General features: G+C 40.6%; 1 protein-coding gene and 3 pseudogenes across 1 annotated transcript; 2 read left to right on the top strand and 2 right to left on the bottom strand.

The window, feature by feature from the left end:
- Positions 1-23063: 23063 nt before the first annotated feature.
- LOC147434588 (uncharacterized) lies at positions 23064-24643 on the bottom strand. Its single transcript, XM_086489651.1, has 2 exons — positions 24545-24643; positions 23064-24066 (listed from the first exon to the last, which is right to left on the bottom strand). Exons 1-2 carry the CDS (start codon positions 24641-24643, stop codon positions 23095-23097), a joined length of 1071 nt encoding a protein of 356 aa, XP_086345777.1. The 3' UTR covers positions 23064-23094.
- A 10852-nt stretch (positions 24644-35495) lies between these two features.
- On the top strand, positions 35496-36104 carry LOC147434587 (uncharacterized; annotated as a pseudogene).
- Positions 36105-41590: 5486 nt separating this feature from the next.
- On the bottom strand, positions 41591-42646 carry LOC147434586 (uncharacterized; annotated as a pseudogene).
- A 15872-nt stretch (positions 42647-58518) lies between these two features.
- LOC147434585 (uncharacterized) lies at positions 58519-59124 on the top strand (annotated as a pseudogene).
- The last annotated feature ends 12965 nt before the right edge of the window (positions 59125-72089 follow it).

Genomic DNA, 72089 nt, shown 5'->3' with positions numbered 1-72089 from the left:
AGTCTACTTCATGGAGTACATGGCTTGTGGTGATCGGCAACTACAATATTCCACCATGGGAGACAACCAAGAAGGGCAATATAGTTCTTTCCATGCTTGTGCTAGGGAAGTACAAAGTGTCAAATATACCTCGAGCCCCTCATCGAGGAGTTGGAGGAGTTATGGAGAGGCATTCCCGTTGTCGATGTCTCACTTGCAAAGGGGGGAGAGAGGCTCAAGTGAGGGGAATCCTTATGTGGACTATGTACGACTATCCTGGGCTTGGATAGATTTTTGGTAACCCCCTGTCCTCTATCTCTCTTTCCCTCATTCCCTCTATCCCTTTACCTCACTTTAGTTCACTCATATCTCTAACCATATGATATGTATGCAGGGTTTTCCACATCGGGGTGCAATGCATGTCCTACTTGCGGGCCATCGTTGGTGACAGGTAGCTGTTAAACTTAATTAAATAACACATCAATGAACAAGATGTTCAAAAAGACGGTTGGCTAAAGATGTCAAGGCAAAGATAAGTACAGAAACAATTCAGTCTTTGAATCATAACTGTACAATATAATAAGAATGAAGTATCATTCCAAAGGAATTTGTACAAAGGTGTCAAAAACTATCCCAATTGCATCATTAAATGTTTCCAAAGTCGGCAGGCTGCAGCAAGCTAAACCTCTTTAAGCCAAGATAGAATTCTCACATGCATCCATATAGTCAAGACAACAGATATGTTAGACTTGGCTACATATGGCAGGCTTCAAAGAACCTATCAGTTGTTATCCATGTCAAACTTAAAAAGTATTTAGATCGACTAGCTACTGTCCTATACAAAGTAATCCTACCAGAATTACTTCATATGTTAAAAATAACCTTTTATTGTGAGAGGAAGTCGACAAATCCATATCATCATATGTAATTTCCTTAGTTTAAGCAGTGTAAGAAAAAAGCAAGGTTTAGGTCAGCCACTAGCAGAAACCTTAGTTAAGCAAGTAGTCTTTTGTAATAGGCCTGCTTACCTATCTACACCTTTTAACAGATTGGTATCCAAATAGCAGTTAGAATGGTCTGCCCAAAAAGTGTCAACCAGAGTAAAAAATGGAGCACATTCTCACTAGTAAAAAAAGTTTTCAAGTCACCCCTTAAAAAGTTTTTCAGATAGATTTTTACTCATTTTTTTGTGAGCAGGTCCAAAATATTTTTATCCAGATTTAGGCTATAGTTGGCCAGAAGGATTCCAACCAAATGTAGTGAAAAAAAAGAACTAGTTTATAGCCGACATCTAAGTATCAAGCAGAAGGTATAAAGTCTGGTTTTGCCTAGTTATAACAGACCAGGCAATATGCACAATCTTTAATGGAAAATCAGATCTAATCTCGGCAACCAAGCAATAGGTGACGGTCAGTTTTGTAAGTTTAAAACAGTTTCCCCAAATCACAATGTCATAAGAAATTTAGGTATTTACAACACCATATCATTATCCATGAGCGGAGAGCAGGTTTAGAAGACCAAGAGTAGTGAAAAAAAACCAGTACCTCCTGCTAAATATAGGGAGTTTATTATTTACAGTTTTATCAAACCTGGACTAGAGCAAAGCTAGGCATCCAGGCAACAAGCAAAAGGTTCCATTTATATTAAGTCAGAGCAAGCAATAAAAAACCAGAATTGATTTTATGTAAAGCAAGATCCCTAGATGTAAGTGAGAACCAGATCTATGCCAGATAGCCAAGCAATAGGTGAAGTTTAGAAGCTTTGTAAGTCACAACATTCTTCCCCCAATCAAAATACCATAACAAACTAAGGTAGAAAAAGCACAAAAAAACCCGATCATTATCCATTTGTAAAGATATCTCATATCAGCGCAGCTCCGTATAATGGAAAACAGATCCGGCTAATATCCAATCACACCCATGATTAAGCCGAAGATATGAAGTCTGTGTATAACCAGTTAGACCAAGCCAGATCATTAAGTATTAACTTCCCCTTTTTTTTAATGTAACATAAACAACTGCAACCATCAGACTATGGCAGCATAACCAATATACCACATTCCGGTAAACCAGAATATCCATGCATAACCAGCACCCCCACCAGGCATTCAGCCTTTATACTCACCATCAGTGTCACAAAATCAAACTAATAACCATATGCATGATAGATTTGATGTCATATTCTAGCACAGTAAGTATGCAGTCAGTACCAGGCAAGAAGCCAAAGAAAAACCCTTTGCTGGTGTGTAAAAACAGTACACCGTTCCTTGAAAAATCCCAAAAGACCAGTTCTTCCAAAAGGATTTTTCTTTTTAATCCTATTTATATATAATCAGATAACCCAAAAGTATTGTGGGGCTGAAAATTAAGGGAAAAAAACTCAAAACACAGTCCAAAAATCACTGCTAGGAGTGTGAGTATAATATGATGCTAATGGGCATCCCAAAAGCGACATAGTTGTGTCACTAGTGGTATCGCTATAGTTTCATGGTAGAAGCAACACATTTAAGAATGCTTTTTATAGCACATGAACGTGGCATAAAAAAAAACTTCAGCAAGAAAAATAGTTTGTATGTGTTAGGATCGCGTAAACAATGCATAATCTCTTGAGGGTTATTGTGGGGCCATAGTTTTTAAAGAACAATTATCACTACAAGACTAGATCACTTAAATTCTAACATCAAATTACCGACGTCAATGGCGGGCGTCGGTATATGTGTAGGTAAATCTGGAGGGAGATCATATTTGAATAAAATTTAATTTTCAATTTTTCGATGTCCATATCGGTGCGACTGATAAATTGAAGGTTATAGCGGCGTCTATTTCGACGCTCATAACAATGATTATACCAGCGCCTATACCGACAAATTCTGCAAAAACAAAAACCGCGGCTAATTTCTCCTCTTCATTTGGCTCGTTTTTCTCTTCCTCTCTTGTTCAGCTCATCCTCCTCAGTTGCTGCAGATCTACTGCCACACGGCTTGTAGCACTTGAGATTTTCACTTATACGCTGATCCTCATCAACAAGGTACGCTAATTATTTTCAAGATTCGTAGTAGATTTGTTCACTTGTCTGTGTGTATGTGTGTGTGTGTGTGTGTGTGTGTGTGTGTGTGTGTGTGTGTGTGTGTGTGTGTGTGTGTGAGTAAGTAACATATGTGTATGTTTTTGCAAGTTTGGCGACATGTCTTCACGTGTTTCTTGCTCAAATAGGCCGCATGTGAGTGCTCTATCATTCTCTTTTGTTGCATAAACACATACACACACACATTCACATAAAGATGCATGGAAGTAAACAAAAATGCATACTAAATAATATAAGTACACTATATATGGTGCACACACACAATTTTCAATTCAAACCAAAAAATATATATATAACTTTGGTTATTTTATAAATAATATTATTTAAAAATGATCATTAGCAAAGAAAGATAACGACATTTATTATATTAAAAGAAAGATTTATTTTGATTTATGTTATTTTATAATTATTTTTGTGTAAATAAATTTAGAAATTATATTGTTATTTTTTTCATTGTGACTTGTCATATTTGTTGTAAATGTAAATTTAGAAACTTTATAGTGTTAGGTTCTAAGTACCTTTGATTAGATTTACTCGTTAATTTTCAAATCGCCGATCAGCATTGTTATGTCCATCACCTATGACAAAGTGACGTTATGTCGATCGGACGTACTTGTTCGCTTTGGGCTATTCGCTTAATTAGGGTTAGTCCCTTAAGGATAACCGTTTAAGTAATAAGTTGTTTCATCGCTTAGGACTGGTATGTATTTAGACCGAGTTGAAGGCTAGCTGCTTAATTAGAGCTAGCTGCTTAGGTATTTCATCGTTTAGCCAAGCTCACTTAGTCCTCCACGCGGCTCGGCTAGCTTTGTTATTTAGCCACTTAGTTGCTTAGGGCTAGTCGTGTAGGTCTAATCGGTATTCATACGATTTATTAGGACTTGTCGCTTAAAGCTAGCCACTTAGGTATTTAGTCGCTTAGCCACTCAGGTCGGACTAATCCGTATTTACGGTCCATTAAAGGCTACACACTTAGGGCTAGCCTCTTAGTGTTAGCCGCCTCCGACAACTTGTTTATGGCTAGTCGTCGCTAATTAAATATTTAGTCGCTTAGCCGCGTCGCATAGTCCTACCCCCTTCTTTATCTAGTCGTTTAACTGCTTAGGACTAGTCGCATAGGGCTAATCAATATTTACACCGCTTAATTAGGGTTGACTGCTAAGGGTCAACCTCTTAGGTATTTAGTCACTTAGTCGTGCCGCTTAGGCACACCCACTTCATTATTTAGCCATTCAGCCACTTAATTAAGGCTAGTCTCTTAGGGAGAATTGATATTCAAACCGAGTAAGATTTATCGCTTAGGGCCTGCCACCTAGGGCTAGCTGCTTAGGTTAACAACCTCTTTGCCGTCGAAATGTTTAGGCCTACCCACTTCGTTACTAAGGTAGGGTTAGTCACTTATATGTTTGGCGGTATGAACCTTGATATATAGTCATTGACTAATAAAGACGAGATTATTACCTGGTGATCCTAATCTCTGTGCACCTCTAGACCGAGGTGTACGAAGATCGGTCATGGCTAGAGAATGTGAGGTTGTTAGAGCTAGCGGCAAGTGGTAGAAAAATTGCAAACGAACTTCAGAAACGTGTACTTAAAAAATGCAAATGAACTTCGACAAACAAAGTAAAATAACGTAGATGGCCGGACTTCAATAGCGCATATAGACTTCAAAAACGAAAACAATTCAAAAACAGACTTATGTCGAACCCTACAATATAGGCATTGACTAATTAAGACGAGATAATTACCCGGTGGTCCTAATCTCCGTGCTTCTTTAGATCGAAATGTCCAAAGATCGGGCATAGCTAGAGAATGTGAGGTTGTTAGAGCTAGCAGCAAATGGTAGAAAAATTGTAAACGGACTTAAAAAACGCAACAGCCTTCATAAATTAACGACTTGTGTACTTCAAAAACACAAACGGACTTCGACAAACGAAGTAAAATAGCGCAAATAGACTTCAATAGCGCACATAAACTTCAAAAACACAAACAAAATTCAAAAATGCAAAAAGATTTAAAAAACAGACTGATGTCGAACCCATGTCTATGCACCTCTAGACCGAGGTGTGCGGGGATTGGGCATGGCTAGAGAATGTGAGGTTATCATGCATTGTCATGTAGTTAGTGGTGTGTACTTATAACAAAAGTGATTTGTTCATTTGTTGTATCATTCCAAAGTATAGACGATAGGATGGCGCATCCTTGTGCACGTTGCAAGCATCAGATCTTTCAAAAACAAAAAAACAGTGATCATCAGATACGTAATAATGGTCTCTTTTCCATAGAGCAACTACAAGATCTACGTTACTTGTCTCATGATCCAAAGGTAGTAGATCAACCCTTGCAAGTAGATATTGCTCCAATTTCATCCCAGAGAAGACACAAATAGCTATCAACGGAGTCCACCCCACAAATACACGATTCCACATTTCAAGAAGTTGAGATGGAGCAAATGTTAGACGCGTTATTTGACATGGATCCCATCATTGAGAAAACGTAGAAGGTGACAACGTTCAAGGAAGCGCTGCAAACCAACCTCAGTCATCCCGTCCATATCGACGACATGATAGAAACGATAAAGAGGGTGAGATGATGCAAACTCTTGCACGTATGCCACTTTATAATCTGCAGTTTGTGTATGGATGGTTTGATGCCTCCGTTACAAAGATTTTCAGGTAAATATATTATATCCTAAGCATACCAAAGTCCAATTTACAGTTCCATAATATGATCTTTGTGTTCACTTTTTAATGTTATGATAGGTTGCAACAAAAAAATCTTGCTGGAAGGAAATGACATGTCCCTACCCGTCTAGCCGCTAAAAAACTTCTTATTAGCTTGGACTTGGATTATTACACAATACATGCATGTCCTAATGATTGTATACTCTTTTGCAATGAGTATGCAAACTTGGAACAATGTCGCAATTGTGGATCAAACAAGTCTAGAGAGGACACAAAAGAAAAATTTGTCCTTGCAAAGATCCTTTGACACTTTCCTATCATTCCAAGAATAAAGAGCTGCATGTTCAAGTGCAAGTCTATAGCTGCTTTGATGACATGGCACTTAAATACTAGATTGACAGATGATGTGATGTGGGTACCTACTGACTCTCGTGCACGTATGGAAGTACAAAGAGGAAAGATGGCCTACATTTAAGAATGAGCCTCGATGTATCCATTTTGGTCTGGCAATGGATGGAGTAAACCCATTTAAATTATAGAGTTTGTCATGGAGCACGTGGCCTATTTGCTTAGTTAATTAGAATCTTCCACCATGGCTAGCTATCAAGAAGGGCCATCTGTTGTTGTCATTGATTGTCCTAGGAAAGTACAAAGCAAAGAACGTGGACGTCTATTTGGCACCACTTATAGAAGAGCTCCAAATCTTGTGGACAGGGATTGTGTCCTAACCAATCGGACGAAATAATGTACATGTGCAAGGCATTCTCATGTGGACTATGCACGATTGGCCAGGCTTCGGTGAGTGTTCAGGTAAGTATCTTCAAAACTCTCATGTATATGCTATTCCTAGATATGCCAATGCTTTTATTTTAATTTTATGATTTTGCAAACTTGAGTTACATGAGAAATCATGCATGTCCAAAATGTGGTCCTCGACTTGGTTGTTGCTGCTCTTATCATTTAAGCAAGACAGTTTACAAGGAGCATGGTAAATTGTTTCCTGAAGAACATGAGCTACATGGACCAAACATATGCAAACATGACATGCATCCGCTGAAAGCGAGCAATTGGAAAAACATGTGGCTAGAGAGGGGAGATCTCAAGCCACCCTGCATGATTACCCTCTTTTGTTTACCATAAACACAATCTTCACAGAACTCTAAGTCCACTTCTTTCAAACCTGGTAGAAGCTTCTTTGTTTGAAGGATTTGCATTCCTTTGGCACTCATATGCCCAAGTCGGTAGTGCCACACCGCACTGTCAACTTCTGTAGTTGCTGCACAAGCTGGAGGTTGCGTGCTAACAGTACACAAGTAAAGTGTACAGACTTTTTCACCCTTGGCAACCACCAAAGATCCCTTTGAGATCTTCCACCGTTTGTTTCTGAATGCAATGTTGTGACCTTCATCGTCCAATTGTCCTGTAGAGATCAAATTTTTGCGAAGAGAAGGAACATGCCTAACATCTTTAAGCTTCCATTCATTTCCGTTAGCAGTTTTGATAGAAACTGTACCTTTGCCGACAATCTCACAAGCTTCATCATCTCCCAAGTATACATACCCAAAATTACCTTTGGTGTAGTCTTGGAAATGTTGCTTGTGTGGTGTCGCATGGAATGAAGCCGCAGAATCTACTATCCAGGAATTAGACACATTGTCTAATGAGAGAATTAGAGCATCTTGCTCTACTTTACCTGCCACATTGGCCTCCGATGTTGGCTTGTTGTATTGAGACTCTGTCTCCTTCTTCTTCTTGGACCAGCAATCCTTCTTGACGTGGCCCTTCTTGCCGCAGTTCCAACATTCAAGAGCTGACTTTGTGCGTGACTTGCTCCGCCTTGAGCGATCACGACCCTTTTGGTTTTTGAACCTCTCCTTAAGCCTTCCTCTTGTTTCCACTGATAGTGCAGCACTTGATGATTCTCCTGTGCTTCTCCTTCGCATTTCCTTGCTTAGGAGAACACCCACAACATCATCAAACTTAAGAGTATTTGTGCCAGAGATAGAATTACTTACAGCCATCACAAGGCTGTCCCAACTATCCGGTAGAGATGATAGTATAAGGAGAGCTTGCACTTCGTCATCGAAATTGATTTTCACTGATCGAAGTTGACTTATGTTTGTGTTAAAGTCATTTAGGTGTTCTGCAACTGAACCATTCTCTGCCATCTTTAGATTGAACAAGCACTTCATAAGAAATACCTTATTGGATGCCGATGGTTTCTCGTAGAAGTCGTCAAGTGACTTCATCAAGTCCTCCGTGGTCTTCATCTCCGAAACATTGAAGGCCACCGTTGATGCCAAGCTTAACCGGATTGTTCCCAGTGCCTTTCGATCAAGGACAATCCATGCTTCATCGGCCATTGTTGCGGGCTTCTTCGCAAGACCGCCTAGTGGCAAATAGAGGTCCTTCTGGTAGAGATAGTCTTCAATCTGCATCTTCCAATGTTGGTAGTTTTTGCCGTTGAACTTCTCAATCTTGAGATTCCCTTCCTCCGCCATAACTCCCACTCAATTCAAGGAATCCTTTCCTTGAGATAATTTAGCTACGAGCAAACCTTGCTCTGATACCAGTTGTTAGGAAATAAGACGTAGCTAAATAGATAATTGAGTAGATTACTTAATGGAGAGAGACAGATTTATATACATGAGATTATAGAGTAGAGAGAGAGAGAGAGAGTACACACGATATACGTGGTTCACCCAATGTGGGCTACGTCCACGGGAAAGTAGGCACTCAATGGCTTTAGCACTTCAAAAGAAGAAGTAGTTTACAAAGGGATTAAACCCTTGATAGAGCTCCCGCCTTGCTTCACTCTCACCACCTCACACTCACCTTGTTGCATCAACTTCACACTCACCTTGTTCATCAACTTCACACTCACCTTGTTGCATCAACTTCACACTATGAAATGTGTGTAGAAATGGCCTCCTTTTATAGGCCAAAAGGGCTGCCCTCTCTTATGAGAGACAGCCATGTATAGCCGCCCTTGTGCGAATAAGTCCAAATCGGACCCTCCAATCCGCCCATGTGTGGCAGCCCTTGAGAAGACAAGTCCGCTTTTGACTTCGGCCACCGGCCATTGAATTCGGCCACCGGCCACTGGCCATTGACTTCTGACCACTGGCCACCGGCCATTGACTTCCGACCACCGGCCATCGGCCATTGACTACCGACCACTGGCCAACCGACCGGTTGTTTTCCGACCACATTCCGGCCACCGTCCGGCCATAATATTCCGGCGAAAAGGAATCTTCCGGCCGCCGTCCGGCCATATTATTCCGGCAAAAAGTTACCCCTGATTCTTGTCCGTGAAAATTTTGGTTTCCGGTGAGTGATTTTCCTTCACGCACGATGGCTTCTCCTCATAATGGGGGCCTTACAAATGTGCGCTTTTACCACAAAAAATTACAAGGGTAAATCAGGCTCCATACTTAACAAATTGTCGGCTATAAACTAGTTCTTTTTTTTCACTACATTTGGTTGGAATCCTCTGGCCAACTATAGCCTAAATCTGGATAAAAATACTTTGGACCTACTCACAAAAAAATGAGTAAAAATCTATCTGAAAAACTTTTTAAGGGGTGACTTGAAAACTTTTTTTACTAGTGAGAATGTGCTCCATTTTTTACTCTGGTTGACACTTTTTGGGCAGACCATTCTAACTGCTATTTGGATACCAATCTCTTAAAAGGTGTAGATAGGTAAGTAGGCCTATTACAAAAGACTACTTGCTTAACTAAGGTTTCTGCTGGTGGCTGACCTAAACCTTGCTTTTTTCTTACACTGCTTAAACTAAGGAAACTACATATGATGATATGGATTTGTCGACTTCCTCTCACAGTAAAAGGTTATTTTTAACATATGAAGTAATTCTGGTAGGATTACTTTGTATAGGACAGTAGCTAGTCGATCTAAATACTTTTTAAGTTTGACATGGATAACAACTGATAGGTTCTTTGAAGCCTGCCATATGTAGCCAAGTCTAACATATCTGTTGTCTTGACTATATGGATGCATGTGAGAATTCTATCTTGGCTTAAAGAGGTTTAGCTTGCTGCAGTCCGCCGACTTTGGAAACATTTAATGATGCAATTGGGATAGTTTTTGACACCTTTGTACAAATTCCTTTGGAATGATACTTCATTCTTATTATATTGTATAGTTATGATTCAAAGACTGAATTGTTTCTGTACTTATCTTTGCCTTGACATCTTTAGCCAACCGTCTTTTTGAACATCTTGTTCATTGATGTGTTATTTAATTAAGTTTAACAGCTACCTGTCACCAACGATGGCCCGCAAGTAGGACATGCATTGCACCCCGATGTGGAAAACCCTGCATACATATCATATGGTTAGAGATATGAGTGAACTAAACTGAGGTAAAGGGATAGAGGGAATGAGGGAAAGAGAGATAGAGGACACGGGGTTACCAAAAATCTATCCAAGCCCAGGATAGTCGTGCATAGTCCATATAAGGATTCCCCTCACTTGAGCCTCTCTCCCCCCTTTGCAAGTGAGACATCGACAACGGGAATGCCTCTCCATAACTCCTCCAGCTCCTCGATGAGGGGCTCGAGGTATATTTGACACTTTTTACTTCCCTAGCACAAGCATGGAAAGAAGTATATTGCCCTTCTTGGTTGTCTCCCATGGTGGAATATTGTAGTTGCCGATCACCACAAGCCATGTACTCCATGAAGTAGACTTAGTACCGAAGGGGTTGACACCATCACTTGCTAACCCAAGCCTCAAGTGTGGAGGCTCCAACCCAAACTCTGGCCATTGAGTTTTAAAGTGCCTCCATGCAGGTGAATCGGCAGGGACACGCATCATTCCATCATTTGAGTGATGGTTTGCATGCCACGCAAGAAGCTCCACGATAGACCTGCTTTTAAACATGTGTTGGATGCGAGGAATTAATAGAAGTTTTTTCTTATCTCTTTTGAACTGATCCAATGTACCAACTCACTGCTTTTATAGATTGTTCTTCTAATGTCATCTGTTAGACAATCCTTCATGAAAATTGGTTACATAAATTGTAAGAATTTTTACCAATTGTGGGACTTAAGATCACTAAGATTTTCATCTCTAGTAAAAATTGTTTTCAAATATCGCATGCACCCAGTGGGAGTCTTGGGAGTCTTAACTGAAGATATAGTCTTCTTCACTTGTTTCTCTTCTGCACGACTCAAAACCCATGGACCTTTTGGTATAGCAAACTTTCCATTGGGTTTACGTTGAGGCCACATATCTGGCATTTCACCCACAGCCTGTAGGTCATCTCTTTGGGACTTGCTCTCTCTTTTTCTAGTGATGGTTTTTCATAAGATCTTGCCCACATTCTTGAAATGTGCATTGGGCCGAGTAGATGATTAATCAAAAGGTCACTCCAATACGGCATCTAGTTCATGGAAAATAGAAAGCTTTTCATGCAGGGTGGCTTGAGATCTCCCCTCTCTAGCCACATGTTTTTCCAATGGCTCGCTTTCAGCGGATGCATGTCATGTTTGCATATGTTTGGTCCATGTAGCTCATGTTCTTCAGGAAAAAATCTACCATGCTCCTTGTAAACTGTCTTGCTCAAATGATAAGAGCAGCAACAGCCAAGTCGAGGACCACATTTTGGACATGCATGATTTCTCGTGTAACTCAAGTCTGCAAAATCATAAAATTAAAATAAAAGCATTGCCATATCTAGGAATAGCATATACATGAGAGTTTTGAAGATACTTACCTGAACACTCACCGAAGCCTGACCAATCCACATGAGAATTCCTTGCACATGTACATTATTTCGTCCGATTGGTTGGGACACAATCCCTGTCCACAAGATTTGGAGCTCTTCTATAAGTGGTGCCAAATAGACGTCCACGTTCTTTGCTTTGTACTTTCCTCGGACAATCAATGACAACAACAGATGGCCCTTCTTGATAGCTAGCCATGGTGGAAGATTCTAATTAACTAAGCAAATAGGCCACGTGCTCCATGACAAACTCTATAATTTAAATGGGTTTACTCCATCCATTGCCAGACCAAAATGGATACATCGAGGCTCACCCTTAAATGTAGGCCATCTTTTCTCTATGCACTTCCATACGTGCACGAGAGTCAGTAGGTACCCACATCACATCATCTGTCGATCTAGTATTTAAGTGCCATGTCATCAAAGCAGCTATAGACTTGCACCTGAACATGCAGCTCTTTATTCTTGGAATGATAGGAAAGTGTCAAAGGATCTTTGCAAGGACAAATTTTTCTTTTGTGTCCTCTCTAGACTTGTTTGATCCACAATTGCGACATTGATCCAAGTTTGCATACTCATTGCAAAAGAGTATACAATCATTAGGACATGCATGTATTGTGTAATAATCCAAGTCCAAGCTAGTAAGAAGTTTTTTAGCGGCTAGACGGGTACGGACATGTGATTTCCTTCCAGCAAGATTTTTTTGTTGCAACCTATCATAACATTAACAAGTGAATAAAGAGACCATATTATGGAACTGTAAATTGGACTTTGGTATGCTTAGGATATAATATATTTACCTGAAAATCTTTGTAACGGAGGCATCAAACCATCCGTACACAAACTGCAGATTATAAAGTGGCATACGTGCAAGAGTTTGCGTCATCTCACCCTCTTTATCATTTCTATCATGTCGTCGATATGGACGGGATGACTGAGGTTGGTTTGCAGCGCTTCCTTGAATGTTGTCACCTTCTACGTTTCTCAATGATGGGATCCATGTCAAATAACGCGTCTAACATTTGCTCCATCTCAACTTCTTGAAATGTGGAATTGTGTATTTGTGGGGTGGACTTTGTTGATAGCTATTTGTGTCTTCTCTGGGATGAAATTGGAGCAATATCTACTAGCAAGGGTTGATCTACTACCTTTGGACCATGAGATAAGTAACGTAGATCTTGTAGTTTCTCTATGGAAAAGAGACCATTATTACGTATGTGATGATCACTGTTTTTTGTTTTTGAAAGATCTGATGCTTGCAACGTGCACAAGGATGCGCCATCCTATTGTCTATACTTTGGAATGATACAACAAATGAGCAAATCACTTTTGTTATAAGTACACACCACTAACTACATGACAATGCATGATAACCTCACATTCTCTAGCCATGCCCAATCCCCGCACACCTCAGTCTAGAGGTGCATAGACATGGGTTCGACATAAGTCTGTTTTTAAAATCTTTTTGCATTTTTGAATTTTGTTTGTGTTTTTGAAGTTTATGTGCGCTATTGAAGCCTATTTGCGCTATTTTACTTCGTTTGTCGAAGTCCGTTTGTGTTTTTGAAGTACACAAGTCGTTAATTTATGAAGGCTGTTGCGTTTTTTAAGTCCGTTTACAATTTTTCTACCATTTGCTGCTAGCTCTAACAACCTCACATTCTCTAGCTATGCCCGATCTTTGGACATTTCGATCTAAAGAAGCACGGAGATTAGGACCACCGGGTAATTATCTCGTCTTAATTAGTCAATGCCTATATTGTAGGGTTCGACATAAGTCTGTTTTTGAATTGTTTTCGTTTTTGAAGTCTATATGCGCTATTGAAGTCCGTCCGTCTACGTTATTTTACTTTGTTTGTCGAAGTTCGTTTGCATTGTTTAAGTACACGTTTCTGAAGTTCGTTTGCAATTTTTCTACCACTTGCCGCTAGCTCTAACAACCTCCCATTCTCTAGCCATGTCCGACCTTCGTACACCTCGGTCTAGAGGTGCACAGAGATCAGGATCACCAGGTAATAATCTCGTCTTTATTAGTCAATGACTATATATCAAAGTTCATACCGCCAAACATATAAGTGACTAACCCTACCTTAGTATCGACGCGGGTAGGCCTAAACATTTCGACGGCAAAGAGGTTGTTAACCTAAGCAGCTAGCCCTAGGTGGCAGGCCCTAAGCGATAAATCTTACTAGGTTTGAATATCAATTCTCCCTAAGAGACTAGCCTTAATTAAGTGGCTGAATGGCTAAATAATGAAGTGGGTGTGCCTAAGCGGCACGACTAAGCGACTAAATACCTAAGCTAAGCGGTTGACCCTTAGCGGTCAACCCTAATTAAGCGGTGTAAATATTGATTAGCCCTATGCGACTAGTCCTAAGCAGTTAAACGACTAGATAAAGAAGGGGGTAGGACTAAGCGACGCGGCTAAGCGACTAAATATCTAATTAGCGATGACTGGCCCTAAACAAGTTGTCGGAGGCGGCTAACACTAAGAGGCTAGCCCTAAGCATGTAGCCTTTAATGGACCGTAAATACGGATCAGTTCGACCTGAGTGGCTAAGCGACTAAATACCTAAGTGGCTAGCTTTAAGCGACAAGTCCTAATAAATCGTATGAATACCGATTAGACCTACACGACTAGCCCTAAGCAACTAAGTGGCTAAATAAAAAAGCTAGCGGAGCCGCGTGGAGGACTAAGTGAGCTTGGCTAAACGATGAAATACCTAAGCAACTAGCTCTAATTAAGCAGCTAGCCTTCAACTCGGTCTAAATACATACCAGTCCTAAGCGATGAAACAACTTATTACTTAAACGGTTATCCTTAAGGGACTAACCCTAATTAAGCGAATAGCACTACGCGAACAAGTACGTCCGATCGACATAACGTCACTTTGTCATAGGTGATCGACATAACAATGCCGATCGACGATTTGAAAATTATGCCACGTTCATGTGCTATAAAAAGCATTCTTAAATGTGTTGCTTCTACCATGAAACTATAGCGATACCACTAGTGACATAACTATGTCGCTTTTGGGATGCCCATTAGCATCATATTATACTCACGCTCCTAGCTGTGATTTTTGGACTGTGTTTTGAGTTTTTTTCCCTTAATTTTCAGCCCCACAATACTTTTGAGTTATCTGATTATATATAAACAGGATTAAAAAGAAAAATCCTTTTGGAAGAACTGGTCTTTTGGGATTTTTCAAGGAACGGGGTACTGTTTTTACACACCAGCAAAGGGTTTTTCTTTGGCTTCTTGCGTGGTACTGACTGCATACTTACTGTGCTAGAATATGACATCAAATCTATCATGCATATGGTTATTAGTTTGATTTTGTGACACTGATGGTGAGTATAAAGGCTGAATGCCTGGTGGGGGTGCTGGTTATGCATGGATATTCTGGTTTACCGGAATGTGGTATATTGGTTATGCTGCAATAGTCTGATGGTTGCTGTTGTTTATGTTACATTAAAAAAAAGGGGAAGTTAATACTTAATGATCTGGCTTGGTCTAACTGGTTATACACATACTTCATATCTTCGGCTTAATCTTGGGTGTGATTGGATATTAGCCGGATCTGTTTCCATTATACGGAGCTGGGCTGATATGAGATATCTTTACAAATGGATAATGATCGGGTTTTTTTGTGCTTTTTCTACCTTAGTTTGTTATGGTATTTTGATTGGGGGAAGAATGTTGTGACTTACAAAGCTTCTAAACTTCACCTGTTGCTTGGCTATCTGGCATAGATCTGGTTCTCACTTACATCTAGGGATCTTGCTTTACATAAAATCAATTCTGGTTTTTTACTGCTTGCTCTGACTTAATATAAATGGAACCTTTTGCTTGTTGCTTGGATGCCTGGCTTTGCTCTACTCCAGGTTTGATAAAACTGTAAATAATAAACTCCCTATATTTAGCAGGAGTTACTGGTTTTTTTTCACTACTCTTGGTCTTCTAAACCTGCTCTCCGCTCATGGATAATGATATGGTGTTGTAAATACCTATGTTTCTTATGACATTGTGATTTGGGGAAACTGTTTTAAACTTACAAAACTGACCGTCACCTATTGCTTGGTTGCCGGGATTAGATCTGATTTTCCATTAAAGCTTGTGCATACTACCTGGTCTGGTATAACTAGGCAAAACCAGACTTTATACCTTTAACTTGATACTTAGATTGTCGACTATAAACTAGTTCTTTTTTTTCACTACATTTGGTTGCAATCCTTCTGGCCAACTATAGCCTAAATCTGGATAAAAATACTTTGGACCTGCTCACAAAAAAATGAGTAAAAATCTATCTGAAAAACTTTTTAAGGGGTGACTTGAAAACTTTTTTTACTAGTGAGAATGTGCTCCATTTTTTACTCTGGTTGACACTTTTTGGGCAGACCATTCTAACTGCTATTTGGATACCAATCTCTTAAAAGGTGTAGATAGGTAAGCAGGCCTATTACAAAAGACTACTTGCTTAACTAAGGTTTCTGCTGGTGGCTGACCTAAACCTTGCTTTTTTCTTACACTGCTTAAACTAAGGAAATTACATATGATGGTATGGATTTGTCGACTTCCTCTCACAGTAAAAGGTTATTTTTAACATATGAAGTAATTCTGGTAGGATTACTTTGTATAGGACAGTAGCTAGTCGATCTAAATACTTTTTAAGTTTGACATGGATAACAACTAATAGGTTCTTTGAAGCCTGCCATATGTAGCCAAGTCTAACATATCTGTTGTCTTGACTATATGGATGCATGTGAGAATTCTATCTTGGCTTAAAGAGGTTTAGCTTGCTGCAGTCCGCCGACTTTGGAAACATTTAATGATGCAATTGGGATAGTTTTTGACACCTTTGTACAAATTCCTTTGGAATGATACTTCATTCTTATTATATTGTACAGTTATGATTCAAAGACTGAATTGTTTCTGTACTTATCTTTGCCTTGACATCTTAAGCCAACCGTCTTTTTGAACATCTTGTTCATTGATGTGTTATTTAATTAAGTTTAACAGCTACCTGTCACCAACTATGGCCCGCAAGTAGGACATGCATTGCACCCCGATGTGGAAAACCCTGCATACATATCATATGGTTAGAGATATGAGTGAACTAAACTGAGGTAAAGGGATAGAGGGAATGAGGGAAAGAGAGATAGAGGACAGGGGGTTACCAAAATCCTATCCAAGCCCAGGATAGTCGTGCATAGTCCACATAAGGATTCCCCTCACTTGAGCCTCTCTCCCCCCTTTACAAGTGAGACATCGACAACCGGAATGCCTCTCCATAACTCCTCCAGCTCCTCGATGAGGGGCTCGAGGTATATTTGACACTTTGTACTTCCCTAGCACAAGCATGGAAAGAAGTATATTTCCCTTCTTGGTTGTCTCCCATGGTGGAATATTGTAGTTGCCGATCACCACAAGCCATGTACTCCATGAAGTAGACTTAGTACCGAAGGGGTTGACACCATCACTTGCTAACCCAAGCCTCAAGTGTGGAGGCTCCAACCCAAACTCTGGCCATTGAGTTTTAAAGTGCCTCCATGCAGGTGAATCGGCAGGGACACGCATTATTCCATCATTTGAGTGATGGTTTGCATGCCACGCAAGAAGCTCCACGATAGACCTGCTTTTAAACATGTGTTGGATGCGAGGAATTAATGGAAGTATTTTCTTATCTCTTTTGAACTGATCCAATGTACCAACTCACTGCTTTTATAGATTGTTCTTCTAATGTCATCTGTTAGACAATCCCTTTATGAAAATTGGTTACATAAATTGTAAGAATTTGTACCAATTGTGGGACTTAAGATCACTAAGATTTTCATCTCTAGTAAAAGTTGTTTTCAAATATCGCATGCACCCAGTGGGAGTCTTGGGAGTCTTAATTGAAGATATAGTCTTCTTCACTTGTCTATCTTCTGCACGACTCAAAACCCATGGACCTTTTGGTATAGCAAACTTTCCATTGGGTTTACGTTGAGGCCACATATTTGGCATTTCACCCACAGCCTGTAGGTCATCTCTTTGGGCCTTGCTCTCTCTTTTTCTAGTGATGGTTTTTCATAAGATCTTGCCCACATTCTTGAAATGTGCATTGGGCCGAGTAGATGATTAATCAAAAGGTCACTCCAATATGGCATCTAGTTCATGGAAAATAGAAAGCTTTTCATCTAGGGTGGCTTGAGATCTCCCCTCTCTAGCCACATGTTTTTCCAATCGCTCGCTTTCACCGGATACATGTCATGTTTGCATATGTTTGGTCCATGTAGCTCATGTTCTTCAGGAAACAATCTACCATGCTCCTTGTAAACTGTCTTGCTCAAATGATAAGATCAGCAACAGCCAAGTCGAGGACCACATTTTGGACATGCATGATTTCTCGTGTAACTCAAGTCTGCAAAATCATAAAATTAAAATAATTAAAGGAGTGGCATATCTAGGAATAGCATATACATGAGAGTTTTGAAGATACTTACCTGAACACTCACCGAAGCCTGGCCAATCGTGCATAGTCCACATGAGAATGCCTTGCACATGTACATTATTTCGTCCGATTGGTTAGGACACAATCCCTGTCCACAAGATTTGGAGCTCTTCTATAAGTGGTGCCAAATAGACGTCCACGTTCTTTGCTTTGTACTTTCCTAGGACAATCAATGACAACAACAGATGGCCCTTCTTGATAGCTAGCCATGGTGGAAGATTCTAATTAACTAAGCAAATAGGCCATGTGTTCCATGACAAACTCTATAATTTAAATGGGTTTACTCCATCCATATCCAGACCAAAATGGATACATCGAGGCTCACCCTTAAATGTAGGCCATCTTTCCTCTATGTACTTTTATACGTGCACGAGAGTCAGTAGGTACCCGCATCACATCATCTGTCGATCTAGTATTTAAGTGCCATGTCATCAAAGCAGCTATAGACTTGCACCTGAACATGCAGCTCTTTATTCTTGGAATGATAGGAAAGTGTCAAAGGATCTTTGCAAGGACAAATTTTTCTTTTGTGTCCTCTCTAGACTTGTTTGATCCACAATTGCGACATTGTTCCAAGTTTCCATACTCATTGCAAAAGAGTATACAATCATTAGGACATGCATGTATTGTGTAATAATCCAAGTCCAAGCTAGTAAGAAGTTTTTTAGCGGCTAGACGGGTAGGGACATGTGATTTCCTTCCAGCAAGATTTTTTTGTTGCAACCTATCATAACATTAACAAGTGAACACAAAGATCATATTATGGAACTGTAAATTGGACTTTGGTATGCTTAGGATATAATATATTTAACTGAAAATCTTTGTAACGGAGGCATCAAACCATCCGTTCACAAACTGCAGATTATAAAGTGGCATATGTGCAAGAGTTTGCATCATCTCACCCTCTTTATCATTTCTATCATGTCGTCGATATGGACGGGATGACTGAGGTTGGTTTGCAGCGCTTCCTTGAATGTTTTCACCTTCTACGTTTTCTCAATGATGGGATCCATGTCAAATAACGCGTCTAACATTTTATCCATCTCAACTTCTTGAAATGTGGAATCGTGTATTTGTGGGGTGGACTCCGTTGATAGCTATTTGTGTCTTCTCTGGGATGAAATTGGAGCAATATCTACTTGCAAGGGTTGATCTACTACCTTTGGACCATGAGATAAGTAACGTAGATCTTGTAGTTGCTCTATGGAAAAGAGACCATTATTACGTATGTGATAATCACTGTTTTTTTGTTTTTGAAAGATCTGATGCTTGCAACGTGCACAAGGATGCGCCATCCTATCGTCTATACTTTGGAATGATACAACAAATGAACAAATCACTTTTGTTATAAGTACACACCACTAACTACATGAAAATGCATGATAACCTCACATTCTCTAGCCATGCCCAATCCCCGCACACCTCAGTCTAGAGGTGCATAGACATGGGTTCGACATAAGTCTGTTTTTAAAATCTTTTTGCATTTTTGAATTTTGTTTGTGTTTTTGAAGTCTATGTGCGCTATTGAAGTCTATTTGCGCTATTTTACTTCGTTTGTCGAAGTCCGTTTGTGTTTTTGAAGTACACAAGTCGTTAATTTATGAAGGCCGTTGCGTTTTTTAAGTCCGTTTACAATTTTTCTACCATTTGCTGCTAGCTCTAACAACCTCACATTCTCTAGCTATGCCGGATCTTTGGACATTTCGATCTAAAGAAGCACGGAGATTAGGACCACCGGGTAATTATCTCGTCTTAATTAGTCAATGCCTATATTGTAGGGTTCGACATAAGTCTGTTTTTGAATTGTTTTCGTTTTTGAAGTCTATATGCGCTATTGAAGTCCGGCCGTCTACGTTATTTTACTTTGTTTGTCGAAGTTCGTTTGCATTTTTAAAGTACACGTTTTTGAAGTTCGTTTGCAATTTTTCTACCACTTGCCGCTAGCTCTAACAACCTCACATTCTCTAGCCATGTCCGATCTTAGTACACCTCGGTCTAGAGGTGCACAGAGATCAGGATCACCAGGTAATAATCTCGTCTTTATTAGTCAATGACTATATATCAAGGTTCATACCACCAAACATATAAGTGACTAACCCTACCTTAGTAACGACGCGGGTAGGCCTAAACATTTCGACGGCAAAGAGGTTGTTAACCTAAGCAGCTAGCCCTAGGTGGCAGGCCCTAAGCGATAAATCTTACTCGGTTTGAATATCAATTCTCCCTAAGAGACTAGCCTTAATTAAGTGGCTGAATGGCTAAATAATGAAGTGGGTGTGCCTAAGCGGCACGACTAAGCGACTAAATACCTAAGCGGTTGACCCTTAGCGGTCAACCCTAATTAAGCGGTGTAAATATTGATTAGCCCTATGCGACTAGTCCTAAGCAGTTAAACGAATAGATAAAGAAGGGGGTTTAACTAGATAAAGAAGGGGGTAGGACTAAGTGACGCAGCTAAGTGACTAAATATCTAATTAGCGACGACTAGCCCTAAACAAGTTGTCGGAGGTGGCTAACACTAAGAGGCTAGCCCTAAGTGTGTAGCCTTTAATGGACCGTAAATACGGATTAGTCCGACCTGAGTGGCTAAGCGACTAAATACCTAAGTGGCTAGCTTTAAACGACAAGTCCTAATAAATAGTATGAATACCGATTAGACCTACACGACTAGCCCTAAGCAACTAAGTGGCTAAATAACAAAGCTAGCCGAGCCGCGTGGAGGACTAAGTGAGCTTGGCTAAACGATGAAATACCTAAGCAGCTAGCTCTAATTAAGCAGCTAGCCTTCAACTCGGTCTAAATACATACCAGTCCTAAGCGATGAAACAACTTATTACTTAAATGGTTATCCTTAAGGGACTAACCCTAATTAAGTGAATAGCCCAAAGCGAACAAGTACGTCCGATCGACATAACGTCACTTTGTCGTAGGTGATCGACATAACAATGCCGATCGACGATTTGAAAATTAACGAGTAAATCTAATCAAAGGTACTTAGAACCTAACACTATAAGGTTTCTAAATTTACATTTACAACAAATATGACAAGTCACAATGAAAAAAATAACAATATAATTTCTAAATTTATTTACACAAAAATCATTATAAAATAATATAAATCAAAATAAATCTTTCTTTTAATATAATAAATGTCGTTATCTTTCTTTGCTAATGATCATTTTTAAATAATATTATTTATAAAATAACCAAAGTTATATATATATATATTTTGGTTTGAATTGAAAATTGTGTGTGTGCGCCATATATAGTGTATTTATATTATTTAGTATGCATTTTTGTTTACTTCCATGCATCTTTATGTGAATGTGTGTGTGTATGTGTGTATGCAACAAAAGAGAATGATAGAGCACTCACATGCGGCCTATTTGAGCAAGAAACACGTGAAGACATGTCGCCAAACTTGCAAAAACATACACATATGTTACTTACTCACACACACACACACACACACACACACATACACACAGACAAGTGAACAAATCTACTACGAACTTGAAAATAATTAGCTTACCTTGTTGATGAGGATCAGCGTATAAGTGAAAATCGCAAGTGCGACAAGCCGTGTGGCAGTAGATCTGCAACAACTGAGGAGGATGAGCTGAACAAGAGAGGAAGAGAAAAACAAGCGAAATGAAGAGGAGAAATTACCCGCGGTTTTTGTTTTTGCAGAATTTGTCGGTATAGGCGCTGGTATAATAATTGTTATGAGCGTCGAAATAGACGCCGCTATAAGCTTCAATTTATCAGTCGCACCGATATGGACATCGAAAAATTGAAAATTAAATTTTATTCAAATTTGATCTTCCTCCAGAAAATTGAAAATTAAATTTTATTCAAATATGATCTCCCTCCAGATTTACCTACACATATACCGACGCCCGCCATTGACGTCGGTAATTTGATGTTAGAATTTAAGTGATCTAGTCTTGTAGTGATAATTGTTCTTTAAAAACTATGGCCCTACAATATCCCTCAAGAGATTATGCATTGTTTAAGCGATCCTAACACATACAAAATAGTTTTCTTGCTTATGTCCTTTTATTATGCCACGTTCATGTGCTATAAAAAGCATTCTTAAATGTGTTGCTTCTACCATGAAACTATAGCGATACCACTAGTGACACAGCTATGTCACTTTTGGGATGCCCATTAGCATCATATTATACTCACGCTCCTAGCAGTGATTTTTGGACTGTGTTTTGAGTTTTTTTCCCTTAATTTTCAGCCCCACAATACTTTCCACATACCTTTCTCTTGTCCAAAATATTCTCCCCCACAAACATTGTGGAGTATGAAATGGAAGTTGGAACCCTCTATAAAGATTGATATATAGAAGAAGAGAGCATGAGTTCTTGCAAGACAACATGCACACAACCAAGAGAACATGCAATGCTCAAGGGTTGCACCAAGAATGTAGGTACTATAGTACACGCATGAGCTCAGAATAAGGGGGATTGTATTTAGAATTTATTTCAAAATTCAATAGAGTGTCATTTACAAAGGGATTTTTATGATTGAATTTTTGGAAAATACTATAAATTTCTTATGAGAAAGTGTTTTTTTATTACCTCATAACATGTTAGTATAGGGTTTTTTGATACCTTTTGAATGTATGTGATATAGATAATTTTCTGTAGGTGAATAACTAAAACACAACCAGAAGATGGAGGCTGAAAATTGAAAGCTACTTCTTCCTACTACTACAAAAAAGGATAAAAAGTTTACAAACCACAAGTAGGGAAATACAATAGACCAGGCTATAGCACTACTAACAATGATCCTCTTGTTTGCTACCTCATGCCAATGATAAATGTAGGGAAAGTCATCCAAGCAGGAGCTTACATGTTATCTCAAATGTGGCATTTCACTTAGCCCCATAGGTCATATGTCACTTTCAAGGAAGATCATATCATCTCTCTCTCTCTCTCTCTCTCTCTCTCTCTCTCTCTCTCAAACACACACATAGTACACACATATTAAGGTCTTTGAAAATTATTATTTAGAGTCTAGATACATGGTTACATAGACCTGCGTTATAGCCTAAATTGATCATTTATTTAAAAAGTGAACGTGGTGAGTGATCAATGAATACCACCACCTGGGCCTATTTTCCTTGGTCCTAATATTTGGACTTCTTGTGTTTTTGTGCTCGAGTCTTCCTCCTCATTCATGCCATTTCGACTCTCTTCATTTGTTTCCTCATTGCTCTCATCATTCTCTGTACCACCATTATGGCTTTGGCTCTCTTCGTTCTTATCATTTTCGCTTTGTCCATTTTTGTTTCTACTCTCATTTTGGTGATCGTAGCTCTCCTCATTCTTATCATTATGGCCTTCTTCATTTCTATAGTCATTGCTCTCCCCACTCTTATCATTGTGATTATCCTCATTTTGGTATTCACGGCTCTCCTCGCCATTATCGTTGTAGGTCCCTTGATATTGGTCATCACTGCTCTTCGCGTTCTTGTCTTCATGGCTCTCTTGATTCCAACTATTGTTGCTCTCCCCATTTTTACTATTATTATCGTTTTCTACATTCTTACTACCATTCTCATTTTCTCCATCGTAGCTCTCCTCATGCTTGTCCTTGTCACTCTCCTCATTCTTTTCATCATTTCTCTCTTCATTCTTGTCGTGAGAGATCTCCTCATTCTTACTATTATAATTATTTTGGTCATCATGGCTGTCCTCAATCTTGTCCTTGTGACTATCCCCATACTCACTGTTATCCTCATTTTGGCCCCCATAGCTCTCCTCATACTCGTCCCTTTGGCTTTCTTCATTGTCGTCGTCCCCGCTCTCCTCATTCTTGTTGTTATAGCTCTGCTCATTGCTATCATCGTAGTTCCCTTCACTCTTGTCATTGTGGCACTCTTCATTCTTGTTGTTGTTACTCTCCCCATTATTGCGACTATTGTCATCTTGGCAGTAGTGGTACTCTTTGGATTGTTCATGATCACCTCTGCCATCATCATCTTCATATTCCTCCTCACGGTAGCCTTGTGGAGACTGCTGGCCGTCTTGGCTGCCATAAGAGGAAGAGGCTTGCGCAAGCTGCTGGAGCAGGAGGATTAATGCAATGCAGGGCAGGGCGAAGGTCCATGATTATCTGCGGCTGCAGCCGCTGATAGCCATAAGTGCAGCGTGGGTATGAAGTAGGGTAAGGACGTACGTTGTGTCTGCGTGTGTGTATGTGAGAGCGCGCTCGTGTTTGCGTGTGTTGTAGCGCAATTTTTTTTGAGGATCAATATATGCCTACATGGAGGGCCTTTTCTAACCACCAGTGCAGCTGCCAGCTGCATGAACGTCGCCTTCGCCACCACCCTGTCCAATCACTGCAAGATACCGAGGATGACGTGTACCTGGCAGGAGTACTAGCACGATATAACCCAATCATCTAGCTCCAAGTTGTGTTCCCTTCTCCAATCAACATACACCTAGAAGGTACCTGCAACCAATCATCAACTAGTGTCAGATCTTGTAGCCCCTTGAGCCAGCCACCACGTCGATCTGTCGATTAATTCAGCCGCACGTAAGAGTTCCATGATGACATGGCCATTGTTCCTCGGCTTGGCGTCTCCATAACGTCACGAACTGCAGTCACGACACGGATCCTTCCCCACACGTCCATGCCCTGCCTAATAGTGCCTGTACGTTATCGTAAAAACGTGGAAAACCTGGCTTCGACATCCTTCACAACGTTCACGTAGATAATGTGCAAATGTGGTGCTTTTAGCCATGGAATGCCTTAGATACACTAGGGGTAGATAGTTGACCCCGATTCTACCCTGAGTTTTCCCCTGAGGGGATCCAACGGCCACTCGTGATCCATGACACCGGCAAAGCATCTCCCTTCAAGCAACCCTCGTGCGAGATAATGACACCCCCCCTTTCGTCTTTTCGAGGATTGAACCCACAACCTGGGAGATGAGAATCATGTGTCCTAACCACATCACCAACGCACATCGTTTGTGGAATGTAGACGTTGTTGAGAAATTTGCGGTCTTGCCAGGAAAGCACCGGGCTTATGGCTATGAGAGTTTGTGAGAGAACTCAACAAAAACTATATGAAGGAGTTAAACCATAGATGCCATGAAGACTAGGGTTTGGAAAGAAGTGCAATCAAAGAAGACTCACTCTTTCTCTCTTGCACTCACACACACAAAGAACGAACGCAAAAGAGAATGTCAAAACAATACGAAGATGAAAACATCAAGGCTATGGTCATATCGTATCATGGGTAATATGAAAGGGTTAACAGATGAGTTAATGGCATTCAATCTTGGCTGGCCAAATAGGCTACGAATTGTTCTTTGGAATTGTAGTTTTGTGCTAACCATAATATATATATTTTGTCTAGTGATTGGGATTAATTGTGTGTACAAATCCTCTTGGTTCATAGCAAGATAACTACGCTTACGTCAAAAGAAAAGTTATAGTCTATGAGAGGCAGTATGATGGGATCCGGTGATAGAAGTATTTCATTAAGCATTTCTGGGCCAAAGAGAAACACTATACGTTGTTGAAAGTGTATTTTACGGCTAATCCATACGTTAATTCTAATAGATTGTACAGAGTGAAAGCGATAGAAATGATCATCATGTGGGTTATTCATCTAGGATAGTATGTGAGAAATGTAGATATGAGAGAAGTGAAGAGATGAGAAGTTTCCCTCCCAAGCCCTATTCTTGCCCGTAGGCAATAAGGATACTGCGGGGAGAGATGCACCTGTAGCAAGAGAACCTAGAGAGGATGAATTACTAAGAATGAGAGAGATAGGTTTGGTTAAGGAGATGAGATTAGATACATATATATATATATATATATATATATATATATATATATATATATATATATATATATATGTTGGATTAGAGATGAAAATGAAAACAACAAGAAATCAAGAAAACATCAATGTAGAACACATCTTACTTGAAACCCTTCGGCACCATTATTGATGGGAGAGAGAAGAAGAGTGGATAATTCCACTTTGATTGATACACCAAGTGCAAGACCTTCTTTGATTAGAGTTGATCTTCCAAGGTTAGCTTGTTGCAAGAATGGCTAGTCTCCCTCTAGGAGAAAGTGTAGGCTTGGGCTTATGTTAATGGCTAAGTACAATTAGGCATTACTACTCACTCCCTCGAGAATTCCTCTCATCAATGGCTTGAATGCTTGAGTTACTTCCAAGGAAGAAGAGGTCCCCTTTTATAGGTGAAGGGAACCCCCAAGGGTTTACACAAGAAGAGAGGAGCCAGTGTGAATAGAAAGTGGAAAAGTTGGAAATGAGCTGTCCCTGCATGAAGTGGACAGACAAGGGTCCAGTATTCTGATCATAACTCCTCAACCGTGGCTCCAAATAAAAAAGTAAAAATATGGGCAGTAACTTCAGCTCATTAGCTACGATTTTTATTTTAAAATCGTTTTCCAATTCAGACTGGAACCTTGTGTAAAAAATTCACCAAAATAGGGTCCATTTATGGCAGCAAAAGTCTTCATGTGGTCTCCTTAGCCTAGACTTTCATTTAATTCCAAAGGACACCTCATGCCATATGAAAGCATGACATTGTTCCTTGACAAAGTTTTGTTATCATGCTTGCAATAATGCATTAAAATAAGTGTATCTTTGAAATCATGCCACCTAGTGTCCCACTAGGATTTGATTCTCTCCTAGTAGCTATTTAAAAAGAAATATAAGAAAAGTATAAAAAATACATAGAATATATATATATTGGAGTTTACCCTAGATATAGGATCTAGCTAGGGTGTGAGATAATAATGAAATAGTAGAAATAAAGAATCAATGCTTTTTGCCCCAAGTTAAAGAGGCGGAGCTATTGATGCTTTTCCCATAGTATTTTCTGATGGTAAAGTAAGAATAGGTTACCCTTGAGAAAAATAATAGGATGAGATAGAAGGCTTATTATTATACTTAAATATGCATATGTACATTATAGGAAAGATAATTATGGATCTAAAAAATTACAAGATAACTCTTGTAGCATGCGTTCCCACTATGTACGTGTCACAGCACGACAACGTCTTCCTCGAGGTTTGACGTGCAAACCTATCACAACGAGGGGGAGTACCCAAGTTCACTTTCGTGGATAAGATATACAACGCTTGCATAATGTCGAGGCCCTAGATTCCCCCCTCCCCCCCCCCCCCCCCCCCCCCCCCCCAAAAAAAAAAAAAAAAAAGTGACACAATCAAAGAGAAGGGATCAAGGGGTTGGGATGGGCCCACATCCAATCGCAGATTTGGAGACAAAAATTTCACCAAGTTGGAGGATTAACCTTAACCATTTCCACTATCATACATTCATGAAAATGTTTGGTCTGTAGAAAATAAAAACTTCTATCTGCCCTTCCCCCGTTACAAGCAATCCAATCTCACATCTTGAAGATCTCTTTCCAATCGTTGATCCTTTAAGTCATCCCCCCCTTCCTTTTGATCGTCGATAAATTTTGATCCCCCCCTCTCCCCCCCCCCCAAAAAAAAGAAAAAAGTCTACTTCGTTTTGCCAATTTGGTGTGTTGAAATCTAAGTGTGTTTTGCTTTTATGGGTGTCGTGCATGTGCTTGTATGGGTTATCAAAAAGGATTTACAGGCGTTGTACAAGCTAAAAAAAAGCCAGAAACTAATTACCCTAAAATAGCCAAAAAACCCAATAGTAATCAATATGATTTTCGTACTACAAGCTATCTTAGTACATCCAATTATCTAAACTCTAACTCTCTTGTTCCATCGATGATTGGCATATTGCATTGTCTCCCTCCACCTCATTTGACTTTCAAAAGCACTTGAGTTGTTGAATGCGTCTGCTCGCTTTCTTTTCTAAAGTTGAAAATGTTTGATTGCCTGTACGGTTGTTGAAGTGGCCAATACTTGCTTTTGTTGCATGCAATGACTGATCCTGTGATAAAAACCTTTGAATTAACTCCTTCATATTGTTTGCCTTATTTCGAGATTGTTTGCCTTATTCTATGTCAAGAACATTTTTGGGTTGGACAGTTATAACCATCAATTGGTACTTGTATTGGGATGAGTTCTGAGTAGGGGAATGAGAAAGAATCTTTAGCCATGGTGTTCTTTGCTCTGTTTGATCTTTCTCTATGTTCTCTATGCTGACTCTGAAATTATCTAACTGTGTCTTCTGCTGAGTCTGATCATGGAGTGAGTATCTGTTCTCTGTTTGAGAGCATGTGTGAGATAGAGATTCTTGTGTTGTTGAACCCCAACACATTTGTCGATCCCGTTGGGCTACTGAAGGTTTCACCAATATATTTGGTGAGCCTACTGCAATTGTTTGTGTGTTGTGTCTGACATTCTTGTCTTGTTGATTACCTCTAACTTTGATGGATCCATTTGGATGCCATCTTGAGAGATAGTGTGACCTAAATACTGAATCTCTTGTAAGAAAAATTCACTTTTCCTTTGATTAACATAAAGTTTATTCTCTCTTAGAACTTGAAATATTACTTGGAGGTGTCGCTTGTGTTCGTCTAATGAATTAAAGTAGATGATGATATCATCAAAGAACACTCAAGTAAAGGTTTGGTGAGGCCTGAATAGATTCTCCATCAAGAGTTTGAATGTGGATGGTGCATTGGTCAAGCCAAAAGTCATGATAATGTATTCATAAAGACCAAATGTAGTGCGAAATGCGGTCTTTACAATGTCTTGATCAACTATCCTTATTTGATGATAGCCACTTTTTAGGTCAATCCTACTGATGTAGGTGGAGCCTTGTAGCTTATCAAATAGGTCTTCTACCCGTGGAACAGGAAACCTATTTTTGATAGTGATTCTATTTAGTGCTCTATAGTCAACACACATACGATATATGCCGTCTTTCTTTTGCACTAGTAGCACTGGAGAACAAAATGGAGATGAGCTAGGCCTAACCATGCCCTTCTCAACTAACTCATGCACTTGCCACATAATCTCCTCTTGTTGATCTTGAGAAACTCTATAAGGAGGTTTATTAGGCGGTGAACTTCCTGGAAGAAGTTCAATTGCATGGTCATCAGTGCCTCGTTTAGGAGGTAGCTCACAAGGGATGTCATCAATAAAAACATCTTGAAACCCCTTGAGAAAATTGGATAACTCTAATTCCTTTTGATTGTGTATATTTTCTTTTGCTAAAACATCAGGTTCATTTTGAGAATATTTAACAAAAAACATGTACACGGAAATAGAGCTCTTTATTGACTTGTTGAAAGCTTGTGTATGTAAAATGGGTATAGTGTTACCCATTTCCTTAGCATCTATATACATATCTTTTTCCCTGAACCTAAATGAGATTCTTCTTTCAGGGAATTTAACATTGGCAGCCATGCGATCAAACCATGGTGCCCCTAGGATTACATCCTCCTGCTTGAAAGGAGAGATAAAGAAGTCCTCTTTGTCTACATAGCTTTGGACATGGAGCCTCAATTTCCCGATTAAAGGAGTGACTGAAGCTTCTTGCCCCTTGAAAGCACCGTCTGCGGGGTAGGACATCTCCCATCTCGTAGGTTTGTATACCTAGCTTGGTGGCCAACTCTATAGATATAAAATTATGAGTAGAACCGGGATCAAAGAGAATAAAATCATCATCTTCTCTTACCTTTCCCTGAGCATGGCATAGAGGAGATCCTTTGTGGTGAGTTTCCTCCTCTTGGATTTCGACAAAGGTAGCTCTAGGAGGATCATGGCGGTTGTTCTTTTGTGGAAAAGCGTGGTACGCATGCCCTTGTTCGCCGCACTTGAAACACCGGTTATCCTTGCAATAACACTCAAGCTCTTCAGGAGAGAGTTTATTTTTGCCTTTATAAACTCCCTTCTCTTTAGCTTTGTTGGAGTTGCCCTTAGGAGACTTTTGGACATTGTCCTTCCCCTTAGGCTCATTGGAAGCCTTGTTTTCAGTGGGCTTAGAATTTCTCTTAGCCCCTGTTTGGAAATTGATTCGAGAGGCCACCATAGTATGCTGTATTACCGCCGATATGGTGCGTGGCCTTTGGGAGTTGACATACTCCGCCATTTCTTCAGTTAAGCTCACACAAAGTTGCTGCTTTTGCTCTCCAAAATCCAACTTTTTGAACACAATGGATTTCAGTTGTAGGTCCCAAAACTTGTCTATATATTTGTGGATGGATTCATAGGGAGAGAGCTTCAAACTTCGCCATTCGGTGAGTACTTTGTCTTTGGCATCGGTGGCCAAAAACTGTTTCATAATAAAACTCTATGCGGACTTTTGAAAGTGCATAGCTACATGGTGTAGCTTAGAGGACTCCGTGTAGCCCTCATCTCCGAACGCGGTATCTAATTGTTGGATAAAGACCAAGACATTGTCCGTAGCACCAAAAGTGCCATCGTAGGTAAGGAAAGAGATGCTCTTCCCCCCCTCTTTGAACTTCTTGAACTTGGATGACCTCTTTCCCGCAGCATAGGATTTCCTATGACCTCTTCTTTTTGATGGTTCAAAGGTTGCACCATCACTTTCTTCAGAAGATAGAATTTGAGGAAGATGGAGAAGAGGGTGATCTCTTTCTCGTATTTTTCTTTCCTTGATCTTCTTTGTCTTCACCATCACTTTCATAAGAGGAAGAGGATGAAGAAGATGGAGAAGAGGGTGTCCTCTTTCTCGCCTTTTTCTTCTCTTGCTTTTTGTCATCCCTCTTTGAAGTATGGTGTGGAGAAGTATGTGATGGTCTTCTCCGTTTTGGAGATTGAGGACCGGATTTTCATGGAGCTGGTCCCCCCGCCAAAAGGCTTTGTATTATGGTTTCTCCCATCAAGAGAGACATTATACAATACAATTTCTTGTGTTCCTTCAATACTAGATAGTGCAATGAAGATGGAAACTTCATGCACTACGCAAAACACTTATCAAACACAACATCAATTCCCTCACGGACTCAAACCCAAGACCTCACACACCTTCAAAGATGGTGAGAGCTAGTGGGGTATGAGAGTAGATTGAGAGGAAGAAGGAGTATTCTTACGAGAAAGATGTACATCTCCTCACATAATCACTTATATTAGCATAGCTTAGCTTAGTAATTAGCATGGTAGAGGAGATGAGCATTCATTGAAGCTTGGCGCTTGGTTGGATTTGCATCACAAAGCCAAGAGTTGTTGGTGTAGGCCTCCCTTCTCACAAGCTTGGAGTAGGTGATAATCTTTCTATTAAAGCTTGAGAAGGAGAGAGAGTCTTCTTTACTTCACCCATGAGCTAGTGTGAGTGTGTGTGTGTCAATAATTCCTTGCAAACATCAGCCCCCTCTCTCTCTTGGTCGACCCGTCTTGCTATTTTCTCTTGCTAGCATCCTATTGGACCTCCCCAGGCTTAGCCAATGGTAATTAAGCAGCATAAGTGATAGCCTTCTGACATATGTCCCCCTTTCCCCTTTTGTGAGAGCTTTAGGTAATCAATAAATTCAACAAAACTCTCATTGGACCCCTTCGCCTCCTGGCCAATAGGAATCAGGCAAGCCATTGGGTTGTTGAATGCTCATTGGACCCCTTGGGAGGTTGTCCAATAGTCTTCTAGAGAGCTTAATTCCCATTGGTTCTTTTATTAAGTGTTTTTAAATTAATTAAACTAGATTTACTCTAGCCTAATTATCATTGGTCCACCTCCAAGGCCATCCAATAGGATTTGAATACACCTTGTGGGCATCTAGGCTAGGGAGTTGACATGTGTCCCTCATTCCCTTTGTGTAAAGGGAGCTTGTGTGTGTATGTGTGTGAGTTTCTCTCTCATCACCTACTTCTTGGCCTTTGTAGGGCTTGACAAAGACTTTTGAGACACACACAAAGCATCCAATTTTCCCTAATGTTGACCTTTGGACACAACCTTTGAATTTTGGAACCTTAGCATTTTGGAAGTCTTAATGGGCTGAACCTTAAGGTCTTTTAAGCCCATTGTTGCACATAGCTCTTTTGTAGAGGCCCCCGCTTTGGATCCCCATTTTCCGTCCTTTGGATCCCTAATGTGGCCGGTCTGCTAACTTAATCAATATTCTAGCTTTTTCTCCCCTGGCACTTTCCCATATTAAATGATTCGTTTAACATGAGAAAATCATTTAGTAGAATTAGGTATTGATTATTATGACAAGATAGTAGAGGTGGATTCTTACAGGATGGACTATCAGATATGGATGGAGGACTATCAAAATTCATATTTTTATGTGCTACAGATTTTGGAGTTGCAAACTAAGCAAAGAAGAATACATTATAGGAATGTTCAGGTGGACTTAAAGATTGGATTAGGTGGAATGTGCCTTTTACAGGACGATCATATGTGATTTTGAAAAATATGAAGGATGCTCTGATTTTGAAAATTTGGAGTTGGAAAAATTTCAATGGAATGACAAAAAGTTCACAATACAAAAAGGCAGCAATACATCAGATCCATCAAAAATGGAAAGTCAATCAGTTGTAGCAGTGGGTACAGTTCACTATTATACTCTTCCAAAAAACAATTGATGTTTCATTGTTTTATGCAGGTCAAAAATAAAGGTGCTCATTTGGGCCACCCAAATTAATGAGCACCTTTATTTTTGAATTGGCGTGTAGCGGCAGTAAGCGCGGTAATAACAGTGACAAAGGTCACCGTAATAGCAGCGGGTATATTGCCACGACTATTACCACGCTTATTGCTGAGAAACCACTACCGCGTACATAGCCGTGGTTATTGCCGCTCCCGCAAATTTTTCTCTCTCCTTTTTCCTTTGTTTTTCCGCGGCAATGTTAGCGGTTATAGACAACTCCACTTATAGTGAAACTTGCAAAAACATACACACTATGTTACTCACACACACACACACGCACACACACGCGTGCACACACACACACACACACATACACAAGTGAACAAATCTACTACGAATCTTGAAAATAATTAGCTTACCTTGTTGATGGGGAGGAGCGTATTAGTGAAAATCTCAAGTGCGACAATCCGTGTGGCAGCAGATCTGCAGCAAGTGAGAAGGAGGAGGACAAGAGAGGAAGAGAAAAACGAGCGACATGAAGAGGAGAAATTACCCGCGGTTTTTGTTTTTGCAGAATTTGTTGGTACAGGCGCCGGTATAATCATTGTTATGCGTGTCAAAATAGGCCCCGCTATAAGCTTCGATATCAATCGCGTCCATATGGACATCGAAAAATTGAAAATTAAATCTTATTCAAATTTGATCTCCCTCCAAAAAATTGAAAATTAAATTTTATTAAAATTTGATCTCCCTCCAGATTTACCTACACATATACCGACGCCCGCTATAGACGTCGATAATTTGACGTTAGCATTTAAGTAATCTAGTCTTGTAGTGACAATTGTTCTTTAAAAACTATGGCCCTAGCTTATCCCTCAAGAGATTATGCATTGTTTAAGCGGTCCTAACACATACAAAATATTTTTCTCGCTTAAGTCCTTTTATTATGTCACGTTCATGTGCTATAAAAAGCATTCTTAAATGTGTTGCTTCTACCATGAAACTATAGCGATACCACTAGTGACATAGCTATGTCGCTTTTGGGATGTCCAATAGCATCATATTGTACTCACGCTCCTAATAGTGATTTTTGGACTGTTTTTTGAGTTTTTTCCCCTTAATTTGCAGCCCCACAATACTTTCCACATACCTTTCTCTCGTCCAAAATATTCTCCCCCACAAACATTGTGGAGTATGAAATGGAAGTTGGAACCCTCTATAAAGATTGAGACATAGAAGGACAGAGCATGAGTTCTTGCAAGAGAACATGCACACAACCAAGAGAACACGCAATGCTCAAGGGTTGTCTATAACCGCTAAAATAGCCAAAAAAACCAATATTAATCAGTATGTTTTTCAAACAATTATGTACTACAAGCCATCTTCAATTGCTTAGTTATGTAGTCGCAGAAAAAGTATCAAAGGAGAAAAAAACCAGGTACCGTCAGTTGGTAACTGTATGTTTTAGCAGAAAAAACCGTTAACGTATGTCATGAAGGTATCAAGGTGAGTACCGACCTCAGATGGTAGCTCAAAAACTTCCATACCTGCTTAGTATTAAAAAAGCCCTCACACCTCTCCTTGAAATGCACACATATAGGAAATAAACCCATAGACTAAGTGAGGGGCTAGAGCACCTTGTTGACTGGATATTATATGTTCAGTCTGAATATTGTTGAGTTTGAAATTGGGATGCTGCTCTATATATTGTTGACTGTGAATATTACTGAGTCTGATATTTGGCCAGTCAGATATCTTTGTTGACTTTCATTATTGCTGAGTATGAATATTGCTGCGTCGGATTATTTGTTGAATCTTTATTGGGTCGGAATATTGCTAGGTCGGATTTTGGTTAGGTCGGATTTTGCTGACTCTGATATTTTATGTCAAGAACATTTTTCGGTTGGACAGTTATAACCATCAATTGGTACTTGTATTGGGATGAGTTCTGAGAAGGAGAATGCGAGAGAAGCTTTAGCCATGGTGTCTGTTTGATATTTCTCTATGTTTTGTTTGCTGACTCTGAAGTTATCTAAACGTGTCTTTTGTTGAGTTTGATCATGGAGTGAGTATCTATTCTCTGTTTGAGAGCATGTGTGAGATAGAGATTCTTGTGTTGTTGAACCCCAACACATTTGGCGATCCCGTTGGGCCACTCAAGGTTTAGCCAATATATTTGGTGAACCTACTACCATTGTTTGTGTGTTGTGTTTGACATTCTTGTCTTATTGATTACCTATTCTAATGGTATGTCCATTGGGTCTGATTACCTTTTGTGTCAGCATTCAAGGTCGGTCTTTGTGTTTCACGAGAATGATGATGCTATGAAAGAACCTATTCTAAAGGAGAAATTGTTACACCGAGGAGCGAAAATTCAGGAGCAACAGATCATGTTTGATTAGAAGCGTTGCTAAAGATTCAAAATTCAGATTTTGCTGCTATAAGTGCTGCAAATTCAGGTTGCATAGATTCAGTAAGATGTTGCTGATCCAGGTTGCACACATTCAATAAGGTGTTGTAGATTCAGGCCGCACAGATTCAGAATGTGCAAAATGGCGGATGGTTTTGCAGAGACAAAATAACAATTTCTTGAAATTAGAGAGAGAAATCTGATGCTGAATCTGATGTTGATAATCAGATCTATCGAAGCAAACAAACTCAAGAATGGTATCTTTCACTGGATTTTTCCAAACATAAAAATACATCACTAAAGTAAAATATCCCAATCAATTTAAGCAACCAATTAAATGGACTATGCGGATCCTGGTACAACATTTGTGGCTCTTCGTTTAGCAAATTTAATGGGTCTCGGATTGGTGTGGTACACTGATCTTGAGGGCTAAACATGATTGGTGTATTTTATGGGGGGGTAAAAGGAAGAAAGAGAAATGTGAGGCTTTCATGAGTAAGAGAGATGCTTGTAGGAAGTGGTGCATGGTGGATTTGTGCACAAAACTTCATAAAATTAGTCACAAATTGCATAAACCAACTTCCTATAACAAAATGGAAAGAGCCTTAGAGAAGTTAGATGATTTTTAAGATGAATTGGAGAATGCATATAAATGGCTAGATGATCATAAAGGGGATAGGCGAAAATCATGTTCTAGCAGAAAGAAGGTTTTCAAGTTGCAAAAAGCATGTGAGAAGCTGAGGGATGCATATGAGAATGAGTTTGAAGGGGATTTGAGTGATGATGATGATGATGATGGATGGAGGATGGATCCCGTAATCCACCAAGTAGGGATACCAAACATGGAGGAGAAGGAGGTGCAAAAGGAGGTTGGCAAAAAGATCCTAGAAGAGCCCCTAGATACCCCTAACCTACCACTAGAGTATACCCATGGAGTGGAAGAGGAAGAACCATTGCTTAAATTTATGTTGTTTGCATATGGAAAATGTTGTTACCCTATTTGTGGGGAGAAGCATGTCATACATAACCATGATGTTGTTGATGTTATTCAAAGAACACTTGAAGCGGTGGATAGTGAGATGAATGCATTGGAGAAATTGATGGAAACTAAGTTTTTTGAAATCAGATTTTCTCAGGAGGAATTTATGAAAAACATATCAGTTCAAGAGAAGTTTGCACCAAAAAAGATCACCTACATGTGAAAATGTTTCCAAAAGGTGTTTGGTGCCTAGATTACAAGAGCCTGATTTTCAGAGTCAGATTCTCATGTTTCAGAGGCTAATTCTGCTAATGTTTACTTCATTCTCTTTGAGAATGGACATACTTATTTAGTTTTGGTTTCATAAGTTCATTTTCTATGAGCTCTCATGTGATATAATCCCTTTGGGAATGTTTGGGTGATGTTTAGTTTCTCTCTATGATGTATTTTGTGTATCTTGGTTTAATTACCAGGCACTACACTTTGCTTCATATGAAGATCCTAGCGTTGAGTTTGTCATAGTGCTGTATGGTGTATTTGTATATCTTGGATTAGGTTCCAAGCACTATACTTTATGAGCAGTATGTGAGCAATATGTGAGCAGAATGTGAGCAGTAGGATTTTGAATACACCTTGTGGGCATCTGGGCTAGGGAGCTGCTGACATGTGTCCCTCATTCCCTTTGTGTAAAGGGAGCTTGTGTGTGTGTGTGACTTTCTCTCTCATCCCCTACTTGCAAGGCTCGCCCCCTCCTATGTAGGGATTGCTAAAGACTTTTGGGACACACATAAAGCATCCAATTCCCCCAATGTTTGACCTTTGGACACAACCTTTAAATTTTGGAACCTTAGCATTTTGGAAGTCTTAATGGGTTGAACCTTAGGGTCTTTTAAGCCCATTGTTGCACATGGCTCTTTTATAGATGGCCCCCCCTTCGGATCCCTATTTTCCCGATTAAAGGAGTGACTGAAGCTTCTTGCCCCTTGAAAGCACCGTCCGCGGGTAGGACATCTCCCATCTCATAGGCTTGTATGCCTAGCTTGGTGGCCAACTCTATAGATATAAAATTGTAAGTAAAACCGGGGTCAAAGAGAATAAAAGCATCATGTTCTCTTACCTTTCTCCTAGCATGGCATAGAGGAGATCCTTTGTAGTGAGTTTCCATTAGGAGGAAAGTTGGCCTCAATTTTGGGCCCTGCAAGAAACGCCAACTCAGCATAGAGAGAGGTAATCTTGGAAAATATGAAAGTAGTTTTTTAGAATTCTATTTTGCATAGTACACACGTGAAATTTTGCTCGATCACTTGAATGCATGCTCGTACGTAATGCTTTTTGAACTTAAGTGTGCACAAAAATCTATGTTCCTAAATCTTAATGAGTGATGTGATGTACAATGAGATAAAACACGTCACAAAGATGTTTTCAAAATACAAAAAGAATACCAAGAATGCATCCGAAACGTCAAAAAACCTTCGGATAGCACTTTAGAATGTTGAAATCCGACATCTCTAGCTCAAGATTTTGCATTTTTAAGCCTCGGGGTCTCATGAGGTCAGAACCAAGTGAGTAGAGGCCCTAGGGACCCCTCAAGGGCCTCTATTCGCTTGGTTCTGACTTCTTGTTAGTCTTTAATAGTACCTATCAATCATTATCAAGTACGATCCATTCAAATTTAAATTGCAAGTAGCTCATGAAAAGGTGATTGATGCGTGTGTGAGTTGCACACGTACAAGTACCAAACTTTATAGGATAGCAACAGCACGTCATAAAAAGACGTTCGGTGCTTGTGCAAGATGTCACTATCAAGAACCTTCTTTTTCTAGTGATAGGGATAATTTCACCCAAAAGGTTTTCATGGACATTTTAAAAAATAAGAACAAAGGCTTTTTCAACGTAACGTTAGCCTTCTTCCTATTGGCTAAGGAGCATTCTCTCACTAGAGCTAAAAGGCCCGAAAATGAGTCCAACTTTCTCCTAATGCTCCTCTTGGATTTCGACCAAGGTAGCTTTAGGAGGATCATGGCGGTTGTTCTTTTGGGGACAAGCGTGGTATGTATGCCCTTGTTCGCCGCACTTGAAACACCAGTTATCCTTGCGATAATGCTCAAGATCTTCAGGAGAGAGTTTATTTTTGCCTTTATAAACTCCCTTTTCTTTAGCTTTATTGAAGTTACCTTTAGGAGACTTTTGGACAGTTTCCTTCCCCTTAGGCTCATTGGAACCCTTGTTTTCAGGGGGCGTAGAATTTCTCTTATCCCCTATTTGGAAATTGATTCGAGAGGCCACCATAGTATGATGTATTACCGCCGATATGGTGCGTGGCCTTTGGGAGTTGACATCCTCCACCATTTCTTCGGTTTGAGTTGTAGGTCCCAAAACTTGTCTACATATTTGTGGATGGATTCATAGGGAGAGAGCTTCAAGCTTCACCATTCGGTGAGTACTTTGTCTTTGGCATTGGTGGCCAAAAACTGTTTCATAGTGGAAGCTCTTAAAGCTTTCCATGTTCGTGGAGCTTCACCGTTGGCCCGTAGGCTAGACCACCATTGTCTGGCGGACTTTTGAAAGTGCATAGCTACATGGTGTAGCTTAGAGGCCAAGACTTTGTCCGTAGCACCAAAAGTGCCATCATAGGTAAGGAAAGAGATGCTCTTCCCTCCCTCTTTGAACTTCTTGAGCTTGGATGACCTCTTCCATGCGGCATAGGATTTCCTATAGCCTCTTCTTTTTGATGGTTCAAAGGTTGCACCATCACTTTCTTCAGAAGATGAAAAATTTGAGGAAGATGCAGAAGAGGGTGACCTCTTTCTTGCCTTTTTCTTGCCTTGATCTTCATTGTCTTGACCATCACTTTCATAAGAGGAAGAGGATGAAGAAGATGGAGAAGAGGGTTTCCTCTTTCTCGCCTTTTTCTTCTCTTGCTTTTTGTCATCCCTCTTCGAAGTATGGTGTGGAGAAGTATGCGATGGTCTTCTCCGTTTTGGAGGTGATGGAGAGCGTTTAGCCCGCCGTCTTCGTGGAGCCATCTCCATCGAGGTGGCAGGAGACTCACTTCTTTCTCGTTCCTTCGGTGGAGGCTCTTGAATTCTCCTTTGAGAAGGAGATACATCATCAAGGAGAAAATTTCTGAGCCCTCCATAGCAATCCTCTTCTTCTTCCCGAACAGGAGAGAGACCTCTTTTGGAAGTCTCACAAGGAGGCTTCCTAGGTGTTCTCTCATCATGGTGGGGAGCTTGGAGAATCCCATGAGCACAAAGTTGCCGTTGCACTTCACTTTGGAGGGATGGATTACCCATGGCTTGTTGAAGGCTAGAAACAAGATCGTTAAGAAGCGTCGGGACATCATTAGTAGCTTGCACATTAGCAAAATCAAAGTTATCAACATTAATTAACCTCTCTTTTCCTATTGTCAGCCATTCTAACAACTTTTAGGTGTACTTTGGCACTTCAAGCCCTAGTTTCTGCTCCTCTTTACCCCTTTAGAAAAAGCACTCAAGCTATTGTACCCATGGCTCGAATACCATTAATTGCAAGGAATAGAAGAGAGGGTTGTTCAACACCAAAACAGCACCGCCTCCTATCAAGATTCTAAGAGCTCAATAGTGGTTAAGTCGTAGGCAAGTCCCGTAGGACTCCACTATTAAGACCATAGCTCTCGACGGTGATGCCCCGTTAACTGCACAAAGGCAGGCGCATTGCAAGGTTGAAAAATCCCTATTCTACTTACTCACATGCAATTAATAGTACCAACCATTTATAGCTAGCTTGAGGACCTCCCTTCTTGAGCAAAAAAAAAAAGAAACCTTGTCCTCTGATACCAATGTAACATTTAATGGCCTAGTGACTTGTGTGTAGCGGAAAATAGCATGAACATAGTGAGCATTTCATTAGAATAGATTCCTGATGAGATTAACAAGAGTGCTTGGGTGGAGAGAGCAACAAAAAGCATAACACGTAGTTAGATAGCATGAAAAATACTTCAAAAGAGAGAGAAATTAAGAAATTGGCAGCAGTTGAGGACCAGATTTGCATGGAGCCGCGGTCCCCCCTCCAAAAGGCTTTGTATTATGGTTTCTCCCATCGGGAGAGACATTTTACAATACAATTTCTTGTGTTCCTTCAATACTAGCTAGTGCAATGAAGATGGAAACTTCATGAAGTACGCAAAACACTTATCAAACATAACATCAATTCCCTCGTGGTCTCAGACCCAAGACTTCACACACCTTCGAAGATGGTGAGAGCTAGCGGGGTATGAGAGTAGATTGACAGGAAGAAGGAGTATTCTTACGAGAAAGATGTACATCTCCTCACATAATCACTCATATTAGCATAGCTTAGCTTAGTAATTAGCATGGTAGAGGAGATGAGCATGCATTGAAGCTTGGCTCTTGGTTGGATTTGCATCACAAAGCCAAGAGTTGTTGGTGTAGGCCTCCCTTCTCACAAGCTTGGAGTAGGTGATAAGCTTTCCATTAAAGCTTGAGAAGGAGAGAGAGTCCTGTTTACTTCACACATGAGCTAGTGTGAGTGTGTAGGTGATAATGTCTTTGAAAAACCAGTCCCCCTCTCTCTCTTGGTCGACCCCTCTTGCTATTTGCTCTTGCTAGCATCCTATTGGACCTCTCAGGCTTAGCCAATGGTAATTAAGTAGCATAAGTGATAGCCTTCTCACATGTGTGCCCCTTTCCCCTTTTGTGGGAGAATTAGGTAATTATTTAATTCACCTCAACTCACATTGGACCCCTTTGCCTCCTGGCCAATAGGAATCAGGCAAGCCATTGGGCTACTGAATGCTCATTAGTCCCCTTGGGAGACTGTCCAATAGTCTTCTAGAGAGCTTAATTCTTATTGGTTCTTTCATTAAGTGTTTTTAAATTAAGTAAACTAGATTTACTCTAGCCTAATTCTCATTGGTCCACCTCCAAGGCCATCCAAAAGGAATTGAATACACCTTGTGGGCATCTGGGCTAGGGAGCTGACATGTGTCCCTCATTCCCTTTGTGTAAAGGGAGCTTGTGTGTGTGTGTGTGCGTGTGTGTGTGTGTGTGTGACTTTCTCTCTCATCCCCTACTTGCAAGGCTCGCCCCGTCCTATGTAGGGATTGCTAAAGACTTTTGGGACACACACAAAGCAACCAATTCCCCCAACGTTTGACCTTTGGACACAGCCTTTGAATTTTGGAACCTTAGCATTTTGGAAGTCTTAATGGGCTGAACCTTAGGGTCTTTTAAGCCCATTGTTGAATATGGCTCTTTTACAGATGGCCCCCCCTTTGGATCCCTGTTGTGGTCGGTCTACTAGCTTAACCAATATTCTAGCTTTTTCTCCCCTGGCACTTCCCCATATTAAATGATCAATTTAACATGAGAAAATCATTTAGGAGAGTTAGATATTGATTATTATGACATGCTACCTCGTACCAATGATAAATGTAAGAAAAGTCATCCAAGCAGGACCTTGCATGTTATCTCAAATGTGGCATTTCACTTAGCCCCATAGGTCATACGTCACTTTCAAGGAAGATCATATCATCTCTCTCTCTCTCTCTCTCTCTCTCTCTCTCTCTCTCTCTCTCTAAAACACACACACAGTACACACATATTAAGGTCTTTGAAAATTATTATTTAGAGTCTAGGTACATGGTTACATAGACCTGCGTTATAGCCTAAATTGATCATTTATTTAAAAAGTGAACGTGGTGAGTGATCAATGAATACCACCACCTGGGCCTATTTTCCTTGGTCCTAATATTTGGACTTCTTGTGTTTTTGTGCTCGAGTCTTCCTCCTCATTCATGCCATTTTGTCTCTCTTCATTTGTTTCCTCATTGCTCTCATCATTCTCTGTACCACTATTATGGCTTTGGCTCTCTTCGTTCTTATCATTTTCGCTTTGTCCATTTTTGTTTCTACTCTCATTTTGGTGATCGTAGCTCTCCTCATTCTTATCATTATGGCCTTCTTCATTTCTACAGTCATTGCTCTCCCCACTCTTATCATTGTGACTATCCTCATTTTGGTATTCACGGCTCTCCTCGGCATTATCGTTGTAGGTCCCTTGATATTGGTCATCACTGCTCTTCTCGTTCTTGTCTTCATGGCTCTCTTGATTCCAACTATTGTTGCTCTCCCCATTTTAACTATTATTATCGTTTTCTACATTCTTACTACCATTCTCATTTTCTCCATCGTAGCTCTCCTCATGCAGCTTGTCCTTGTCACTCTCCTCATTCTTTTCATCATTTCTCTCTTCATTCTTGTCGTAAGAGCTCTCCTCATTCTTACTATTATAATTATTTTGGTCATCACGGCTGTCCTCATTCTTGTCCTTGTGACTATCCCCATACTCACTGTTATCCTCATTTTGGCCCCCATAGCTCTCCTCATACTCGTCCCTGTGGCTTTCTTCATTGTCGTCGTCCCGGCTCTCCTCATTCTTGTTGTTATAGCTCTGCTCATTGCTATCATCGTAGTTCTCTTCACTCTTGTCATTGTGGCACTCTTCATTCTTGTTGTTGTTACTCTCCCCATTATTGCGACTATTGTCATCTTGGCAGTAGTGGTACTCTTTGGATTGTTCATGATCACCTCTGCCATCATCATCTTCATATTCCTCCTCACGGTAGCCTTGTGGAGACTGCTGGCCGTCTTGGCTGCCATAAGAGGAAGAGGCTTGCGCAAGCTGCTGGAGCAGGAGAATTAATGCAATGCAGAGCAGGGCCAAGGTCCATGATGATCTGCGGCTGCAGCCGCTGATAGCCATAAGTGCAGCGTGGGTATGAAGTAGGGTAAGGACGTACGTTGTGTCTGCGTGTGTGTATGTGAGAGCGCGCTCGTGTTTGCGTGTGTTGTAGCGCAATTTTTTTTGAGGATCAATATATGCCTGCATGGAGGGCCTTTTCTAACCACCAGTGCAGCTGCCAGCTGCATGAGCGTCGCCTTCGCCACCACCCTGTCCAATCACTGCAAGATACCGAGGATGACGTGTACCTGGCAGGAGTACTAGCACGATATAACCCAATCATCTAGCTCCAAGTTGTGTTCCCTTCTCCAATCAACATCCACCTAGAAGGTACCTGCAACCAATCATCAACTAGTGTCAGATCTTGCAGCCCCTTGAGCCAGCCACCACGTCGATCTGTCGATTCATTCAGCCGCACGTAAGAGTTCCATGATGACATGGCCATTGTTCCTCGGCTTGGCATCTCCATAACGTCACGAACTGCAGTCACGACACGGCTCCTTCCCCACACGTCCACGCCCTGCCTAATAGTGCATGTACGTTATCGTAAAAACGTGGAAAACCTGGCTTCGACATCCTTCACAACGTTCACGTAGATAACGTGCAAATGTGGTGCTTTTAGCCATGGAATGCCTTAGATACACTAGGGGTAGATAGTTGACCCCGATTCTACCCTTAGTTTTCCCCTGAGGGGATCCAACGGCCACTCGTGATCCATGACACCGGCAAAGGATCACCCTTCAAGCAACCGTCGTGCGAGATAATGACACCCCCCCTTTCCTCTTTTCGAGGATTGAACCCACAACCTGGGGGATGAGAATCATGCACCCTAACCACATCACCAACGCACATCGTTTGTGGAATGTAGACGTCTTCCTCGAGGTTTGACGTGTAAACCTATCACAATGAGGGGGAGTACCCAAGTTCACTTTCGTGGATAAGATATACGACGCCTGCATAATGTCGAGGCCCTAGATTCCCCCCCCCCCCCCCCCCCCAAAAAAAAAAAGTGACACAATCAAAGAGAAGGGATCAAGGGGTTGGGACGGGCCCACATCCAATCGCAGATTTGGAGACAAAAATTTCACCAAGTTGGAGGATTAACCTTAACCATTTCCACTATCATACATTCATGAAAATGTTTGGTCTGTAGAAAATAAAAACTTCTATCCGCCCTTCCCCCGTTACAAGCAATCCAATCTCACATCTTAAAGATCTATTTCCAATCGTTGATCTTTTAAGTCATCCCCCCCTTCCTTTTGTTGAGATGCAGAGAGAAAGAGAGAGAGACGAGACAAGAGACACACCATATACGCTCCCAAAGACTGATTCATATTGAGGACAAGATACAAATATATAGGTGAGACCAAGTTCAGTAGAGTGAGCCATATATAGCTCCAACACCCCCACTCAAACAAAGGTCTCTAGCTTTGGATGCAAAAACCCTTGGGGAGTTCAAGGGAAAAACCCAAGTCCCTATACAATGTGAAATATGAACCAGCGGTGATGATGTGAAAGTGAATTGTGCATCTATGTACAAATATTCAAGTGACTTAGATATTACAAGGTGCAAATGTGGAGTGTGCATAGTGCATGGTACCTAAAAGATTACAATGTCATATGTACAAAGCTATTACAATAGAAAAGAAGCTAATCTAGAAAGAGTGAGGCCGAAGCAACTCCAAGCTCCGAGCGCAAGAGGATGAAACGTGACTCATTGAGGCCTTTGGTCAAAATGTCTGCAATCATCTGGTCACTTGGACAATGTTCAACCATAATTGTTCCCTTGCGTACTTCATACCTGACATAATGATAATGGACAGCAATGTGCTTGGACTTATTATGTTGAACATAGTTTTTTGCAAGACTAATAGCACTTTGGTTGTCACACCGCAAGGGTGTGCTAGAAAGAGGAGAGTGACCAATATCAACCAGCATTTGTCGAAGCTAAATCAACTCACGAGCTGCAAGTGATGCCGCAACATATTCTGACTCAGTCGTAGAAACTGCAACACTACGTTGTTTCTTGCTGGTCCAAGAAACAAGACAACCGTTTATAAAGAAGCAATTTCCACTAGTAGATCGCATAGATAAATGTGAGCTTGCCCAGTCTGCATCTGTGTAACCCAAAAGAGAAAGAGATTGCATAGAATCCGATGTGAGTTGTCGTCGATAGACTAAACCAAAATCTGTAGTGCCTTTCAAGTATTTCAATACACGCTTTGCAGCAGTCCAATGCTTAAGAGAAGGACATGCAAGATGTTGTCCAAGATAGTTAGCAGCAAACAGAATATCAGGACGAGTGTTCATACCAACAAACTGAAGACATCCAATCAAGTTAGCATAATGTTGATTTGTGACAAGTTGACCGCCATTGTCAGAAGTATTCTTCGTAGATCTCACAAGACAAGATGTGTTGGCTGAATGTGCAGATTCCATGCCAAATTTTTGAATAGTATCTGCAATAAACTTTGACTGTCGAAGGAATAAAATACCTTTTGTGCGGTTCCGTTGGATTTATATGCCAAGACAAGAGTGAATCTCTCCAAGATCCACCATATCGAATGCAGAAGACAATAACTTTTTCACTTGCTGAAGAAATCCCAAATCATTGGAAACAAGGATGGTATCATCCACATAAAGAGCAAGAATCACAAAACTGCTACCTTGGCGTTTTATGTATAAGTTTGGGTCTGACGAGCAAGAGATGAATCCTTTAGAGGTGAGAAAAAGATCAAATTTTGTATACCAGGCTCGCGAAGCTTGTTTGAGACCATATAGTGCCTTATGGAGTTGAGCAACAAGGTCTTCTTTACCTAGAATAACAAACCCTTCTGGTTGTTCCATATAAATTTCCTCTTCCAAGTCACCATTAAGAAAAGAAGTTCGCACATCCATTTGATGAGCTTCTAAATCAAATTGAACAGCAAATGCCAATAAAACTTGAACACTTGTAATGCGAACAACTAGTGAAAAAGTCTCTTGGTAATCAACACCAGCTACTTGGGAGTAACCTTTTGCAACTAAACGTGCCTTGAACTTGTCAAAAGATCTATCTGCTTTTACTTTTGTTTTATACACCCACTTACATTTAATAGCTGTACGACCAGGAGGTAATTCAGTTAGTATCCATGTACCTTTAGAGATAAGAGAATCGTACTCTGCTTCCATAGCCTCTTGCCATTGATCCTTTTGTGGTGAAGACATAGCTTCATCATAAGTAACGGGATCTTCAGAAGTAGAAAAAGCATTATCAGCAATATCGTCATCATAAACATGACATGAGCCATGTTCAAAATCAATAGGCAGATCAACAAAAATATCAATATCATCATTGGCAACATTTGGAATGGATGGTTGTGAGGAGGAAAGTTGCTCTATAGGAAGAGTTTCATCTTCTGAAAGAAATGGAAAAGCCTGAAGCAATGATTTAGTATCATCAGAATCATCCATGGACCATGAGCCTCCCATAAGCTGTTCGTTAAAAGTAGCATCATGATTCACAATTACTTTCTTGGAGGAAGGGTCATAGAATTTGTAGCCTTTGGAAGTGTCAGAATATCCAATAAAAATAACTTTAAGACCAGGAGCATCAAGCTTTGTTCGTGTTTCTTTGGAAACATGAATATAAGCAATACATCCAAAGGTTCGAAAATGAGATACAAAAGGAATGTCACCTGTCCATGCTGTGATGGGTATCTTACCAGAGGGTGCAGTAGTAGGAAGATGATTCTGAATAAATGTTGCTGTCAAAGTAGCTTCGGCCCAGAAAACACGCGATAAGCCAGAATGAATCAGCATACATCTTACAGCATTGAGAATAGTGCGATTCTTTCGTTCAGCAACACCATTCTGTTGAGGCGAATATGGAATAGTGTGTTCATGATGAATTCCACTATCAGCACAGTAATTCACAAACTCTCGAGAAACATATTCGCCTCCATTGTCACTACGAAGCTTCTTAAGGCGACGACCAGTTTGAAGTTCCGCAGCCTTGTGGAATTGTTTGAAAAAAGATAAGGCTTCAAATTTTTGTCTAAGTAGAAATACAGTCGTATACCTTGAGAAATTATCAATGAAAGTAATGAAGTAGCGATATTGTGATCTCGAAGAAGGTAGAGGTCCACATATATCAGTATGAACAAGATCCAATATGTCATGAGAATGAGTTGTATTTGAAAGAGGAAAGGGTTTACGATTGTGTTTCCCTAGAGCACAAAATTCACAAATTCCCATATGGGGATGGGCTTTAAGATCCATGCCATGAACAAGATCACGACGTTGAAGATCAAGGAGTTTTGAGAAATCAGCATGAACAAAACGGTGATGCCATACTTTACAATCATGATCACCTGGAGCAGTGACAATATTTGCTATAGCATCGTTGAGAGAGAGTTCAAACAAATTACCGTTTCGAGGAGCAGTGGCTATAGTTTTTCCATCTTTCTCAATTCGGCATTTGGTATAATCAAATCCAACAAACAGACCAAGATCAACAAGTCTAGCAACTGAAAGAAGATTACGTTGAAGATCTGGTACATGTAATACTCCTCGCAAAATTCGAGTGGAAGAAGATAAGGTACCAAGATATAAGTCTCCAATACCCTTTACTTGACAAGTAGTATCATCAGCAAGATAAACAACACGTTGAACTGGCAGTGGATGATAGTTATGGAGCCACTTAGACTGATATGTCATATTTCCTGTAGCACCAGAATCGACAATAAAAAGTGATCCATCACATACATGAAGTATTCTGTCTGGAGCAACTGAACATAGGATGCAGCTTGTTTCTGGTACAATGTTGTTTCGATGTTCAGTAGCATATGCTCTATTCCGATCTGTGTCGAATCGACGCTTATAGCACATATGAGTGGGATGATCAGATCGTCCACAATATTCACAAGAAGAAGAAGAAGAGTCTCTAGATAAACGTGGTTGTTTTGTGGTAATATTGTGTTCTTCATCATATTGACGTGCCCAACAATCATCTTTAGTATGGTCATTTCTGTTGCAGTAAGAACATTGCTTATTAGGAAATTTGAGACGAGAGAAAATATTACCGCGACGGCCACCTCTGCGGTTTCCTCGTTGAAATGGACGCCTTCGAGCATAAAAAGCACGTTCCATCTGTTGTGACTCAGTCTCCTCTTGTGAAATCATAGCTGTATCGTGACCAGCATTTCGACGTTCTTGACGTTGAGAGTATTCAATTAAAGACATGCAAGCTTGGTCGAAATCAAGACCATCTTTATTAGAGAGAATAGTAACAACGTTATCATAAGAAGAGTCCTTCACCGTATCAAGGAGAAGTGTAATCAGTTGCTTTTGTGGAACAGGATCACCGGCAGCAGCAAGTTGATTAATAATAGATTTGAAAGACTCAATATGTCCCGTCATGGCAGTACCAACTTCATATTGTAACTTGTTAAGCAACCCTCTCAAATAAAGTATTTCTGTAACAGATTTCTTCTGAAAGTTTGCAATAAGGTACTTCCATACGTCATGGGAAGTAGGCAGTTCTTACATATCAAGCAAAAGGGAATCAGTAAGAGCAGAAAGAATATACCGACGAGCTACTTTATCACGTCGTTGCCAATCCGTATAGGCAACATTCCAATCTTCAAATATAGGTCCTTCAGTGATAAGCACGTTATCATTATCCGTATCAACAGGCTGAGGCGGACAAACACGATTTCCAAGAACAACATCGGAGAGTTCATCGCCTTCAAGAATTAACAACATCTTTGCTTTCCAGCCTGGAAATACTTGACCTTGGAAAGGAGGAACAGAACGATGGCCAGAAGAAAAGCCGTTGACGAGAATATTCATAGCCATATCTTGTTGCGAGAAGACGTATAAGATAAAATCGCAGAATCTGCACACCATATATGGTGAAGGCCGCAATTGAGAATGAGAGAGATATGAATACTGCGTTTTGTCACCGATAAACGTAAGAAGGATGCTCAAGAAACGTCCAAAGATGTGAGAGACGTCACCCAAAAAAGACAGGGTAAAGGAGAGGTTAATAATAAACTAGTCCTCAAAATAGAGTGGTGTGAGACGCAAGATTGACGGCCACAATATGAATAGCAAAAAGCTAAATCTTCTCGAAAAAGTTAACGCCAAAATAAGAAAAATGATCGTGGACGCTTCACGAAGAAGTAGGACGAAGAAAGTTACGTCAAGCTCTATTGCAGTAAAAACAGCATAACTTTCTGCTGCGAACTCCGATTGACGCAAACCTAGAACTCAAATCGAAGAGCTCGAGGAGACGAACAAGTTTTGGATGAAAAGTGCCATTGCACTATGCTCTATTGCACTTTTCCCGTTTCTCCAAATTTTGAGCAGAACAGCAAGAAAAATTGAGATGAAGTTCAGGGTGTCATTAACAAGAAAACGTAATCAACGATTAGATTGATTATAAATAAACGCCACATAAAACACTAATCATATTCTTCTTAACACAAAACAACCACAGTTAACAAGAATCAACGTTCAAAAATAAAATTTGTAACAATTTTGAATCTTACATGCGAATCGCATACACATACTGTTGTCACCATGAATTGAATCGGCGCGTGATCGTTACCGCTCTGATACCATGTTGAGATGTAGAGAGAAAGAGAGAGAGACGAGACAAGAGACACACCATATATGCTCCCAAAGACTGATTCATATTGAGGACAAGATACAAATATATAGGTGAGACCAAGTTCAGTAGAGTGAGCCATATATAGCTCCAACACCTTTTGATCGTCGATAAATTTTGATCCCCCCCTCTCCCCCCCCCCCCCCCAAAAAAAAAGAAAAAAGTTTACTTCGTTTTGCCAATTTGGTGTGTTGGAATCTAAGTGTGTTTTTCTTTTATGGGTGTCGTGCATGTGCTTGTATGGGTTATCAAAATACATTTATCGAAACTGATTTACAGGCGTTGTACAAGCTAAAAAAAGCCAGAAACTAATTACCCTAAAATAGCCAAAAAAACCCAATAGTAATCAGTATGATTTTCGTACTACAAGCTATCTTTAATTGCCTAATTATGCAATCGTAGATAAAGTATCAAAGGAGAAAGAAAACAGGTACCGTCAGTTCGTAACTGTACATTTTAGCAGAAAAAACCGTTAATGTATGTCATCAAGGTATCAAGATGAGTACCGACCTGAGATGGTAGCTCAACAACTTCCGTAGCTTCTTAGTATCAAAAAGCCCTCACACCTCTCCTTGAAATACACACATATAGGAAATAAACCGATAGACTAAGTCAGCGGCCAGAGCACATTGTTGACTGGATATTATATGTTCAGTCTGAATATTGTTGGGTTTGAAATTGAGATGCTGCTCTGAATATTGCTGACTTTGAACATTGCTGACTCTGAATATTACTGAGTCTGATATTTGGCCAGTCAGATATTTGCTGACTCTGACGATTGCTGAGTTTGAATATTGCTGCGTCGGATTATTTACTGAATATTTACTGGGTCAAAATATTGCTAGGACGGATTTTGGTTAGGTCGGATTTTGCTGACTCTGATATTCTATGTCAAGAACATTTTTGGGTTGGACAGTTATAACCATCAATTGGTACTTGTATTGGGATGAGTTCTGAGTAGGGGAATGAGAGAGAATCTTTAGCCATGGTGTTCTTTGCTCTGTTTGATCTTTCTCTATGTTCTCTATGCTGACTCTAAAATTATCTAACTGTGTCTTTTGCTGAGTCTGATCATGGAGTGAGTATCTATTCTCTGTTTGAGAGCATGTGTGAGATAGAGATTCTTGTGTTGTTGAACCCCAACACATTTGTCGATCCCGTTGGGTACTGAAGGTTTCGCCAATATATTTGGTGAACCTACTGCAATTGTTTGTGTGTTGTGTCTGACATTCTTGTCTTGTTGATTACCTCTAACTTTGATGGATCCATTTGGATGCCATCTAGAGAGATAATGTGACCTAAATACTGAATCTCTTGTAAGAAAAATTCACTTTTCTTTTGATTAACATAAAGTTTATTCTCTCTTAGAACTTGAAATATTACTTGGAGGTGTCGCTTGTGTTCGTCTAATGAATTAAAGTAGATGATGATATCATCAAAGAACACTTAAGTAAAGGTTTGGTGAGGCCTGAATAGCTTCTCCATCAAGCGTTTGAATGTGGATGGTGCATTGGTCAAGCCAAAAGTCATGATAATGTATTCATAAAGACCAAACGTAGTGCGAAATGCGGTCTTTACAATGTCTTGATCAACTATCCTTATTTGATGATAGCCACTTTTTAGGTCAATCCTACTGATGTAGGTGGAGCCTTGTAGCTTATCAAATAGGTCTTCTACCCGTGGAACACGAAACCTATTTTTGATAGTGATTCTATTTAGTGCTCTATAGTCAACACACATACGATATGTGCCGTCTTTCTTTTGCACTAGTAGCACAGGAGAACAAAATGGAGATGAGCTAGGCCTAACCATGCCATTCTCAACTAACTCATGCACTTGCCGCATAATCTCCTCTTGTTGATCTTGAGAAACTCTATAAGGAGGTTTATTAGGCGGTGAACTTCCTGGAAGAAGTTCAATTGCATGGTCATCATTGCCTCGTTTAGGAGGTAACTCACAAGGGATGTCATCAATAAAAACATCTTGAAACCCCTTGAGAAAATTGGATAACTTTCATTCCTTTTGATTGTGTATATTTTCTTTTGCTAAAACATCAGGTTCATTTTGAGAATATTTAACAAAAAACATGTACATGGAAATAGAGCTCTTTATTGACTTGTTGAAAGCTTGTGTATGTAAAATGGGTATAGTGTTACCCATTTCCTTAGCATCTATATACATATCTTTTTCCCTGAACCTAAATGAGATTCTTCTTTCAGGGAATTTAACATTGGCAGCCATGCGATCAAACCATGGTGCCCCTAGGATTACATTCTCATGCTTGAGAGGAGAGATAAAGAAGTCCTCTTTGTCTACATAGCTTTGGACATGGAGCCTCAATTTCCCGATTAAAGGAGTGACTGAAGCTTCTTTCCCCTTGAAAGCACCGTCTGCGGGGTAGGACATCTCCCATCTCGTAGGTTTGTATGTCTAGCTTGGTGGCCAAATCTATAGATATAAAATTATGAGTAGAACCGGGATCAAAGAGAATAAAAGCATCATCTTCTCTTACCTTTCCCTGGGCATGGCATAGAGGAGATCCTTTGTGGTGAGTTTCCTCCTCTTGGATTTCGACAAAGGTAGCTCTAGGAGGATCATGGCGGTTGTTCTTTTGTGGAAAAGCGTGGTACGCATGCCCTTATTCGCCGCACTTGAAACACAGGTTATCCTTGCGATAACACTCAAGCTCTTTAGGAGAGAGTTTATTTTTGCCTTTATAAACTCCCTTCTCTTTAGCTTTGTTGGAGTTGCCCTTAGGAGACTTTTGGACATTGTCCTTCCCCTTAGGCTCATCGGAAGCCTTGTTTTTAGTGGGCTTAGAATTTCTCTTAGCCCCTGTTTGGAAATTGATTCGAGAGGCCACCATAGTATGTTGTATTACCGCCGATATGGTGCGTGGCCTTTGGGAGTTGACATACTCCGCCATTTCTTCAGTTAAGCTCACACAAAGTTGTTGCTTTTGCTCTCCAAAATCCAACTTTTTGAACACAGTGGCTTTCAGTTGTAGCTCCCAAAACTTGTCTATATATTTGTGGATGGATTCATAGGGAGAGATCTTCAAACTTCGCCATTCGGTGAGTACTTTGTCTTTGGCATCAGTGGCCAAAAACTGTTTCATAATAAAACTCTTAAAGCTTTCCACGTTTGTGGAGCTTCACCGTTGGCCCGTAGGCCCGTAGGCTAGACCACCATTGTCTGGCGGACTTTTGAAAGTGCATAGCTACATGGTGTAGCTTAGAGGACTCCGTGAAGCCCTCATCTCCGAACGCGGTATCGAATTGTTGGATAAAGACCAAGACATTGTCCGTAGCACCAAAAGTGCCATCGTAGGTAAGGAAAGAGATGCTCTTCCCCCCCTCTTTGAACTTCTTGAACTTGGATGACCTCTTTCACGCAGCATAGGATTTCATAAGAGGAAGAGGATGAAGAAGATGGAGAAGAGGGTGTCCTCTTTCTCGCCTTTTTCTTCTCTTGCTTTTTGTCATCCCTCTTTGAAGTATGGTGTGGAGAAGTATGTGATGGTCTTCTCCGTTTTGGAGGTGATGGAGAGCATTTAGCCCGCCGTCTTCGTGGAGCCATCTCTGCCGAGGTGGTGGGAGACTCACTTCTTTCTCGTTCCTTCGGTGGAGGCTCTTGAATTCTCGTTTGAGAAGGAGATGCATCATCAAGGAGCAAATTTTTGAGCCCTTTATAGGGATCCTCTTCTTCTTCCCGAGTCGGAGAGGGACCTATTTTGGAAGTCTCGCAAGGAGGCTTTGTAGGTGTTCTCTTGTCATGGTCAGGAGCTTGGAGAATCCCATGAGTACGAAGCTGCCGTTGCACTTCACTTTGGAGGGATGGATTGCCCATGTCTTGTTGAAGCCTAGAAACAAGATAGTTAATAAGCATTGGGGCATCATTAGTAGCGTTCTCATTAGCAAAATCAAAGTTATCAACATTAATTTCACTCTCTTTACTATTGTCAGCCATTCTAACAACTTTTAGGTGTAAACTTTTTAGGTGTACTTTGGCACTTTAAGCCCTAGTTGCTACTCCGCTTTACCCCTTTAGAAAAAGCACTCAAGCTACTCTACCTGTGGCTTGAATACCATTAATTGCAAGGAATAGAAGAGAGGGTTGTTCAACACCTAAACAGCACCGGCTCCTATCAAGCTTCTAATAGCTCAATAGTGGTTAAGTCGTAGGCAAGCCCCATAGGACTCCACTATTAAGACCATAGCTCTCGACGGTGATGCCCCGTTAACTGCACTAAGGCAGGCGCACTGCAAGACTGAAAAATCCCTATTCTACTTACTCACATGCAATTAATAGTACCAACCGTTTATAGCTAGCTTGTGGACCTCCGTTCTTGAGCAATAAAAGAGAAACCTTGGGCTCTGATACCAATGTAACATTTAATGGCCTGTAACTTGTGTGTAGCGGAAAATAGCATGAACATAGTGAGCATTTCATTAGAATACATTCCTAATGATAATAACAAGAGTGCTTGAGTGGAGAAAGCAACAAAAAACATAACACCTAGTTAGATAGCATGAACAATATTTCAAAAGAGAGAGAAATTAAGCAATTGACAACAATTGAGGACCGGATTTTCATGGAGCTGGTCCCCCCTCCAAAAGGCTTTGTATTATGGTTTCTCCCATCAAGAGAGACATTATACAATACAATTTCTTGTGTTCCTTCAATACTAGATAGTGCAATGAAGATGGAAACTTCATGCACTACGCAAAACACTTATCAAACACAAGATCAATTCCCTCACGGTCTCGGACCCAAGACCTCACACACCTTCGAAGATGGTGAGAGCTAGCGGGGTATGAGAGTAGATTGAGAGGAAGAAGGAGTATTCTTATGAGAAAGATGTACATCTCCTCACATAATCACTTATATTAGCATAGCTTAGCTTAGTAATTAGCATGGTAGAGGAGATGAGCATGCATTGAAGCTTGCCTCTTGGTTGGATTTGCATCACAAAGCCAAGAGTTGTTGGTGTAGGCCTCCCTTCTCAAAAGCTTGGAAAAGGTGATAAGCTTTCCATTAAAGCTTGAGAAGGAGAGAGAGTCTTGTTTACTTCACACAGGAGCTAGTGTGAGTGTGTAGGTGATAATGTCTTTGAAAAACCAGTCCCCCTCTCTCTCTTGGTTGACCCCTCTTGCTATTTGCTCTTGCTAGCATCCTATTGGACCTCTCAGGCTTAGCCAATGGTAATTAAGTAGCATAAGTGATAGCCTTCTGACATGTGTCCCCCTTTCCCCTTTTGTGGGAACATTAGGTAATTATTTAATTCAACTCAACTCTCATTGGACCCCTTGGGAGGTTGTCCAATAGTCTTCTAGAGAGCTTAATTCCCATTGGTTCTTTTATTAAGTGTTTTTAAATTAATTAAACTAGATTTACTCTAGCCTAATTCTCATTGGTCCACCTCCAAGGCCATCCTATAGGATTTGAATACACCTTGTGGGCATCTAGGCTAGGGAGTTGACATGTGTCCCTCATTCCCTTTGTGTAAAGGGAGCTTGTGTGTGTATGTGTGTGAGTTTCTCTCTCATCCCCTACTTCTTGGCCTTTGTAGGGCTTGACAAAGACTTTTGAGACACACACAAAGCATCCAATTTTCCCTAATGTTGACCTTTGGACACAACCTTTGAATTTTGGAACCTTAGCATTTTGGAAGTCTTAATGGGTTGAACCTTAAGGTCTTTTAAGCCCATTGTTGCGCATAGCTCTTTTGTAGAGGCCCCCCCCTTTGGATCCCTATTTTCCCTCCTTTGGATCCCTAATGTGGCCGTTCTGCTAACTTAACCAATATTCTATCTTTTTCTCCCCTGGCACTTTCCCATATTAAATGATTAGTTTAACATGAGAAAATCATTTAGGAGAATTAGGTATTGATTATTATGACAAGATAGTAGAGGTGGATTCTTACAGGATGGACTATCAGATATGGATGGAGGACTATCAAAATTCAGATTTTTATGTGCTATAGATTTTGGAGTTGCAAACTAGGCAAAGAAGAATACATTACAGGAATGTTCAGGTGGACTTAAAGATTGGATTAGGTGGAATGTGCCTTTTACAGGACGATCATATGTGATTTTGAAAAATATGAAGGATGCTCTGATTTTGAAAATTTGGAGTTGGAAAAATTCCAATGGAATGACAAAAAGTTCACAATACAAAAAGGCAGCAATACATCAGATCCATCAAAAATGGAAAGTCAATCAGTTGCAGCAGTGGGTAGAGTTCACTATTATACTCTTCCAAAAAACAATTGATGTTTCATTGTTTTATGCAGGTCAAAAGTAAAGGTGCTCATTTGGGCCACCCAAATTAATGAGCACCTTTATTTTTGAATTGGCGTGTAGCGACAATAAGCGCGGTAATAACAGTGACAAAGGTCACCGTAATAGCAGCGGGTATATTGCCATGACTATTACCACGCTTATTGCTGAGAAACCACTACCGCGTACATAGCCGTGGTTATTGCCGCTCCCGCAAATTTTTCTCTCTCCTTTTTCCTTTGTTTTTCCGCGGCAATGTTAGCGGTTATAGACAACTCCACTTATAGTGAAACTTGCAAAAACATACACACTATGTTACTCACACACACACGCACGCACACACACGCGTGCACACACACACACACACATACACAAGTGAACAAATCTACTACGAATCTTGAAAATAATTAGCTTACCTTGTTGATGGGGAGGAGCGTATTAGTGAAAATCTCAAGTGCGACAATCCGTGTGGCAGCAGATCTGCAGCAAGTGAGAAGGAGGAGGACAAGAGAGGAAGAGAAAAACGAGCGACATGAAGAGGAGAAATTACCCGCGGTTTTTGTTTTTGCAGAATTTGTTGGTACAGGTGCCGGTATAATCATTGTTATGCGTGTCGAAATAGGCCCCGCTATAAGCTTCGATATCAGTCGCGTCGATATCGACATCGAAAATTGAAAATTAAATCTTATTCAAATTGGATCTCCCTCCAAAAAATTGAAAATTAAATTTTATTAAAATTTGATCTCCCTCCAGATTTACCTACACATATACCGACGCCCGCTATAGACGTCGATAATTTGACGTTAGCATTTAAGTAATCTAGTCTTGTAGTGACAATTGTTCTTTAAAAACTATGGCCCTAGCTTATCCCTCAAGAGATTATGCATTGTTTAAGCGGTCCTAACACATACGAAATATTTTTCTTGCTTAAGTACTTTTATTATGCCACGTTCATGTGCTATAAAAATCATTCTTAAATGTGTTGCTTCTACCATGAAACTATAGCGATACCACTAGTGACACAGTTATGTCGCTTTTGGGATGTCCAATAGCATCATATTGTACTCATGCTCCTAATAGTGATTATGATACTTGCAGCCCCACAATACTTTCCACATACCTTTCTCTCGTCCAAAATATTCTCCCCCACAAACATTGTGGAGTATGAAATGGAATTTGGAACCCTCTATAAAGATTGAGACATAGAAGGACACACCATGAGTTCTTGCAAGAGAACATGCACACAACCAAGAGAACACGCAATGCTCAAGGGTTGTCTATAACCGCTAAAATAGCAGAAAAAAACCAATATTAATCAGTATGTTTTTCAAACAATTATGTACTACAAAAAGTATCAAAGGAGAAAAAAACCAGGTACCATCAATTGGTAACTGTATGTTTTAGCAGAAAAAACCGTTAATGTATGTCATCAAGGTATCAAGGTGAGTACCGACCTCAGATGGTAGCTCAACAACTTCCATACCTGCTTAGTATTAAAAAATCCCTCACACCTCTCCTTGAAATGCACACATATAGGAAATAAACCCATAGACTAAGTGAGGGGCCAGAGCACCTTGTTGACTGGATATTATATGTTGAGTGTGAATATTGTTGAGTTTGAAATTGGGATGCTGCTCTAAATATTGTTGACTGTGAATATTACTGAGTCTGATATTTGGCCAATCAGATATCTTTCCTGACTTTGATTATTAATATTGCTAAGTCTGAATATTGCTGCGTCGGATTATTTGTTGAATCTTTACTGGGTCAGAACATTGCTAGGTCGGATTTTGCTGACTTTGATATTTTATGTCAAGAACATTTTTCGGTTGGACAATTATAACCATCAATTGGTACTTGTATTGGGATGAGTTCTGAGAAGGAGAATGCGAGAGAAGCTTTAGCCATGGTGTCTGTTTGATCTTTCTCTATGTTTTTTTTGCTGACTCTGAAGTTATCTAAATGTGTCTTTTGCTAAGTCTGATCATGGAGTGAGTATCTATTCTCTGTTTGAGAGCATGTGTGAGATAGACACTCTTGTGTTGTTGAACCCCAACACATTTGGCGATCCCGTTGGGCCACTCAAGCTTTAGCCAATATATTTGGTGAACCTACTACCATTGTTTGTGTGTTGTGTCTGACATTCTTGTCTTGTTGATTACCTATTCTAATGGTATGTCCATTGGGTCTGATTACCTTTTGTGTCAGCATTCAAGGTCGGTCTTTGTGTTTCACGAGAGTGATGATGCTATGAAAGAACCTATTCTGAAGGAGAAATTGTTAGACTGAGGAGCAAATCATGTTTGATTAGAAGCGTTGCTTAAGATTCAAAATTTAGATTTTGCTACTATAAGTGCTGCAGATTCAGGTTGCATAGATTCAGTAAGATGTTGCAGATTCAGGTTGCACACATTCAATAAGGTGTTGTAGATTCAGGCCACACAGATTCAGAATGTGCAAAATGGCAGATGATTTTGCAGAGACAAAATAACAATTTCTTGAAATTAGAGAGAGAAATCTGATGCTGAATCTGATGTTGATAATCAGATCTATTGAATCAAACAAACTCAAGAATGGTATCTTTCACTGGATTTTTCCAAACATAAAAATACATCACTAAAGTAAAATATCCCAATCAATTTAAGCAACAAATTAAATGGACTATGCGGATCCTGGTACAACATTTGTGGCTCTTCGTTTAGCAAATTTAATGGGTCTCGGATTGGTGTGGTACACCAATCTTGAGGGCTAAACATGATTGGTGTATGTTATGGGGCGGTAAAAGGAAGAAAGAGAAATGTGAGGCTTGCATGAGTAAGAAGCATGAGGTGGATGATTGTCCGTGTGTAGTTGATGTGTGCTCAAAGAGAGATGCTTGTAGGAAGTGGTGCATGGTGGATTTGTGCACAAAACTTCATAAAATTAGTCACAAATTGCATATACCAACTTCCTATAACAAAATGGAAAGAGCCTTAGAGAAGTTAGATGATTTTTAAGATGACTTGGAGAATGCATATAAATGGCTAGATGATCATAAAGGGGATAGGCAAAAATCATGTTCTAGCAGAAAGAAGGTTTTCAAGTTGCAAAAAGCATGTGAGAAGCTGAGGGATACATATGAGAATGAGTTTGAAGGGGATTTGAGTGATGATGACGATGATGGATGGAGGATGGATCCCGTAATCCACCAAGTAGGGATACCAAACATGGAGGAGAAGGAGGTGCAAAAGGAGGTTGGCAAAAAGATCCTAGAAGAGCCCCTAGATACCCCTAACCTACCACTAGAGTATACCCATGGAGTGGAAGAGGAAGAACCATTGCTTAAATTTATGTTGTTTGCATATGGAAAATGTTGTTACCCTATTTGTGGGGAGAAGCATGTCATACATAACCATGATGTTGTTGATGTTATTCAAAGAACACTTGAAGCGGTGGATAGTGAGATGAATGCATTGGAGAAATTGATGGAAATTAAGTTTTTTGAAATCAGATTTTCTCAGGAGGAATTTCTGAAAAACATATCAGTTCAAGAGGAGTTTGCACCAAAAAAGATCACCTACATGTGAAAATGTTTCCAAAAGGTGTTTGGTGCCTAGATTACAAGAACCTGATTTTCAGAGTTAGATTCTCATGTTTCAGAGGCTAATTCTGCTAATGTTTAATTCATGCTCTTGGAGAATGGACATACTTATTTAGTTTTGGTTTCATAAGTTCATTTTCTATGAGCTCTCATGTGATATAATCCCTTGGGGAATGTTTGGGTGATGTTTAGTTTCTCTCTATGATGTATTTTGTGTACCTTGGTTTAAGTACCAGGCACTACACTTTGCTTCATATGAAGATCCTAGCATTGAGTTTGTCATAGTGCTATATGGTGTATTTGTATATCTTGGATTAGGTTCCAAGCACTATACTTTATGAGCAGTATGTGAGCAATATGTGAGCAGTATGTAGTTATCCAATGTAGCCCATTCTAGACTGTTGATTAGAATCCATGCTTCTCGTATCAACATCAACTTATGAGGGCATTTGTTGAGGTAAGAATTTAGTTGACACTCATATTGAGAAAAATCCTTAGACACAAAGCATGCAACCCCAGGTAAGACTTTACTGACACTCATATTGAGAAAAATCCTTAGACGCCAAGCATGCACCATTATGTGGATAATTCTCTTTCCCCATGGAACCCTATAGCCTCTCACACATGCTACTCACTGCATGATCACTGTATACCATACACTTGATAGCCACATGCTACTTGTGATAGCTCACTTGACCCTTTCCATTACCATATGTGGTGCATATCTATCCACTCATTGATTCCATTCCTCCAATTTGAGTATATATAATGGCACTACCCAAAGCTTCTAATAACTCTCACTTTCTATGATCAATCAAGCAAGTTAGCATATCTACATTGTGTATTCAGATCTTTCTAATCTACCTATGATCTAATGCTATTGCATTAGCACAACACACCCACTTCCTATCATTTCATATGTGTGTGCATGTATGTGTGTGTGAGTGTGTGTAATTTATATGTATGTATATGTGTATGTGTATGTGTATGTGTATGTGTTTGTGTTTGTGTATGTGTATGTGTATGTGTATGTGTATGTGTTTGTGTTTGTGTTTGTGTATGTGTATGTGTATGTGTATGTGTATGTGTATGTGTATGTGTATGTGTATGTGTATGTGTATGTGTATGTGTATGTGTATGTGTGTTTGTGTATTTAAGTGTGAATGTGTGTGTGCATAAGTATGTGAGTATATTGTGTGTAATCTTGGAAGCACAGAGAGAGAGAGAGAGAGAGAGAGGTGGGACACACACACACACAAAGTGTGTGTGTGTGTGTGACAATCTTGGCTATGAAAGCCACAGCCACACACTACAATACGTCGCACAAAAATCAACGCAGATATTGATGGGCCAAAGTTTGTTTTAAAAATAAAAACCCTAGTATAGCGTTGGTATAAGCATTGGCATCATATCATCAAAATATGCATCAATACGTGAAAACCATCGAAATAGGCACCGAAATACACGTCGATAGAAACACTGAAATAAGCGCCAAAAATTAAAGGCGACATATTGAAGATAGGCACAAGGAGATGAAGAATTTTTTACCATAAATAAAACATGATTTCATAACCGTAAGTATAACCATAACGTGATTTCCAAACCAAATTTGCAAAACCGTAAACATAATTTGCTTGCCATACCATAACCATAGCATGATTGCTATATGCAATAACCATAACATAATTTCCAAACCATATTTGCAAAACCATGACCATAACCTGCTTGTCATATCTTAACCATAACTTGATTTCCAAACCATAACCATAACCTGCTTGTCATATCTTAACCGTAACAGCCATACCATCATTGCAAAACCATAACCATAATGTGATTGCCAAACCATAAGCATAACATGATTGCCATTCCGTCACAGAAAAACCATAACCATAACCTGATTGCCAAACCATAACCATAGCATGTTTTCCATACCATGATTGCCATACGATAATTGCAAAACCATAACCATAACATGATTGCCATACCATAATCATAATCCTACACAGAATAAAAATCCATAAACATAAGCATGAAACAATACATGTATACAATGAATGAGCACAACAGTATTAAGAAGACCACAGCTACAAAAAAAAAAATATGTGGAGGATGTCACCCTCATGGTAATGCCTCCCAATCAAAGGCATCTCCCTCATCCTGCAGCTGGGTCAAAAGAAAACAAGTCCATGCTTGTACCCATACTTCTCCTCTCAAAGTGTCAGAGGACACTTCATGAAAACTTTTTGCAAAATAAACAATTAACCATAAGATAAATCTTCAAATAACATATACATATTTGACAATTTAAATCATACATGTAATACTTACAAACTCATGCCAAAGTGTGTCCTAGTCCCCACTTCCCAGATGTGACGCTCCATCGGACTCCAAACGTGCTTTGGCTGCATCTCTCTGCTACTCAAATCTCTGAGGATTGTCCTGTGTCTCTCCTGCATTCCCCGCCCACTCCTCTCTATCCAACCATGCCAGCTTTGAATTGTCAGCCTTGTACCTATCTCTTGCCTCTGACCAACGGTAGGACATTGTGGCAATCACTACGCTCAAGATCGAGTCATTCAAGACTAGATCATACCCCTCTACCGGCTTGTACTCTCTGTAAATAGCCTCGATGATGTAATTCTTTATTTCATCATCTTGATCATCCCAAAGATCCATCATAGAGTGGCGTAAATTAACCTTTAAGATCTACCAAATCCTTTGTCGCATGGCCTTCCCGACCCTATTTTCCACAATAGCCCCATCCCTGGTCTTGTACACCTTGCTAGGGTCATGCTCGTGTGATCCCCAAGGTGTGTGTGGTGTGCCAATTGGTGAAATATGTACTGAAGAGAGTGGTGGATACTCTCTGGTGGTGTGGACACATCCATAGAACCGCTACCAGAACAACCACCACCTCCAGAACAAAGCCTACCTCGTGGCGAAGAAGAAACAACCATCGGTGTAGGGGGCACACTCGACTGAGGTGTAGGACCAGTTAGTGTAGAGGCACACTAGTCCTAGGCATAGGGGAGGCCATAGTAGGTCTAGAGAAACCATCTCCCCAAAGGTTCTGTGCATAAGCAACCTGCTCTGTTGTGAACTATGACAAAAAGGAGCCCATCTACTCCGGTGGCATGCCGATCAGAGTGACAGAAAAACTAAAACTAGGAGAGTATGTCTTGTCTTCATCGACCATGGCTACATATACACAAATAACAGAGATACAATATGCTAGTTCACAAAAGAAAATCTTAAGAAATGCAAATAATAGAAAAAAAAATCTGCAACACAACTCATTATATCTATCCAGTGTTGTTGACTAAATAAAAGAGTTCCTATCAAAAATTAGAGTCAATCTCTCATCTTCTATGAGAGCTGATGCACCGAAGATGTCTATCTCAATCTGTAGTTTTGCATCTTTGTCATCAAAGTTTACTTCTTCGTCGCTCTCTGCATCAACTTGCGTATTTGAAAACTCATTTCTAGGGGCAGGCATTTGCTCACCACTGACCTTCAGCTCAAAATTCTCACTTACATATGCCGTCAGCCATGCACTTTGTTCATGAATCTCTTTGACCTCAACTTCCAAACCTTCACAGGCTTGCTTGCTCCGTGGAGCAACTTGAATAACGTAGAGCTAGCGCGGTTTAGATATATCTTTTTCATCATTTTCTCTCCATAATGGATCTATTGTGAGGACAGCTTGTTCACAATGATGTGGAAGTACAAATGTATCCCGCGCATTTGTTCACACCTACCTAGAGTTCACTTGAATCAGTCCACTCTTATCTCTACGCACATTTGCATTAGGGCAGCTGGTAATGACATCAAAGATAAAAATATCAAACTTCCTAAAGTTGATCTTCAAGATATCTTGGATGTAGCCAAAGTATTCAAGTTGGCTACTCTTTGTGTTCTCATCTCTGGCACTACCCCGAATTTCTTGGATGAAGCTTGCTTTAACACCATTGTCAAAGGTGACCCTTTGTTCATCTATCCGTTGCAGTCGAGAGTGTCTTCCATGCAATCACAAAACTCCATATTTGTGATAGTGCAGCCACATATATGAAACGAGCTTAAAGTTACTAAACTAATGTGATCATGTGGACCTACAAAAGGAAGTTGTGAAAATAATTACATGCCAATCGCAACTCCTTCACATCTCCTCTTTCTCTTCAGTAATCAACACTCCGTTCCTCTTTGCCTCTGAGATTGTCACATCTAGCCACTACCCAGTAGAAGGTCAAGCAATTTCTGAAATAATATATGGAAAAGGAAGGTTTCTAGTGGCACGATTATTCTTGAATTGCAAGTGATCTGTCAAGCATTGTTGCTTTTCCCCTTTGTACCTCTCTAGTCACTTTTGCATGACGTCAGAGTTAAGAAGACAAAATCTCATAACCTTTTCTCGCATTGTGATATCCATATTCCTAATGATGCCTTGTACCTGTGGCTCATCCCCTCTCACCTTGACGTTGACCTCAGTAGTCCACATTTGGGTATCTCTAGATCAATTGAGCCCAAAAATTCACTAATGAGAACAAGAGACTCTTGTACAAGCAATCCTTCGGCCATGCTACCCTCGGGGCAAGCCCTTTGATGAACGAACCCCTTTAAAGTCTTCATGAATCTCTCCAAGAAGAACATCCACCTGCTATGGACTACCCCAACAATTGCAACTTCATCGACCAGATGCATAAGTAGATGCATTTGGATGGTAAGAATGTTTGTTGTAAAGTACTTCTCCACCATACACATTGCTTCAATAGCATTTCAAAATGCTACATCTATGCCGTCTTTTCTTATCTCTTTTGAACTGATCCAATGTACCAACTCACTACTTTTATAGATTGTTCTTCTAATGTCATCTGTTAGACAATCCTTTATGAAAATTGGTAAGATAAATTGCAAGAATTTATACCAATTGTGGAACTTAAGACCACTAAGGTTTTCATCTCTAGTAAAAGTCGTTTTCAAATATCCCATGCACCCAGTGGGAGTCTTGGGAGTCTTAAATGAAGATATAGTCTTCTTCACTTGTTTCTCTTTTGCACGACTCAAAACCCATGGACCTTTTGGTATAGCAAACTTTCCATTCGGTTTATGTTGAGGCCACATCTCTGGCATTTGACCCATAGCCTGTAGGTCATCTCTTTGGGCCTTGCTCTCCCTTTTTCCAGTGATGATTTTTCATAAGATCTTGCCCACATTCTTGAAAATGTGCATTGGGTTGAGCAGATGATTAATCAAAAGGTCACTCCAATACGAGAGCTAGTTCATGGAAAATAGAAAGCTTTTCATGCACGGTGGCTTGAAATCTCCCCTCTCTAACCACATGTCTTTCCAATTTCTCGCTTTCAACGGATGCATGTCAAGTTTGCATATCTTTGTTCCATGTAGCTCATGTTCTTCAAGAAAAAATCTACCATGCTCCTTGTAAATTGTCTTTCTCAAATGATAAGAGCAATAGTAGCCAAGTCGAGGACCACATTTTGGACATGCATGATTTTTGGAGTAACTCAAGTCTGGAAAATCATAAAATTAAAATAAAAGTAAATTGGTATATCTAGGAATAGCATATACATGAGAGTTTTGAAGATACTTACCTGAACACTCGCCGAAGCCTGGACAATCGTGCATAGTCCACATGGGAATGCCTTGCACATGTACATTTTTTTGTCCGATTGCTTCGGACATGTCAACCACATCAATCCTTGTCCATAAGATTTGGAGCTCTTCTATAAGTGGTGCCAGATAGATGTCCATGCTCTTTGCTTTGTACTTTCCTAGGATAATCAGTGACAACAACAGATGGCCCTTCTTCATAGCCAGGCATGGTGGAATATTCTAATTAACTAATCAAACAGGCCACGTGCTCCATGAAAAACTCTATAATCCAAATGGGTTTACTCCATCCATTGCCAGACCAAAATGGATACATCAAGGCTCACCCTTCAATGTAGGCCATCTTTCCTTTGTGTACTTCCATACGTGCACGAGAGTCAGTAGGTACCCGCTGACAGGAGCAAAGCGAACCCCGAACCCCGACAGCCTCTAAAACACCGGGGACCGAATGGCGCACCTCGAGCCTGTCATGGTAAAGCAAACAGGGGGGGGCACCACCTAGCTTCAGCGGCTAGGACGCAAACAACACACCACCATAACAAAGTTTTCATCCAAGAGAGATGGATGCTTGGGAGTAATGATGAAGAGGAAAGGGAATGAGATCAAGTGAGAGAGAGAGAGAGAGAGAGAGAGAGAGAGAGAGAGAGAGTGAGGGAGGGGGTATAGCGGCTTAGTACTTAGGCACCACAAAAGGATGGCGAATCCGCACACCCTTCACATATACACAAGCTCACTCCAAACACAAGACTAGGTGGTGATTCCGCACACCTCACATGGGCAAAACATTGCAAGAAAACATACTCACAAAACCTCAAGCTTTATTTAGAGAATAAGGCGATGAAATGGGGAGCATAGGGTAGGGGAATGAGAAGGGAGAGTGTGATAGAGCACATGGCGGATAGGTGGGAGTTGATGGCGAAGACTCGCATGAGGGTTATGGCCATCATCCTTCATTTAGTTTCCCTTCATCTTCCATAGCCCAAGGGTGTAGAGGTCATGCTCAAGACGAGCATGGTGATTGCGGTGATGGTGATGGTGTGGGTGTGTGTATGTGCACTAGGCACACACAATGCATAGTGTACTCTTTGGTGATGGTGTGTGTGTCCTTAGTGTGATGGTGACCCCTCTTTATATAGGGGAGGAGGGGGGAGAAATTCTAGAATTTAGAAATGAAGAAATCATTATCTACATAGGCTATGTGACTGTGGGCCCCACTTGTCTGGCTGTGTGTATATGTGCCAGAACAGCAGTCTCATGAGAGAGAGACTAAGAGAGAGAGATGGGTTGATGAAAAAAAGTGAAAGGTGACATGGAGAATAAAGTAATTACAAGAGGGGAGTGTGTTCAGAGGTGAATCTGTGTGCAGATGTGTGTGAGCACAAGAAAAATCAGGTAGCCATCGGGTGGGGATGGGTCTGTGGGCACCTTTTTCAGTGAAATTGAGTGTGTGTGAGTGTGGGGGAGGTTATTTAGCTACAAGACAAGAGACATGGCGCCCTTTAGAGAGAGAGGGGGGTATTTGGGTCCTGGGATATGATAGGAGAGAGAAAGAGGGGGTGGGGTATACTATTTTGGAAGATAGGGTAAGTTGCATGTGAGTTAGGGTGCATTATTGGTGAGTTATAATGCATTATTGGTGAGAGGTGGGGTAGCTTGAGGGGAGAGAGAAAGGAGAAAGGACAAGGAGAAGAGAGAGGGGGTTGACCTTTTGAATGGAGGAGAGGAAAAGGGACACCCGGCGGGGCAACAGTGAAGAAAAAGGAGGCAAGGTGGGGATGGGCTACCCCGCAGGCATGAGGTGGCCTATTTTACCTTTCTTATATATTTACAGAATCATACTTTATTTTTCTTACTTTTTTCCAATGCCTTTTATCACTCCCTCTCTAAGAGGGGGTTTTCATGGGGTGGGGACGAGAGAAGAGGGGTATGGGAGCTTGGCTTGTGAAAAGCCCCCATCATTAGCCCTCCCCTTTTGGCTAGAGGCATTCATGTCTCTAGCTCATCTGTTTGATCATTATCGTCAGAGGTGGTGGCTGATGGTGTGTCCTCATCTGGAATGTCAATTGGTGGAGCCTGGTCAAATCGAAGAAAATAAGGTTTAAGTCGCCAACCATTTACCCTGGCATACTTTTTCCTGACGATGAAAGGACCTTCCCATCGGAGTAGGAATTTCTTATCCTTGCGCGTGTCAAAGTGATTGTCGTAGAGGAGCACCAACATTCCTTTCTTCAATTCTTTTTTCCGGAGATGCTCGTTAAAGCTAAGCCGTCTATGCTCTGCTTGTGCTGCATAATAATTTATTGCTTCTTCTCTGTCCAGCTGCAGTCTTTCCAAGTTGATGATGTGGTCTCTCAAATGCATGTTGGGCTGTTTAAGCTGGCTTGCCATTACTCTAAGACTTTGTAGTTGCACTTCAATGGGCAAGATTGCTTCCTTACCAAATACTAGATGATACGGTGTGAATCCCAAGGATGTACGAAATGAAGTTCTGTAGGCCCATAAAGCTGGTAGTAGATACTTATCCCAGTCTCCAGGATGATTGTTTACCTGCTTGGTAATAATTTTAGAAACCATTCCATTTACCTTTGCAACTAGGCCATTACATTGAGGGTAATATTGTGAAGAGTGCCTCCTTGTAATGCCCAGTTTCTGCATTAATTCTCCTACCAAGTCTGCTCTGAAACCTGGCCCTCTATCAGAGATGATCTCTAAAGGTGTGTCAAACCTACAACATATGTGCTCGTAGATAAATTTAGCTACCTCTACTGCTGTGATTCTAGTGGTGGCTGTAGCCTCTGCCCATCTAGTCATGTAGTCGACCCCCATGATAATGTAGAATTTTCCTGAGTTGGCCCTAGGTAATGGCCCAATGGCATCGATACCCCATTTTTCAAATGGGCCATATGAGAGAATAGGTGTCTGTGGTTCAGGCATAAGTGACCTAGTGCCGGCCTTTTGACACAACTTACACGTTTTGCACCAGTGGTGTACATCACGGTTGAGGCTAGGCCATATGAAGCCTGCCTGCAAGATTTTCCTACTTGTTATGTCTAGGGCAAAGTGACCACCACAAACCCCGTCGTGACAACTAGCAATTACTCCTGTGATTTTCTGAGAGAGAGGGACCTTCCTGAGTATTTGGTCCTTACCCTTACAATACAAACCGTCATTGATGAGTCGATACCTTGTGGCCTTCTGTGTCAGCCATTGCTTGTGTCCCTTTGTTAAATCTGATGGGCATTCCCCTGTTTCCAAAAAATGCATGATGTTAGGCAAGGCATCACTACCTTGAAATAGAGGGAGCTTTAGTTTTATTGCTCCAACCACCACTTCCTGTAGTCTTTCACTTGCTAGGGCATCTGCTTCTTGGTTTTGAGCCCTTGGGATATGGTGTATTTGAACTTCTTCAAACTTACCCAACAAGGTTTTTACACCACTTAAGTGAGTCCTTAAACTAGGATTCTTGCATGTCCATGCTCCATTTACTTGCCTTACCAGAAGTAGAGCATCCCCAAATACATTAAGGCGTTGTACACCTTCCAAGACGCACCATTGTAGACCCTTGGTTAGTGCTGCATACTCAGCTTCATTGTTAGAATGTGAATCTAACAATTGGCCCAACGAAAATACCTTTGTCCCTTTGTCATCAAAGACCACTACGCCTGCAGTTGCTTTGTCAGATGCTCGCTTGTAGGCTCCATCAAAGTAGAGAGAGTATGCTCCTTCTACCATCGGTGGTACTGGAGGTAATCGGACTTCTCCTTCCTTAGATTGCTTCTCCTTCCTTTCAAAGACTTGGTAGGTCATGAGTCCCCCCAAACTTGCCCTTGTCGTGCTTTCTACCTGTATCGTGTAGTCAAACTCTTGCAGACGAACTAGCCATTTAGTAATTCTAGCAGACACATCCATGTGTTGTACAACATAGGGAAATATTTCATCCGTGGTTAGAATCACAAATTGCTTAGGCAGAAAATATGACCTAAACTTTGTAGTTGCAAATCTAAGAGCTAGGACTAAGTGTTCCACATAGGTGAAACCTTTCTCTCCTGCTGTCATCATTCGACTAGAGAAGTAGATTGGCCTCATGAAAGATGTCGTCGTATCCTTTTGGAGTAGCACAGCCCCCAATGAGTCATCACCAACACTTGAGGTGACATAGAATTTTTCATCCCACTTAGGTGGTGAGATAGTTGGCAGAGTGGCTAAGACCTCCTTTACCTTGTTGTAGTGATGTTCACTTTCCTCGTCCCAAGTGAAAGTTGATCTTTGAGTGATTTGTTGCAGTGGTAGAACAAGTTGTGACAGTAGATGTATGAATCTACTTAAGTACCTCACCTTCTGTAGAAAAGAGACCAGTTGACGTGCGGTCGTTGGTGAAGGTAGGGCTATGAGTGCGGACACCTTACTTGGGTCGGCGTTGATACCTTTTGCTGAAATTTCATGGCCTAGTAGAATGACTTTACTCTCCCCAATGTGGCATTTATCCACATTTAATTGCCCACCTAGGCTCTGCAACCTGGCCAAACCTTCAGTTACCTTTTCTATATGTGAAATACGGGAGCTATATATACAAAAATCAATGAACACTCTTATGGATGTTCCAAAGAACGGTTGAAAAACATATGTGACATATCTTTGGAATGTGGCAAGTGCATTTGTGAGACCAAATGGCATAACCCTGTATACAAAACAACCCCATGGCGTGATAAAAGTGGTTTTTAGCTGATCTTCCAAGGCTATGCGTATTTGAAAGTATCCATAATAACCATCACAGACGGTATAGCATTCAAAACCCGCTACTTCATTCAAAATTTCATCCAAGAAAGGGAGAGGAAAGTGGTCTCTCTTTGTAGCTGCATTTAGTGGTTTGTAGTCAACACAGACCCTCCACTTACCATTCTTTTTAGGCGTCACCACTACGGGTGACACCCATTCTGAGTTTTCTACAGGATAGATGAATCCCGCCTCCAGCAGTTTCCTTACCTCGGCCAAGAGTGCCTTTTCTTGTATGACCCCCAGTCGTCGTAGCTTTTGCACAACTGGTTTTACCCCTTCCTTCAGCTTAATATGATGTTCCACCACTGTAATGCCTGTGATTCTTTCATAGTTGTCAATGAACAGGTTACGAAATCCCATCAACATTTGCCAAAAACTATCTTTCTCCTCAAGTGTTAATTCCGTAGACAACATACCCTTCAACCTACTTCCTCCTAGGCCAGGTGATTTTCTCTCCTCTTCATTGGGTTTCCCTTTTGGTGATGGATCACCAGTTGTGCTTACCCTTTGTGGATCCTTCATAATGATACCCATCACATCAATAGAACTGTCCCTTTCTTCGGTGGATGTGGTCTCCTCCTCAGAACTGGAAGATTCGCTAGTGGTTTCATCTGCCGATGTTTCCAGATTCATTTGCTTCTGCTTGCCAATCCTCATGTCGTAGTAGATTGTCTCCCCTTTCTTACCGGTCATGCGTAGAAGGCCAGTACCCCAGTCCTGCTTTGCCTTCATGGCCATCAACCATGGCCTTCCCAAAATTAGTGGATAGCCCTCACCCTTAGTAGGCATTACAAAAACATCTACCTCTACCTCAGTGTTGAAAGCTTTGATTTTCACGGCACTTACTACACCCACACACTTTACTTTTGCGTTGTTTGCCATCTTTGCCTTGCATGGAGAAGGCCTGTCGACCTCGAGCCCTAATCGAAGCATCATAGCTTCGCTCATTACACAGATTTTTGCACCTCCATCAATGTAGGTGTTTCCAACCCTCTTTCCTTTTATGTTTACGTCGACAATTGGAAGGATGTCATCCATGTTGCATCCCGAAATTGCTCCGGCTACCTTTGTTTTGGAGCGTCTTGTACTTACCATTTTAGACCATTGTCGCCTTACTTTAGGTACAAGATGTAGCAGCTGTGGCCATGTAATCTTTGGTCCTTGTTCTGCCACATCCAATGTTAGATCATAGGGCTTTGAACTTTCCCCTAGCTGGAAGTCGGTGATGCCCAATTTCCATCGTGGCCTGGATGGCCTCTTGCTAGTTTCTCCTCTCATGCTTCTCTCATCATCTGATTGTGTAGCCTTCTACCTCCTAGCTCTCTTCACAGTCATGGCCTCAAGTGGTTCTAAAAAGGTTACCTTCTCCTTACCCTTGTCCCTCTCCTTTGCTCTGGGTGGATCCACTACTACGGCTTTTCCTTTCTCTTCTAGCCTTATGATGTTTACAGGGCGATCAGGTGGTGGGGCTGGTGGAAGAGGTGGAATGGATGCTTGTAGTGGTGTCTGGGGTGGGCGTAGAATTTGTGTTGGTAGGGGTGGTGCTCGGGGTGGGGGTGTTCTTTCTCTAGGGGGTGACAATAGGCTCCTTCTACCTCCTCTATTATAGTTTTGTCGTGGTTTGGGACAATAGTACATACCGTGACCGTCTTCTTCGCAGTTGTAGCAATGATACTCCCTGTTTTGTCGTTGTGCTCTTCTAGGGTATTGATCTCTTTCTTGACTCCTCCCTTGCTGTACTAAGTGGACAGACAAATTCTGCAGTTGGTCAGTAATATGGGCCAATATATCTTGTTGGTCATCTCTTACCCCAAGAGCCGGTGGTGGTGGAATGGTGGTTGTCGTAGTTGCTGGTCGACGCGATGTTCCTGCTTCTCTTGACTCGGTTTCTTTGGCTTTCATTCGCAGCTTCTTGTCCTTAAGGCGAGCAATCTCAACGGCTAACTCGTACGTAGTCGGGAATCTACCTTTCACCTTCTCCTTGAGAAGCGGCCATAAGCCATGCGTGAACCGATCTTTTTTTAGGAAATCAGGTGCAGCTTCCCCCCTTGCTAGTGACTCAACCCACCGTTCCCACAAATCCACAAATTTGGACTCATAGGTGGCATATTCTAAAAGACCCTCCTGCTTCAAGTCTCTCAACTTGTCCCACAACTTTTCTGAAGTGGTACCTCCCCCAAAGTGCCTCTTAAAAGCGGTTTTTAAGGGTTCCCAGTCATCCTTGGTTGCTTGTGGAAGTGCATTGTACCATGATCTAGCTTCTAGCTTCATGAGATGCTTAAAGATTCTAACCCGGGATTCATCCGTATCTTTGTTGCTCAGTACACATGCTACTTCAAAGTCATCTAGGAAGTCTGTTACCAAATCCTCCCCCTTCTTTCCTTTATATGTTGGAAATGCTACACTTGCCATGATTACTGAGAGAGAGCTAGAAAGACAGACTGCTTAACTTGCAAAAGTTTTTTTCTTCTTTACAAGGAGGCGTGTATACCCTCTTATACTAGGACATAGATTAAAACTTCAAACGGTACATTGCCTTGTACCAAAGGT

The sequence above is a fragment of the Adiantum capillus-veneris genome, chromosome 19, assembly GCF_014529385.1.
Source record: "Adiantum capillus-veneris isolate H3 chromosome 19, ASM1452938v2, whole genome shotgun sequence".
In the NCBI taxonomy this organism is placed as follows: Eukaryota; Viridiplantae; Streptophyta; class Polypodiopsida; order Polypodiales; family Pteridaceae; genus Adiantum; species Adiantum capillus-veneris.
This window is presented reverse-complemented; position numbering and strand designations above follow the sequence as displayed.

Bases quoted from the DNA above. Each gene is read 5' to 3' on its own strand.
- LOC147434588 (XM_086489651.1), bottom strand. From the start codon at position 24,643: ATGGACGTGTGGGGAAGGATCCGTGTCGTGACTGCAGTTCGTGACGTT. The intron at 24,067-24,544 runs GTGCGGCTGAAT...CTGCTCCAGCAG, and splicing joins TGTCATCATGGAACTCTTAC to CTTGCGCAAGCCTCTTCCTC.